Below are 72089 nucleotides of genomic sequence, written 5' to 3'. Positions count from 1 at the left end.
TGCTCAAGGTTATGGATAAATTGTTGTGAAAGTACCTAATGAATGCTTCAAATAGCTGAAAGTGAAATAATAATGTCAACAAGCTGAAATATTAGATGAATGGTCCATTCAAGTGGTACAAACACAAACTTGCAGATCCAACATCTACAGCTGAATTGTAAAGAAAATATTGTGACAATATTTTCTTTTATGTAATTGATAGTGTTAAATAGAATTTAGTTTTTAAGTATATTCAAATGAACACATAAGGAAAAAGTGATTTCTTGAGGGAGGTTTGGTATAAAGTGTTGTACCAGTTGGTTGTGCGGTTGGTCGGAGGCTCTGCGAGGTGAAGTGGCGGCTGCAGCTGTGGTGCGGTATTCAGGCAAACTTCCCCTCTTCATCTAGAGGAAGAAAACACACATTCAAATGTTCAGAAATCAAAAGTTTATCATCTGATGTGTACAAAGACTCATTCACATCAATATAACAAATATAATTCAGTCTGAAAGAAAATTGTATTGTTTACAAGAAGCCTTAGATATTATTTATCATATAAATTTACATATGGCACTTTGAGTCTTTAGGCTGTCATTACGGTACTTTTTAACATGAAATGATGTAATTGTGAAGAAAGGTTTCAACAAATCAAACTATATTGAATACACACAGTTTTGATGATTTTATAAGTATGTTGACCGCTGAGACATCACAATAACAGTCTTCAGATAAATAACAATTGACTTAATTAATTTGATCACTCAAACCGTGTGGGATTCAACCAGACTTAAGGTCCTCACAGAAACATGTCTCCTCTCCTCTGCTCACTTCAGTTCACTCTCACTATTCAGATTGAGTTTCTTCTTTCTCTTCCATTTCCTCTGGTTTCATTTCCTTTTCTAGATCTTCTTCTTTACACAATCATCCGGTTCACATGTTTATAAGTCACTCTGCCTCTTATCTGAGCTGAGAAAAGAAACTACACACTGGACCTCCAAAACAGATTTAACCTTAAATTAGTTAAGTTTAGCCATTAAAACGAAAGTCAGAAAGGTAATACAAACGCGATCAGCTGTTAATTAATTTGTTCAGTTATTTTGGAGGGTATGATTTTTTTAAACGTTTTTTAGAGGAATAGTTCAAAATTTTTAGCTCTTTGCCTCACTCAAAAAAAGTTAAACTTTTCCTTTAAATAAAAGATTTTAGAGACCAATTAATTCATCGGGAGGAGGCAGGATGCATGGAAGACGAAATACATCATAAAAATGATTACTACCCGAAAGTAGTAGACATATTTCTGTGTACATTTCTCAACCACAACATAACCAGATAACCTTTTTAACAAGTGTGACTGAAAAATAATGACTTATTAGTGGTGCATAGCAAATCCAAGCTACAGTGTGTCTTACCGACTGGGCCATGGACGGGCCCTTCCCCTCCGAGGTTCCGTCGTTGAGGTAGATCTCTCTGGTTTTAGAGATGGACGTGGTCTTGTAGAAGTCCACCAGCTTGTTCAGAGAGGTGAACTTATCAGACCACAGGAAGTACTGGCCTTTGTTGTCTTTCATCACTTTGAAGTGCTGGACGTCACTCTCATGTCTGAGGGTTAAAGGTAAACAGCAGAGTTAGTTACAGTTATGTTAGCTGTTATATTAACAAGGATCGCTCCTTCACTCCTGAGGTTAGGCTCTTTCCCCTTGTCTGGATTGTCCTCTGCTGGCCAATGTACTATACTACAACTGCACAGTTTAACAGAAAGCAATGAGTGGCATCCTGGTGATAATGGATGTCTTCAGGGCAGAGAAATAGAGTAAAGGAGCTATGAAAGAGTCACACGTCATACAGTATACCCGCACCAGGCAATGATTATGCCTTTAAAGTTGTAGTCAGTGATTCTGGAGAACGCCTGTTGTCAAAAAATGTTTTGGGCAAAATCATATCTCCTCACAATCCACTACCTGTCCTTACTATGTGTGCACAAAAAATAGAGTTATTACACAGCTTTAGCTCTGTAATCTGGTATGTAAACAAAGGGTCTGTAAACAAACGGGGACAACCGTAGCTAGCAACATGCCCGTTTACACAACCTAGGCTTTGTATTAACACTGGATTTTTTTTTCAGTGCACACACAGTATGGACAGGTAGTGGATCGTGAGGAGATATTCACTGATTTTGACAAAATTATTTTGACAATAAGCGTTCTCCAAAATAGAGGACTCCACCTTTAACAGATAAGAGTAATCAGACATAATCTGATTTTTTAAAAACAGTTTCAAGAGTGAACTGCTGTGTCAAAATAATAGTGTGGACTGCCAAAGGTAAAGAGAACTCAATAATATATTCAGTAACAAATAAAAAAGAAAAGAAAAGTACACAAAATGTTCTGAAATCTAAGGTATTTCCTCTTTCACCCCTGGATATGTCAAATTGAAAGATCCAATCCGTTGCTAGACCCCTTTTAAAAAAAACTACACACTTAATTCACCCCAATATCTGCGCTTTTTTCATACATACAGCCCAGTATAGCCTTATGTCTAGCAATTCCCCTGAGTTTTACCTTTGAAGCAACTTGAGTTAAATAACTGCGTGGCCCACTGGACAGTGTGCTGGTGGCCTAAATAACTGCACACACGCTGAGGTAAACTAACTGAAACTCACATTGGAGCGCTGCTGCTGCTGCTATGCTCTGTTTACTCTACCTCCGCTACCGCAGCTGTCTCCTGGATGTAAACATGTGAAGTCTCGCAGAAAGGCCGAGATGGTGAGTCAGAGTCTAGTTGGCGTTGAGGGGGAAATATTGGTTTAATGGTATCTGAGTAGGTGTGCCTGACCTTTAAACAGATTTCTATCACACTTTTCTGTTTTTCAAAACCACAAAACCAACCACTAGATGAGTTATACTTAATAAGACTCTATTTTATATCTAATTTGAATACGTGAGTAACGTTGTATAGACTGTAATCTAGGAGCGGATGGTGACTGTGACAAAAGGATCCCTGAAACAAAATTTAAAATCTCTTAAATTAGTTCTGTCAACTAGAGATCGTCTCATCATTAATGAAACATGCTAAAATGCTAAAGCTAAACCTAACAGGCAAAATGTAGAAAGATATAAGTAAAGAAAAAGAATAGTTCTTGTATCGCAGTGTAGAGCCAGGTAATCCAAATATTATAAGTGAGATAAGGAAAAAATGTGTGATACGAATGTTATCTTGCTCCAACATAACCCTGTTTGACTGCTGAGCTTAAACACAGTATGAAGAAGTACTTTTAGTTTGGGTGAGAGGGTGCCATCATAGAAACTTTCTAGAATCTCTCTCTCTCTCTCTCTAGAGTGAGACGTGAAATTGCTCGCCATAAGACACCAAAGAAGACTCAACCTTTAATTAGTGATCTTGTTAATTTCAGCAATCTTAAAATATGTTTTTAAACTGCTGCCACACTGCTACAACGCTTCACCAAAGGCTTTTTCTTCAGGGTATGATGCAATGATCTTCAGGACTTATTTTCAAAACATGTCTAAAAATTTCAAAGAAGTCTACGGAAATATGCAAAAAGGCAAATTCTTCCATCATTCATTTTCTTTTTCATTTTTCTTCGCTCACTTGACAGAGATGGAGAAGTCGTCGGGGGAGCTCTGGCATCCTCGGATCACAAAGTGTCCCACGTCTTTGAACCTCAGGATCTCCTCTGCAGCACTGCGACCCGCGTTCTCCTGAAACCACCTGAGACACACACAGCATGCACGCACAGTTTAATATGCTCCTGCTTATCTTATGTTAACCACACACACACACACACACACACACACACACACACACACACACACACACACACACACACACACACACACACACACACACACACACACACACACACACACACACACACACACACACACACACACACACACACACACACACACGCACGCACGCGCACACACACACACACATAAACGCAGACACTCACTCACACCTACAGCGATTTTGACATCTTTTTGGCTACAAACACAAAACTCACGACGTGGAACTTTTTCAAATGTATTATCAAAAAGTCAGAATTAGTAGAATGTGTTCCATTTGAATCAAACCCTCGTGCGGTTCAGTTGGGCAGTTTTGAACGCAGCAATCATACTCTGGTTTGGACCAAAACAACCGGTCCCAGAGTGCTTTCAGAACTGCCTGGGATCATTTCCAAGGGAACCCTAGTTCAGTTATTTTTGATCCGACCCAATTGCAGGAAGTGAAGCAAAAGCAGTTTTATAAAGGGCTTCTATTTGCAAATAGAAAATGAACCAAAAGTCTCCATTTCTTTTTGATTTGTATCAAGAGGACTGCAGCTGTGAAGCAACGACCTTCCAGGTAAATGTGCCTAACCTGGGCGACTGCATCTCGATGTAGTTTTGTGGTACGAATCCTTCCTGTCCGCTCAACTCGGCTTTATACCACTCATCCTGCGAGCTCAAAATCTGGTCAGAGAAAAAGTAAAGAAACAAGGTTTTACACAAAGTCAATTTAAGGTGGAGTCAGTGACTCTGGAGAACGCTTGTTGTCAAAATACATTTTTGTCAAAATCAGTGAATATCACCTTACAATCTGCTACCTGTCCGTACTGTGTGTCAGTGTGTGCGCTGAAAAAATATCCAGCGTTAATACATAGCCTAGGCTCTGTTAACAGTTACTGGCTATGGTGGGCCCCTTTGTTAACATAGCCTTTGTTTAAATAGCAGTTTACAGAGCCTAGGCTGTATTAACACTGGATTCTTTTTCAGCACACACACAGTACTGACATGTAGCGGATTGTGAGATATTCAATGATTTTCCAGACTCTACCTTTTAAACTTTTTTAAAAACTTTTTAGAAAACCTTCCAATCAACATGCACTGACCTTGAGTATATCGCCCTTCTTGAAGCTGAGCTCGTCGCCTGCGGTTGCAGCGAAATCGTACAGTGCTTTGGCCTCCATCGGCACAGAATGAAGCGTCTCGCAGGCGAAGAAAAGGAGCAAACGGGCGTCACAACTAGAGTTTCTATCCAGGGAAAGAGAAAGATATAGGACTTTAAAAAATATAAATTCTAACTTCTTATGTATGACGTTTAAAAATGCAGTTTGTCAAGGAAAAAATAAGAGTTTAAAAGGTTTTGATGTCGCTTCAAAGTGTTGGACCAGATCTGATCTCTGAGAGTAGAGACTATTCTCTCTCAACGTGCAGATGAGATACGGATATTTGCAAGCTGTGGTCACAAAAAGATTATCTGTAGGAAGTCACAAGATCATCTCTAAACTGTGTACTTTTGTGTACTTTGAAGACAGAAATTACAATATTTATAACTGTTGGATTTTAAAAAAAATGCTATATGCAGCTTGCAGTCTCTGTGTTTTACATGCCACTGGTGAACTATAAAAGGACTAATTTGGCATTTTGGGAATACATGCTTATTCACTTTCTGAATGAGAATTTGATAAGAAGATCAAATAATGCCGCTCTCAACTAAATTTTAGTAATGTAGCCAGATATCACAAATTTGACTCAAGGTACTCATATCAGCATAAGACACCTTCTGTCCCTCCAATGCGACAATACAAAATAAACAAAATAAGGAAATGTATATATGTTATTCTGCATAATGATGTAACTTAAATTCTTGAATTCACTGGAATAAAATAAAAAAAAGTTTGAACTCATTTGGGATAGATAACAATAGTAAGTTTAAACATTCTCCCAAACATCTTTTAAATGAACTGTTGTTTTAGTTTACAAGACACAGTCCAAGCATTAAATGCAAACAACAGCAGTGGACAATATTCACACTCAATATTTTAATACTTCAGTTCCTGGTAATAATATGCGTTCACATGTGACACACGCAGCTCTCAACATGAATGAACCACACAGAAATGACATGTGGAGATTGTAGGAACTGGAAAAAAAAATCCATTGTAATCTATTTTTAAATTAGGAAGAGTCCCAAAAGCCACTTCTTCATTTGCTATTGTTACCCACAGATACACAAACAAAGGGAAGGAATGGGAGGTCAACACATGAATACTGAAAATGTAACTAACTTCTCAAACATGGACACAACATGATTTGAATTGCATTGACAGACAGATGTGACTTTATCTTGGGTGTTACGTTTGGTTAATTTCCCACAAACGAGCTCATTGTGGTTACAGGAATCAGGAAGTGAGTGGTTGAAGGATGTGGTTGAGTTAATCATGAAGTGAAAAAAATGACTGTCTTTGCTCAGCTTAATGCAACGGTGGAGCGCTTTGCAGACGTACAACTTTCTTCTTTGAAAATCAAGCACATTAGGAGCAGATATGGTGCTGTAAAAATACCCATTACGCCCCCTTTCATCCATCATGGGGCAAACAACCGTCCTTTCATAAAAGGAATGATCCTCTTTTGATCTTTAAACACTTAAATTCCTGAACGTTATGCCTGACTTTCACCCTTTATGAGGGTAAAAGACAGGCCGTTAAAACATAACGCGGATACAGTAAGGGATTATAACCTTTAATCTCTGTAAATTAAACCAGTTCACACAAACCGGGAGTTTCTCTGCAGTTAAATCAGTTTGAGAGACTGTGGAATAGCTCAGCTAATAAGGAAAATCTAATTTTATTTAATTTTTTAATCAAAAGTAAGATTTTAATGAACAAGAAATTCCTTAAAACAAAGTAATCAGATTTGAAAGTAATGAATAAATAGTTATAAAGTTATAGTTATAGCAATGGATGAATAGTTATATAAAATTACGGGAAACTATTTCGTTCTCATTCCAGTCTGAACTGCTGACTGTGTGTTTAAAGGCAGAAATAAATAAAGGGGAAATCAAGAGTACAATTTTAGTCCTGCATGCCTTTTGGGGATTTTTAAAAGTTTATAGACCTACCATCTTTAATATCTAACTCACAACTCTCTGGCTTAAGTTTCCCTATGATGAAAACAACTCTTTGTGTAATCGGGACGGACGGGATGCCATCAATGATAGTAATTATTAGCCAAACTATTTTGCCACCAGTCCACTATATTAATGCTTTTCAGTTTGTATTTGGCCCGTGTTAACTGCTGGATTTGCAAAATAAAAGTGGGAGCCTTCCCACATTGTATATAAGAATGTACTGTATATTAATGAAATAATTCTTGGTCAAAGATATGGAAATAATACATTGTTTTCCTTCTGCTTCGTGCTTATATGGGGACACATCACAAATTTCCAAATGTGCAGTTTGCATTTTTTGTTCTTATGGTTGCAGCCTTCAGAATGATTGAAAAGCATTGAAAAATAGCTGTCTGTGTCAGGGAGGGTGGAATTTAACATGGTCAGCATTTGACCGAGTGGTTTTCCTGCGCTTTTAGCCTACTTTTAAGACTTATTGTGCTTGATTTATATATGAAATGCGATCTTTTAACTTTGACAAAGAACAAAGAGTTTATGCTATACGACAGTTTTCTCTGTGAACAAGGACTGCAACTAACAAATATTTAATTTTTTTATTTAGGTGCCAATCATTTGTGAGTTAACTTTTTTGGCATGAATTTTTTTGCAAATTTATTTTTAAGTTATTACATTTATTATCAAGTAAGTAAAAGAAAACTAACACATATTCACATTTGAGATGATGTAACCAGTGATTGTATGGCATTCAAACAATGAATTAAGTATATTTGCCAATAACTATTTTATCTCGAGCTACACTTATTTTACAATCGATTAGTCTTCATATGACCTTCTCTAACATGTATGACTACCTATATGAGAAAGCTGTTCAGCGCCTTTCTGACAGTATTTGAGTGTAATACTGAAGCAATTTATTTTTTGACTGAATCTGAGGTGATAAGGGGCGAGTTCATACCAGCGTGTCATTGGTGAGAACCAAACAGCGATGAATAGTTTCAGTTTTAAGAAGTGTTGCTTGCAGTGTTGCATTAAGTTTCACTGCCCTCAATACAGGAGGGGTTCTCTCTCATTCAGCACCTGCAAAGTAAACAGCCAGCAGACTCCCATGTAGAGGCAAATATCGAGTTTGAATCAGAGAAGAGAAAACAGTTTAATTAATATAACCCTTTTTCTACAACAATCATACTGGAGGGGGCGCCCTTAGCTCAGTTGGTAGGGCGTCCCCCCCATGGGCCTCGGCCAGCAGCGGACCCGGGTTCGATTCCAGCCCGCGGTCGTTCTCTGCATGTCACTCCCCTCTCTGCCCCATTCCAACTCTGTCTCTACACTGTCAATAAAGCATAAAAATGCCAAAAAATATCTTAAAAAAAGCAAAAAAAAACAATCATACTGGAGTTCTGCCATTTTTGTAACATGTTCATTTCAAGTGAAGGAAGTATCCAGATCCTTTTCTTAAGTGACAACAGTGCAATTGAAAAATGCATTGAACGTGTCACTAAAGTATGTATGAGCACAACGTTTTGAAAGTACCAAAAGTAAAGGTACTAATGACTAAGTGAGTCATATACCATTACATATTTATTACTTGATATATAATACTGATGCATTCATGTACAAGTAGTGTGTTACTGAGGTAGAGTATGGTTGATGTGGAGCTAGTAATAAAGTATATAGTTATTGCATTATATGTTATTAATATATGTTCTAAATTGAAAATCTGAATCTGTAAAGTCGCTAGTTACTATAGCTGTTAAAGTAAACGTAGTGTGCGCTCCAGTGGCGTAGTGGGTAGAGCGCGTACCATACCATAGGCTCAGTCCTGGTTGCAGCGGACCCAGGTTAGAATTCGACCTGCGGCCATTTACTACATGTCATCCCCAGTCTCTCTCTCCCCATTTCCACTCTGCACTCTCTGCTCTTTAAACTGTCAAATAAAGGTTAAAAAGAGGAAATGTAGTGTAATAAAAAAGTGCTATATGGGATATGAGACCAGCATTTGGTTAGACAAGTACATTTTGCAGGTAAATGTATTAGCGTTGTAGTCAAGACAACCTTAGACCAAGACCCTAGTGTATTAAGGCCGAGACAAGCCCAGGACCAGACTAGAGGTGGGACAAAAAAATGGATATCACGACAAATATCGTTCCACCCCGAGACCAGTACGAGTGCCACACCGCTCACCATTAAACTGTAAGAAAATGATTCAAAATATTGGTTGTGGAATATTGTTATCATATCACATTATTAAAATAGTTAGTCCTGATACAATAATGTTTCAGCCCAGCAGCATTTTACTATTGGAGCTGATTTCAACTACTTTATATACAGTTAGCTGGTTGAGTCGAGGGGGTCCCAACCTAGGGGACGGGCCCTTCAAAGGGTCAACAGATAAATCCGAGGGGTCCTTAGATAATCTCTTCTATGAATGAAAAACATTTCAGCCCTCAAAGTGTTCTGCGGCTCGTGCCTCATCCCTCAGTGATGTGTCTAACCAGCTGACACTTAATGTGTTCTCCAACCACAGGCTGCAGCAGGGTCTGCAAAGAGTGTGCAGAGAGAGAGACAGAGAGACAGACAGACAGACAGACAGACAGACAGACAGACAGACAGACAGACAGACAGACAGACAGACAGACAGACAGACAGAGACAGGGACAGGGACAGAGAGAGAGACAGAGAGACCGACAGAGAGAGAGAGAGAGAGAGAGAGAGAGAGAGAGAGAGAGAGGATGTCTCTTCATGAGATCAGAGACCAAACAAGGCCACTGAGCTCTAACCCTGCTCTGCACTGTAAAAATGAAACAGTTAGGAAAACTCAAATTTTCAAGGCAACTTTTTGTACTAGATTTTTGAGCCGAACTAAAACTCTTTGGTTTTAAGGTAAACTGCCTACATTTGAGCCAACTCATTATCCTTCGTTGAGATAAACTTTTCATTCATATGTAATGCAACTTCAGGTTTGAGTTTACTTTTTACAGTGTGGGGACAAGCCTGCACTTTCCTCTAATGATTTACAGAAACATAACAGACATATATTTCACAGCTCTGGACATTTTTTGAATATTTTATCAGATCTCAAAGTAATAAAAGCGTAAAAAAAATCACTTCCCCAAAGTGAGGGGAGGAAAAAACAGCTAACAGAACAAACCAGCAAAATGAATAAATAGATCCGTTATTGGACACGTAAATTAAACTAAACATTATGATTTAACTTTTGAGTGTTTACCTGTGTACAACAAGTGTGACTGGATGATTTGAGGGCAGCCTACTGTAAATGTCCATAGAACAGGTTATAACTGGTTCAAAAAGCAAAATTATTATGTTTAACATGTATTAGTGCAGTACAGATTTAGATAGCCTACTAGGCTTCACTTAATTAAAAAACATTCCATAATTTTTTTATTTCAAAAATAACAATAATTTAGTTTTTACATAACAAAACAATAGAGAAGTGAGAAATGGAGAGAATGAGAAAAGAGGAAGAGAAGTGAGCTGTCAGTAAACGGAATCATTTCTCAAAGGAAGTTCCGGTGTTTTTATAAAGTTTTCTGTTTATTATTCTTATCCATAAACATTCTTCATCTTACCTTTCCCTCCTCGCCGGGAGCGGACTTCAACTTTGCGGGGTAGTTTATTCTAAGGCTGGCCTCTGGTCCGTCGGAAGTGAGAACGCAGCAGCATATTTGTAGTCCCAACAATGATCGCATAAACCAAAACTAACAATAAAGCCAAAATAACTCCCGGTGAGGCAGGAGAATGGTTGATTCTGCTCTATTCGCTGGTTGAATTCGAGTAAAGGAGATAGATGTTTTGGCTCGGTGCGTCTCTCTCTCTGCTTTCTGTCTGATGCTGCGTGGGAGAGACACGCCTCCGCTTCCAAGTACCAGACACGAGGGTCACTTCCGTTTTTCAAAATAAAACTCCCCCTGCATTCCAATACCCATAGGCTACTTCCTAAATTTAGTATGCCAGAAAAAGATTTAGAATGTCCCAATACATGCACGTCAATTGTAATATGCTGAAAAATCATAAATGCCCCCTAACTTCAATAGCATTTTGGAGTATCCGTCTTTATTCTCGACATAGGCTACTGAAAAAAAAAATCTTGATTATGCTATCTGATTTTTTTTCTCTCTCACGTGGCCCTAAAACTCTTCTGTACTTTAGTATGTAGTGTAGTAAAAAAAAAAAAAAAGTATGTCATTTGGAATGCAGGGTCCATTTTTTTTTAACAATTTGCGTATTTTAAATATCAGCATTGGGGGAAAAGGAAAAATGAAAAGGAAGCTCGAATCATGAAAACTTGAAATGACTTCGACAATTGGCAAACTAGTCAATATCCAATGAATTTTTATGTCAAATTACCTATCAATTAATCAAATTATGTTTCATGCAGGAACTTATGGAAAGTTTAATTAAGATTAACAAAAAAAAACTTATTCATAAGCTCTTCATATGTTTTGTTTTAAATATTGTACTATTAACTATAAGCACAAATCTCCCTATGAAGTGTAGTGGAGTAAAAGTATAAGTAACAAGAAATAATATATTCAAGTAAAACACAATGAGGCTACTCCAAATTTGTACTTCAGTACAGTTAAGTTTAAGCTCACATAATGTCCAAATCAGCATGTAAAAACAAAGTGCTCTCTGAGACTGAAAACATTAGTCTATCTCAGGTTTTTGATATAACATACACTAGTTATACACTATAACTTTCCCCTTTTCAAACAGCACATACAGTATTTGTTGACCATGTACAGATTTGAGTATTTCATGAATAATTTCCGCTGCCACACTCATTACAAGGAAGTGAACACAGGTTTGTTGTGGTGCTTAAAATTTAAATGTATTGATACACATGGTCAAAAGTTTGGTGACCATCGATTCTCTAAAGAAGTCCAATAATCTTTTTATAGGGGGCGCCCTTAGCTCAGTTGGTAGGGCGTCCTCCCCATGGGCCTCGGCCAGCAGCAGATCCGGGTTCGATTCCCGCCCGCGGTCGTTCTCTGCATGTCACTCCCCTCTCTGCCCCATTTCAACTCTGTCTCTACACTATCAATAAAAATCTTAAAAATGCCCAAAAAAAATCTTAAAAAAATAAAAATAATCTTTTTATATATAATTTGAAATCTGATAGGGTCACCTTTCAGATGTAGTTGATACTTAATCTGTTTTCTGATATTCCCTTTAACCTTGCAGAGAATCAATAAAGTTTAATTATTCTCTCCCTCTGGTCATTTCAGGCAGCTTCCTCTTTCTTTCCTCGTATTTTCACCGCTATCCTTCCTCTTCTGGGAAGGCATTAGTCACCAATGCAAACTTGTTCAGATAAACCCAAAATATATCAATGTATAGGTGTGTGTGTATGATAAATAACGGATGTAAACTATTTAGATGATCCTGCAAACAGTTTGATAAATAGATACATTTTTGGAATTGAACAAAATCAGTTAACTGTAAGTTTCAGATAAATGTTGTATCACCAACTATTGAACTTGACAGCCATCATCTTGTTTTTATTAAAAGACAAAAATGATAGTCAAACTAATGAATTCATCTATAATTTCTCCAACACACTTAAGTCTTCCATTGTAATTCTGAGTTGTATACTGGGGTCTTGTTATATCTTCATTCAATACAAAATGTAAACCACCATGCAGAGATTCTACTCTTGCTTGACATTGGTACTCTATTGAGGAAATAACAAACCCATTTAATAGTAAAACGAACAAACGGAGGTCTGTGTGTTCGTGGAAGTGGAGTGTGCTGTTGCATCACTAGCAAAGTCAGGGAAGTAGGTGCACAAAGCACACGTGTTTAAATCGTTTAAATCTGTGTCTGCTCAATTTGAGTGATAATCACATAAAAAAGTTTTTTTATTTTTTTTCAAATCATGCATTTATTTGACAAAAGGACTGAAGACACTGGATGCTCAGATAGAAAAACACACTTTCACAACAATGTAATTTTAGAAAATACTTAAAGTTAGTATTGTGTTAAGTATAAATTAAGACCTAATGTGAACTCATAAATAACAATGTTGCACAGCTGAATCACCACCTAAGCAATGTGCAGTGCCATCAGGTTATCTGTGTGGAAATGAATATAATGTCATTTGATTGTGGTAAAGTCCACCACAAAAGGTAAATCAAATAGTATTTCTAAATGACAAAGGCCTCATAGATGGCACATATGCTCTATATTTATCTGTACCACCAACTCGACTTCCTGCGACATATTGATTCTGTGAAGTTCAAGTTTGTGAATTCCTGCGGAAGTCCCGTCTGCAATGACGCTTTTCATCTCACTGCATGAAAAAGAAAAAACGGTTTAATGTTGTACATATGTATGAAATGGTAACAGTCTTGTTATATATTAATATAATATGATTCATACTGCTTTTATATCCTGCACTGTTTAATTGCTCGGTGAATGTCGTGTTGACATTTTGCAACCCATTCATGAACCTTATCAGGAAATCTGATTATACTTTGAGAGCTTGATTGCCTCATGGGAACATGGAAACTTGTTATTGAATGCTTCATTCAGCATTGTTCAACCTGTCAACATGTGAACACAACATGGGCAGAGAGAAAAGGTTTGCTGCCAAACCGTATTTTGAGTTAATTCTATATCGTCAAATAATGTTGTTGGTCCGAGAAGTTACCCGATTGCAGGTACAACTTAAGCTTTTATAGGTTTGAATATCAGACATGAATGAATTTGATAAAATCATTGATGATGTGTGTCCCTTACACAACAAAATATCTCTTATGTCCTGTTGTCAACAATATATTGTGGATTTTGGTGGTGATATTGAATTTGATGATGCAATTTACTATAGTAATAAGACCACATGCAGTGTTTTGTACCTCCCTTTTCTCATTTTTATTTTAATCTACAAGTATAAGCATCCATTCATTCTTAAAAACATCTGTATTATTGTGAGTGAACATCCCCATATAGTGAAAACTAATGTTAACATGTTGGATGGATGTGCAGTGCAGGTTAATAACACTGAGTGGATACTGTGCACTAAGCATGGAGAAGAGACACAGGCCGTTTGCAGAAAAGTATAAAGCTGTGTGTCTGACCTGAATCTTTGTCTTCTCCAAAACCGCTCGCTGTGCAGAGCAGCTGCCGGTGGAGCCGCTCACATCCGCCTCTCACCGTGTTACTCAATACCACAAGAAGAAAGAAAAAAACTACAAAGGCTGTGTGTGTGTGTGTGTGTGTGTGTGTGTGTGTGTGTGTGTGTGTGTGTGTGTGTGTGTGTGTGAGTGAAGGTATATTTGGTTAGCAATACTGCAGGTGTTAGATGCATGTTACCATACAAACTTATTTTAATGGTGTGGGTGTGAATTAAGCTCTTTTACTCAGGTATTGTAATGAAGTGCTATGTTGAGATACTTGTTCTTTACTTGAGTATTTCCATTTTATGCTACTTTATTGAAAGCAATTTTTTTTGCCTCAGCCTGTTTTTAATCTTGGATTTTGCTATTGCCTTACTGTCGTGAGTCTGTACAAATAGACTGACAATGTATTGAGGTGCTGAGGTGCAGCTGCGTGACAGTTACACCTTTCCGCCACTAGATGAAGCACTTGATTCACACATAAGCTTCAGGAGACTTTCCCTGTATTTTTCCTGATTTATTCTAGGGGTTCATGTATTTCAGTGTTTTGATTGTTTTTTTTCTTTCTTTTTTAGGTCCATATTATTGGAGCCTGGAGCACGTGTTTCATGTTTGTCTATTGTCTGTGCTGTTAGTAAATTGGCCTATTGTTAATATTTCATAATATGTGGGTTATCACATTATGAGTGAAGCATAGGCCTAGTCTAAATAATGGCATAGGTTATGCTACGTGAAAAAGTGAGTTAATGAGTCGGAGTTATTTCATTTAACCATATCGGCAAAAAATATGGACATGAAAATGTCAATATAATGATCCAGTATTTAGGCTACCGTAATACAAAGTCGATGATTGCTGCACTTTAATAGTGAAGTTTAAAAACCATCCATTGAATAGGCCAATATATGTCAAATTAGGTTTTTTGTAGCCTATTATTTTTACAGTAAAGGACGATGGACCCCATATTCCCTTGTCTTGTTCTGCCCCCCCCTCAGAATGTTGTATTGCCTGACACCCCTGCCTTGAATAATGGTATTTGTTATTTTAAATAAACCGAAAATACATTTCCTATCTGTAGTCTTTGGTTCTTTTGTGTGTTCGTAGTTTTTTGTGCATGTTTATATCGTTTATAACTGTGAGTAAAGATATTTGTCCCGCCTCCCCTGTGACGCTGCGGTGACGTCACCCGTAGTAGCTCGCTCGGCTCGTGCCTCTCTCCACTCCAACAGCAACAGGTCCTCACTCCTGACGGAACTAACGGATCTAACGGTTGTTAATATTTTGGACCGCGTTTGTCTTTTCCACTCGTTCTTTGAGCTGCTTCCAGTCAAAAAACGGACAAAACTTGTGTGAACATGTTGTTACGTCTTGGTCTTCTTCACACAAATCACTCCAGGTTGGATTTTATCTTCAGGAAAACTGATTTGGAAGTTTGAACCTACCGGAATGTAACGTCAATTCATCTCATTATCAAGCTAGCATTTTTTTTATGACTTCTAATGGATACTCAGTCACTCTTGGAGCATTTACACACTTTTTTGTGATTTCATTTTTGTGATATTTTTTTGTTGGAAGTTGACTTTTCTCCTGGGAAAACCTTCTCATCTGGACAAGTTGTGAGAATAATGCAATTTTCAACTGCCCATCTCAACGGTTGTAGTAGCTTTTTCTGTTGCGTTCAGGTGAATTGAAAAAAACAAGTATGATTTCGGAGGAGAGAAGCAGCCACGTTCATAAACAAGCCCTAAGCTTCCCTGTGGGCTTACTGATCCGCTCTCCGAAGAAGCGCCTGGCCAAACTGGGAAGGAAACCCAGCAATGGATCTGTCCAGTAAGTATTTTATAGTACACACACATGGTTTATCACACTGTAATGTTGTTGCACTCAAGCATATTTTTTTTTATGACAGCACCATCATAACTTCTCCCATAAAGACATATTTTGTATTTTTACAACTTTGGTACTCCTAAGTGGATGCCGGCAGGTATAGGCCTTTTTATAAGATACTTTTTTGTTTGTTTTAGTTTTAAACCACCTGTTATGTATGTTCTTGGACTTACTTTTTTTTTCTTTTACACAAGTGGCTAAATACTTAGCAAAACAACAGGTGCACAGGTATTTCTAGGGGTATTTAAGGATATGCTTGTCTTTATTTATTGGTTTTGTGTCCCAAAGTCTATTAATGCCAGCTTTCATAAAGCTTGTTAACCAATTCCACTTTGAAAAAGTTTATTTATTGAGCATGTAGTGGAGATAAACCCAGTTCATTTACCAAGAAAATAACATCCTCCTTTCGACGTAGTGCTTGGTGCCTACATAAATAATTTATTAACATTTGAAGTTGTTTAAAGAAGTTGTTTGTGGTAACTTTATGATGATAATATAGTAGATCAAGCTCACCTCACTTTATTATTTACCCATAAATCACTGGGTGTAGTCAGACGCTATGATTCACTTGAGTCTTACTAATCTGTATGTAAGAAAGCTGCTCATACAGTAGGTAGATATGCAGGATGGCTGATTTTGACATTACTATTATATCTTGTCCTCTTGTTCCCTCTCAGGTCCAAAGACTCGGACAGCACTGTGCGCTCCACAGAGAGTGTGGGTGTCACCGTCCGGCAGCCGGCCAAAAGCAAAATCCGCCGCCACAACAACCGGTTCTCCACTGTGTTCAACCACAGCCCCAACCTGCGGGACAGTAGCCGGCGCGCTGAGCCCCCCGCTGCAGACGACCCGGCTGAGCTGTCCAGTCAGATGTCTGTCCCCGGCATCCTGAAGGTGTTTGGCAGCGACATCTGTCAAGGGACCAACTACAAGAGTGTGCTGGCCACCACACAGTCCTGTGCTAAGGAGCTGGTGAAGGAGGCTTTAGAGAGGTGAGGGGCTGAATGGGTGAACTGCCGTGTGTCATGTTTTAGATTTGAGATGGGGTCTAAAAAGATCTGAGTTAGATCTTACAGGCTCTTTTTAAGCTAATAGATTTAAATTACCCTGAATCACCATCTCAAATCCCCTAAAACATGTAATCAACTTTTTAAAATACGTCCCACATGTAAAACAACTCATGTTTCTGTTACAGGAATGTAATCAGAACTGAACTTTTGAGCGGCTCTAGTTTTAGAGAGCAAAAGTGTTAACAGCCATTTATCAAGAAGAATGCACACTACAGTGTGACCTCCAGGTTATTGTATTGCCACCCGGAAAACAGTTTCACAGTTTTTTTGTTGTTGTTGCAGTCATTAACACCCCAGAGTCAAGTAAATTACCTCAACCGGCTCAACGTATCACAAATTACCCTTTTTCTTTCAATTTGAACAATGAAGTCCCCCGAAAATAAACCCTTAACAGGGAAACAGTGGAAGAGAGCTCAGGTCGTCCTCTCTTATCTAAATACACGTCCACTGTTGTTGTCCAGGTACTGTCTGGAGAAAGAAGAGCCCAGTAACTACGTGCTGTGTGATGTGATCGGCCAGACCACGGGCTCAGAGAACCGCTGGAGGAGGGAGTGTTTCAGGGTGGTGGGAGACCACGAGAAGCCCCTCATGCTGCAGTCACTATGGAAACCCAAGGAAGGCTTCTCCAGGCGCTTTGAGATCCAGATGAGAGCCAGCGTCCAAGAGCAAAGTTTAAAGGACAGAGACACCGTCACAGCAGGTACAAGCATCGGCTAAACCAAGCCCCATCAACTTTACATTTTCCCTTTGTTTGTTTTCTGTTGTGCTCCTATGTAAAGTGCTCTGAGTGTGAGAAAAGCGCTGTATAAATTGAATATATTATTATTATTATTATTAAAGGAGGATTTCACAAGATGCACATTCTGTCCTTCTCTACTCCGACACTGTAGCGGAGCTGATAAGTATTTAGTCAGTGTGTGTGTGCTTGCATTACCGTTAATGACCCCTGTACCTGCTTGGTCTCGCGAGTAAAACCACTGCGGAGCCGTAACACAATGCAAATGCAACCAGTGGAACCCAGGTAACTGTGACACCTCCATACTGTAGGTTTGGTTCATTTGGTTGTGTCTGCTCTTCTTAAAACCATCTACAGTGACTTAGCAACATCTCCGTGACCCTCACATCCGTACGCCCGAGTAATCAATCACTCCGTACCTCTGTTGTAGTTGGCATGGGGAGACCCTTTTATCCTTGTCTCTTATTGCAGGCTAACGGCCCTCATTGTCCGGCTTATCACCAGCTTAGAACAGGGGGAGATGGTAACACACGTGGGAGAGGTCAGGAGGAAACAAAGGCTTTCCAATGAGGGATAGAGGAGGTCAGTGCTTTGGTGGCCCCTAGTCTTATCTTTGTTTTATTGCGAGGGCTCCATTAGGTCCCCGTGAGGCTCTGCGCAGCCCTTCCCACTGCGCTCTGCGTAGCTGCCAGAATGTGGCCACTCATCGCTGTGTTATTCTTTCTATCAGAGCTCACTTCCTGAACACTGGGGGCTCCGCGGCTCCCTGTTGACTTTGGAAACTAGTTTTTTGGACCCGTATTCTGCTTCACCGATACTGGCTCTCCGTTTAATCAGTTATTATTCTTGGTTCTGCTCATGTGTTCAAGATACCTCCTCATCGCAGCTTTGGAAAAACAAGATTAAACCTCGGGGTCCCATAATGGTCTTCAGAATCAGATGCAGAAAACTTTATTGTCTGTCATGACATAAAATCCTCTTAGATGTGGCTCAACTTGAAGTGTTTTTATTGGCTAGTGGCATCCTGATAGTTTTAACTGGAAAGACTTATGCAGGGTGTGAGGGGGATCTTTAATAATGTTTTTTGGCTTTCCTTTCAACTGCCTGTGTGTGAAGTACTGATAATGGAGTTTTGAATTTTGCCAGCTATTTAACTTGCTTGGTTAAGGATCAGGGAAAGCTTTGATTTATTCTATAACAGAGTTGAAATTGAAGCAGGATGAGATGTTGAAGTGAGTACATAGTGATTTCTAGGGGTTAAAAGGTCCTTACATCACATCACTCAGTCAGCACTTCAGGAGAATGCTTGTTGTCAAAATCAATCAAATCAAGCTTATCTCCACAATTCTCTACCTGTGTGTGCGCGCTGAAAAAAAAAATCCAGTGTTAATACACAGCCTAGGCTCTGTAAACGGGCATGTTGCTAGCTACGTTAGGCCCCCCTTTGTTCACATTTCAGTTTACAGAGCCTAGGCTGCATATAAACATCAGTCTTATTTTGACAAAAAGTCATTTTGACAGCAACCACTCTCCAAAATCTCTGACTCCACCTTTAATGCTGTTTCAAAGAGTTTCCCACCATCAGAAACATATCAGCATCAATGTTGTCAGCATCAGTCAAAGCCTTGTTCTTATGGTTCACACTCCCCTCTCTCTCTCTCCTCTCTCTTGGGTGGAACCTGCCCTTTACCTTCCACAGTATATGAGCTTTCAGGCAGTGAGCCCGGTCCTGTCACACTGCTGCTGAACAATGTGGAAAACACCCATTTCCCCACAGCTGATAAGAGCAGGCCGAGTGGCGGGTGTGAATCCGGGCTCGCTGGACATTCCATGGCGCTTAATGGCTCCAAATGAGCTGAATGGTGTTTGTGTTACGTCAGGCCCACTGCTATCAGATAGAGGCGGTCACATCTCACTTTTCCTCGCACATTTCCCCTCTTTACTCTGCGCATATTTAATTTGAATCGGTGCCAGTGCAGTGAACCGATATGCTGTTCTGACTTAGAGTTTAGTTTTTGTTATTGTTAATTTTTTGGTTATGCTTTTAAAACCATTTTTTTTCTGGTAATTGAAAACCAATTATCCGTGACGAATAAACAAAGCAAAAATAAAGTCATAACAGTTTTCCTAAGCCTCCGTGCCAGCGATAGCAGAAGGACGGAGGCATAATGTTTTCGTGTTGGCCGGCCATCTTCTGGTCCATTCTTATGAGCGCAATATCTAAAGAACGCTTTGAGGGATTTTCTTTAAAGTTTGCAAAATGTCAACTGAGAATCTACGATGAACTTATTCGATTTTTGTGACCTTGTACCATATTGTAGCTTCTTCGGAGCTTTACCTTTTATAAAGCATTGCCTACCACCATAAGGTTATCATTTCTTGTGTATTTTCGCCACATCTTTGACTATAATAAGTTTTTGTTGCGCTTCTCTTTCCAGGAATCCCTTATATATTTGTCTTTATTGTAATTTTATTTTTTATTTTAGATGTTTTTTGGGCAGTTTTATGCTTTATTGATAGTGCAGAGAGACAGAGGTGAAATGCAGAGAACGACCGCGGGCGGGAATCGAACCCGGGTCTACTGCTGGGCCCGGCCCGGGGAGGGGGGGGGGAGGGGAACGCCCTACCAACTGAGCTAAGGGCGCCCCCCTATTGTAAATTTGTCTTACATTACACTGCTCAGTTAAGGCCTTTCTTCACACCCTGTTCTCTTGTCGACCCCCAGGCATCAACGCTCAGGCCCGTAAGCTGCAGAAGAGCCGCTCCAGAGTGACCTCTCTGTTTGTGGACGGCAGCGGGGATGACGTGGACGGGCTGGGCATCTGGAGGAGCCTGAGTGAGATGGACCTTCCAGCCATGGGACAGGAGGCCGGCCGGGCCCAACAGAGCACCGCGCTGAGGGAAGACCCAGAGGCAGAGGCCGACAAGGAGGTGCTGAGGCTGGGCATGGAGAAGGAGGAGACGGAGAGCAGCGACGACAACACTACGCAGTACTCCATACATCCACCATTTGACTTCCCTTACTTCCTACTGCTGCAGGGATACAGCCACAGACAGGTGAGGAGGAGGGGGGAAGGTGCTGACCCAAATATACACATGAACCAAAATAGTTCTATAGACCCTTACCTTCAATTTTGTTAAAACAAAACTTTCGCATCAACCTGAAATGACAAATAACTCATAGAAAAGCCATCCAATATTATTTATTAAGATAAAATAAGGTAATAAGATAATCCTTTATTACATTTTCAGGGTAACAGCAGCTAAAGCGGATAGTGCAAATAACAAAAGCATCAGTTAAAGAGGCAAAATATAACAATAGCCTTTTTCAACAGTAATACAAGATGACACTAAAAAGTAAACAGTAAAAAAAGGTAAGTTACAGTAAAACACAAAGGTTGATAAGTAAACAGACTGGTCAACTGTGTGTGTGTGCGTGCGTGCGTGCGTGCGTGCGTGTGTCTGTCAACAGTTTGTGTGTGGTAGCTGTGTATTAGCTAGGTTGATAATGGGCTTCAAGTGGATTATGCCACATTTTAAATATTTACATTACAGCTTTGTGCTGTGGAGAAAATGCAAACTTCCCACCAAAACTCAACCAGGTGCCAGATACTGTATTGTCACTTGAAGTGTTTGGGCCACTAGATATTGACCAACACCAACAGTATTTTTTTCTAAGAATACAGCCGCATTATCTCATCTCCTTGTCAACAGCTTATCTAGGATAGGGTCGCGGGGGCAGAAGCTTTAGCTACCCTTCCTTTTGTGTATTGAGCCTGCAGTGGAAGATGTGTTATCTTATGGCTGTCCTGGGGCCTGTTTCAGGTAGCTGGTTTTGAGGCAACCCGGAGTTTGTTCGCTCTGAGTTGGTGGAAACTCTGGGTTTTCCGTTTCAGGTAGCAGGTTCAGTGCAACCGAGAGTCAGTTACTGCGGCAACATACGCCGTGGGTCTAACCTGCTGGATAGGTGGTTAGACCTACCCGAGTTTGTTTTCACTTTACGCTGCAGCTCCGACTGAAGAAAGAGTGTCACTGTCACACGCGTCCCTGTACAGTTTGAAGCAAAATCACTCTATAGAAATCTCCATCGGGATGTTTTTATCATTTCCTGATGATTTTACGTTTGACCAATCATTTATCTGATCAGTAGCCTTGTTCTCAGCCCTCGGTCCGTTCATATAGGCGGCCACCTTACACATCGTGACATGCTCTACATTCAGATTAATAAACCTATTTGTAGCCTATTGTATGTTTTTTAACGTCTGTGCCACTGAACAGATTTATGTCAGGTGGATTCATGTAACGCTGCGGCTGCACGCGATCGTTGTAGTTCACTTGTGCGATCCTAAAGTCACAGACAAGCCTCGTTAAATAGCCTAATATGAATATAAAAATGATATAATAATTTAAACTGTGATCACTTGAGGAAAATGGATCTGGTAATAAATCAATCAGGCTCTTCAATGGAAACTGTCACCTAATGTGTCTTGACTTAAAAGAAGCGACAGTCTGTTCTGTTTACTGCACAGTAGGCTTTAGGCACTGTAAGCAATGCTGTGCCGCGCCAGCTTTATTACTTTACAGCTGATATGCGTAACTTTTTAAAATAGACTATGGCTTCTCATACGGAAGAGAAATGATTATCTTGACAAAAAATGTTTGCTCTGTTTTTTTTCTGAATTGCCGAGGAGATTAGATCAGAGTTATGAGACAATATCCCGTTAATTCTTCTCCATAGGCTACCATAAGCTCATTCGTTAATATTTCTAACTCTAGTGGGAGGAGCGGAGATTTCTTTTTTTCTTTTTTGAGAAGTGGAGAAGTGGGAGGATCAATCATTTGTTTCTTCTGTTTCCATGGTGAATCATGTTATCAGCGATCCATTGACGATGGCTTTTATGCACACGCTCCACCCAGAGTGAACACGCTCAGAGTTGATAAACCCAACGCTGATCCACTGTTCTGAAACCGAAAACCCAGAGTTGCTTATCAACCCTGCGCTCTGAGTTAACCAACTCAGAGCGTATGATTAAACCCAGAGTATGTAAAACCAGCTACCTGAAACAGGCCCCTGGTGTCAATGTGAAGCCCGTTCCATCATTTGGGAAAGGGTCAAAAAACTGTTGTGATTTTGCCGAGTGACTAGGTGTAGTGAGGGAGAAGCAAGCTGATTGGCCAATGCATAGTGGAGTGGAAGTGCTAGGTTGTAAGGTTTAACCTGCTGATTTGCTTCTAGGCTTCTGACTGGTAAATAAAATCTCATACAGGGCGCTGTATTTAAGCTGCTTTAGCCTGCCACCCTCTGCAAGCTGCTTTACAACCCACCTTTACCCCAGCTCCTCCTTCTCATGCATGTTTGACAATGTCATTTCTGTTGTCATTGATGCTGATCTGTTATGTACCCGGCTGCCAAAGCCATAACGCCAAATATGACTACTGCAAATAGGAATTAGTTTCTTTTACTGGAGTGGTCCTGACTAAAACATTTAGATTGCATGAAACACACAGCACTATTACTTTTCTATATTTTCAATTTTGAGCATACGTAATACGGAGCCTGCCACACCAACAGTTCACTGCACATTCTTTTATGAGCATGTGTCAAATAAAAGTCTTTTGAATCTTGAATCTTGAAAGACTCAGAGCTTGACTGTAGATTTCTCAGAATGGCCTCAGAATGCAGCTGGTGGAGTGAACTACAGAGGTGTGTTGTCCTGTGTGGGCGCATAGGACCAGCTGTCTTTCATCATGTCCCAATGAAAGCACAAGGAACAGAGTGTTCACCACACACAGTCAGAAGGAAACCTGCCCAGGACGCTCGAAACAAGGAGATGTAACCCTGATTAAAGAAACTGTGTTGAGGAGGATAAACAACACAAGCTATTTTTAGGCGTTGTAAACAAACTCGGTAGGAGATGGGCACTTAAACTGGTGAGCTGCAATCTACATACCAGCACACTTGACCAGGCTTTTAAAGCTGGAGTCAGCAATTCTAGAGAACGCTTGTTGTGAAAATCACTTTTTGTCAAAATCAGCTACCTGTCCGTACTGTGTGTGCGCTGAAAAAAATCCAGTGTTATTAAACAGCCTAGGCTCTGTAAACGTGTATGTTGCTAGCTACGGTGTGCCCCGTTTGTTTACATTCCCTTTGTTTACATAGCACAGAGCCTATGCTGTGTATTCCCACTGGATTTTTTTCAGCGCAGACACAGTATTGGCCAGGTAGCGGATATAAGGAGATATTCACTGATTTTGGGCAAAAAGTGTGATTCTGACAACAAGCGTTCTCCAGAACCGCTGACTCCACCTTCTAAACTTTGCCACAGTTTTTCAGAAATATCCCCACCAACGCATGTCTCTGCTGGGGCGTGATGCAGTTTGAATCACTACTTTGCCCAGGCTCATTTTTCACAGTAAAAACCAAAGAGTCAGGCTGTGGCTTTAGACCGGCCCCATTCCTAGGAACACAAATCTGTCTCGCAACATTGTGTATTTCCACCGGTGGAGATTGCTGACTGTGCAGGATGCTGGTAGCAACACAGCAGACCTAATCTGACTCGGCAACAATAGCTCAACCTCGAGCCAAAGCAAAGAAACCAGCAGGGTATATCAGCCGTCTGCAACAGGAACTGAGAACTTTTACTGAGCAATTAAAAACCTTTTTAAAAGTCTGTTATGGAAATTGTGTTTGCACATTGACATTTTGACCGGTGGAAGGAAAACAAAATGAAGGCGGAAAATGACAAATATTTTCATTAGCGATTAACCTGACATTTATGTTCTTCATTAATCATTTTGTCCCTAAAATGTCAGAACTAAAATTTCCTGTTAAAATGTACAACAGCTCAAGCATATTTATTTGTTTTATTTCACCAACCCATAATGAATAGCATAACTTGAATGCTAAACATAGTATATTAATAATTAACACTTTCGACACTATCAACAAACTGACCATTAAGTGCATCACTATGTAGACAGTTATATTGGTTTGCATACTTACTAGCTGGACGTTTAAGTGTATTAACGTATACACTTTAATTAATATCTACTTGTAATCTACAAAAGTTCCCAACCCTTTTTTGTATGAACGGCGATAATAATAAAGTTGTAGCGACTGCCTTAACTATCCCTGTCACCTGCTCCTACCAGCCCAGTTGATAGTGTATCATCACCCACTAATAGTCTTACTGCGGTGACCCTGAGGTGACAGTGGGACATCAGCCACGTCTCACTCATAATCCCCTTCTTTTCCTGTCTGGCTTCACAGTGTCTCAGAGCAGGTAGTTCTTATACCAGCTGATCCTGTTGCAGTTCACATGCGCAACGTCACTGTTGGTACTTTGCCAACATGTTACATTGGCTGTTTGTTGGGAAGCAGAATTTACCTGCAGAAGAATATGGGATTTAACTAGAGCTGAGTCGGTTTGACGATTAAGTCAAACGTCAAAAATGTATCATCAGATATTTTGATAATAAAGAAATCATTTAAGTAATTTTTTAACCAACAATTGCAAGTGTATGATGGTTTTAGCTTCCCCAATGTGAGAAATGTTGGCTTCTAGTTTTATATTATAGTGAAATGAATATGTCTTGTTAAAGTGATTGTGATGGAAAACATTGCATCAGCAGTTCCACCTTCCCAGTTGTGTGCACTTTCTGTCTTGTGATTGTAATTTATTATCAGGTCTTTGAAGACTTTTGATCGGGCAAACCAAGAAAGTTGAAGACTTACTATTCATTCATTGTCTTTATTTCAAACATGTAAGCAAAAAAAACAAAGTTAAAATAGTAGTAGATGAATAAATAAAACAAAAAGCAAAAAAAGCAGAAAAAAAAACACACAATATAAAATAAATGTCAGCAATAATGACATTGTATAGACCAGGCTATTATTGGATTAAATAAGAAAATTAACGTTGGATTAATTAATAGCAAAAACCAGAATAAATTTGCTGTAATAAAATGTTTATTTTTTTGCAGGATTTTGTCATTTACCTAATGAGCGGCACCACCACCATCTTCGGCTGCTGCAGGGAGCATTGTAACGGGGAAGACGAGGAGAGACTGAAGGTGGACATCCTCCTCTTTGCCCCGGACGTCTTGCCCCAACACTGCTGTGTCCGACGCCTGGACTCTAGCAGCCTAGACTCCACGGGCGACCACAGAAAGACCTTGACAATGCTCAAGCCCCTCCACGGAGCCCCTGTCACCAGAAACGGTTTCCTCCTTAAAGAGGAGGTAGAACTAAACCCTGGGGACTTGGTCGGCTTCGGGAAACACTACCTGTTCATGTTTAAGGATCCTACCACGTTAGAATCTGTTCAAACTCCCCCTTGGATGACCACACTCTGCCCCAACAATGACACAAAAACATCATCCAATTGCATTTCATGTGGCACCGCTATCCCCATCAAAAGGTGCCATAGGCGGCCCCTACCGCCCCGTTGGAGGGACCTGGAAGGCACGGAGGCGTCGGTAAGCTATGAGCTGGAGCAGGAGGAGATGGTGCTGCAGGAGATTTTGGACATGTTGGACCCCAGTGGGAACGAACCCAAGCTGACGCCGGCTTTCCTGCTCAGCCTCTGCATCCAGCACTCGGCCTCCACCTTCCAGCTGACGCACTTCAGGCAGCTGCTGCTCTGGATAGCCAATCAGATCCAGGTCGTCATGTGGGTAAGGATGAAAACGCTGATCTGCCATTTGAGTTGACAATGTATTTAATCCGAACTAGTAAAGAAAAAGAAAAGGAATCAGAGATCAGCGCAGTCATTTAAAGGCATTTGCGAGAGACGACGTCAGCATTGTATTGTTGCAGAGGGGGCCAGATGAAAATCGTATTTTTCTCCATATGTAAATGCTTACCCAACAAATTAATATCCGTTCAATTGTATGCTAAATGTAGGATTTTTTCACTGCTGATTTGTGGACTGATACGCTGCACTGCACCGTCACAAGTTGGCGAAGTATTATGTGGCCTAACTACGCTTGAACTGAGTGCAAATATAGACGGCTGTCTGCAGTTGCTGATTTAAGCATTCTGTGTTATGTGTCTGTCTGTGTTCAGTAAACCAACCAGAAAGAGGCAAAACACCTTAACATTGTTCTTCAGACTAAACCATGAAATGCTGTCACAATGCTACAATTATGTCAATTTAAGACTCTCTCTAAGGATAGATGTCTGCAGGTTAAAATGGATATTTTCTTTTTGTGCTTTTCTTAGGAGAAGACAAAGGAACTTGCAGCAATCCAGCCAGACATGTGAGTAGACCGACCGCAAGTGTTTACAGAATGCCCCAGAAATACATGACAATGACCTGCTGTAGTGAGGGGAGCCGCAGCTGCCACCCGCAATGATATACGACTCCTCCTGACACCTTAAGGTTTATTGTCTGGATAAAAGAGGAGTTAAAGTCTGATTTTTACTACTATGTGCTCCTGCAGAAAACAATGACTTGTCTCAAACGCCGGTTGTGCAAAGAGAGAATTTCCCACAGTCTCCTTCTCTAAATCAAGAAGAAGCAGCTGAGTTTCCTCATGTAGCACTGTGTCTGTTTTACTATCTAGTAGATTACACTATCAGTCCACGGAGAAGAGCAAAGTTATTTAGGTTTTACCAACTCTGAATCAATAGAAGTGAATGAGGGAATAGTCAATGGACAAAAGTGTGATGCCAGTTTTTGAAGGCTGCAAGTGTGAAGATTTCCTACATCAAATAACACATCAATTATCTTTTTACATTTTTTTTAATTATTATTTTGTTAAGAAAAGTAAACAAATACAAAAATCGAATCGTATCCGAAAACATAGTACAACACTAAAAGTATTCAGAGTTCAATCATATGGAGCAGAGAAAAGGGTTACCATTAATTGACCATCCACTGTAAGTTAACTAATTTCTTAAACAAATAATTTCTGAACTTTTTACAAGAAGTAGATAAGTCCTTTTTCACAGCAGCCATTTTTGACATGACATAGTAGGAAAAGCAATGTTACAAGAGATTTATAAAGAGGAATGGAAAGTTCTCTCTCTGACCCTGTTTAGAAATAACTATTTGACTGATAGGCAGAAATATTAGAGGAAGTTCAATACAAAATAAAGGTTAAATAAACGGTATATTGTCTATTTTTGTGAGTGATAAACTTTCTTCATGTCCTGACTAATTCTGAAGTCAGACTCACTGAAGTCTGTTGTCACAACAAACATGTTGGAAGTAAAACATAGGGATCCTGCTTATACTGAATTTGAATAGTAAGCATTTAAAAAAGGTTTACATTTATTTTTTATTTTTTATTTATTTTTTATAGATGAAATTACAGCTAAGCAGCAATTATCAGTCACCAACATTACTAAGAAAATGATCAGATCATTTAAATGCGCATCACCCAAAGAGTCTCAGCAAAATGTACTGGTTAAACTATTCAATCATAAACTATAAAGACAAGGCTTCACACCAAAAAAAAAGATCTGTTTCCATTTTAGTCAAGCTCAATATTATTATTATTTTTTACTTGGTGATCAGCACTAATCTCTGTGTGTGTTTTTCCACCAGTGGTTCCAGTGAGGTGCAGCCCCAGCATCTGCAGCTGCTGAGCATGGACGAGCTGATCCCAGGCCTGCAGCCTCTGGTGCTGTGGATGGCCAACTCCATAGAACTGCTGCACTTCATCCAGCATGAGGTGCCTCAGCTGCTGCCATGGAGACGGGGCCAGGAGGAGAAAGGTGGGCAAAAACACTGCACTGGTGTGGTCCATTTTTAAACTTAAAGGTCCACTATGTATCAATTTACATTATATATTGAATATAGGTAAATGGGTTGCAATGAAACTTGAAAATTAGACTTTCTCCATTGTCTAAATTAAAACATGCAGTACACTTATTTCTATGAAGAGGATTGGGTTTTTTTTTTGTGATGATCCAAATGATGGAACATTTATGCGTCACATATTTAAACAGAAGAAGAAGAAGCTTAACCGGATAGACACAACAGCCAAAGAAGTTATGTCAGAATCACAATGTTAGTCAAACTAAAATAACGTTTACGTTGCAACAACACTTGACTCATCCATCATTTTAACTGGTCTAGTGTATCGAGTAAATTGCTCCCGATAGTTAGCTTCCACCCTTCGTGGAAGCTGTTGCTATCGGTGTATGAATGTGTGTGTGATTGGGTGAATGTGTACAAAACAATGTAAAGTGCTTTAAGTCTGTGACAAACCAGGGAAAAGCGCTATATAAGTGGAGTCCATTTACTGTGTTGTGCATTGCTCACTGTAGCTCACTTTACCGCCATCGGCCCTGCTACTGAGAATGAATTTCTTAAAATGTACATATTCGGCCTTTTGATTGCATCAGGTCGGCAGTGTTTTGTATGTATTTTCAACTTATCTGTACGTATGTGTGTGTTGCCAGGTGTGTTGGACTCTGAGATGTCCTCCACTCGAACCGCCTGTGAGGAAGCCATGACAGTCCTGGAGGAAGTCATCATGTTCACCTTCCAGCAGTCCGTCTACTATCTCACTAAGGTTAGCCACCACATTATGCTCTTTAACACACACACACACACACACACACACACACACACACACACACACACACACACACACACACACACACACACACACACACACACAGAGTTACATCAACATGTTTCACTTCCTTTTTGACCTGTAAATTCGGAGTGTCGGTCACATGTGAAGCAGGATATTGGCCTGTATAAACATTATATTCTGTTTTCATTGAGCATTTTCCAGACAAAAAAACACAATCACAGAATGGAAACGCTAACTTTATCTGGCACTCCTGCTCAGGAAAGACCTGTGAGATAGTGAGCAGGGTGTCTTTTCCACCGACGGTTCAATATAAACAAAAAGGACAATCTTGTCTCTCAAGGTTTGTTGAATTACAAAAGCAGAAAGCTTGATTTGGTGAGAACCAGAATGAAATCTGAACAGAGCTTAGACTGTTTAGTGAATTGGTTGAAATTAGGTCAAGGTAAAATGTATTCACAAAGCACATTTACAAACAACAGGTGATCTCCAAAGTTCTTTACAGAGACATCCTAATGTTTAAAACAATTATAAAGGGTATTAAATGAAGTGCAACAGACAGACTAAAGACAGTGCTTGGTTATATAAAGGGTGGGTCTTTAGACATGATTTTGACCGTGAAGGTAAACTGTTCCACAGGTTGGGTGCAACAGATATACGATGCCAATCCATGCACAGCTTTCAAAACTGTACATCATACAGTAAAGTAGATACACACTTTAAAGAAGATTTTCAGAGTTTGGAAATGCATATTATTAATGTGTGTCCTGATGGCTTTTTGTGACACAACTGCAGCATAGACATTTAACATAAGAGGCTTCAGAAACACCACCGTCCGCCAGGTCTGAGGAAGGGAGGGAAGGAAGCAGGAACAGTCTGTGCTGTTGTTTTGAATACACACACAGTCATATTTTTATTGCCTGTGCTGAGAAACCAACACTTTACTGTTTTATTATTACTGTAACACTTTATGTTCCTGGTCTGAAAAAAAACTTATCTAAGGAATTCCTTTCATGTTGTGGCAGTTTGAAAATGTACTGTCACGTTTATTTTTACAAGGCGTGTTAATCGTACAGTCCCAGCTTTGTTTAAAGCAATAACATACATTGCAACTTTTTTTTCCTAATAAGACAATGTGTTATTTATGTATGTTTTCGCTGCTTACTAGTATTTCAGGTGGAAAAGAGCGAGGATTTAGCTATATAAGAGCTGCAGTCTGTTTCCTGCAAAAGGAAGACACATTTTCACCAGAGAAAACACCCAACAGGGGAACGGAAGGACGGAGCGGAAAAAAAAAATCCTTTCTGTTAATTTCCTGAGAAAATATGACTGAATGTTTATAACGCACACTGACATCATTTTCTTCACTTCTTTTTTCTCTTCTGGCTTGGCTAGAATATGAATACAACTACCCAAACCCAAGGAGCAACACTTACTGCAGTTTTCCTCAGAATTTACCCAATCCATTGAACTTTTATCAGAAAGCAGTTTTACACTCAAGTTAATTTATCACGTTAGACTAAATTAACCTTTTTGGATAATGAAAAAGTCTAATACAACTCATAATGTTATAAATGGAGCGAGCAAAATATTTTTCTTGCCATGGTCAAACAGGGCTGATTAGAACAAAACAAAGAAAACATTTGATGAATATCTGTCTATGTTCTAATTACCTGCATTACTAGGTTCACAAAATATAATATATTAAATGCGTAAGATAGGTTTTAGTTTGTCTCAACGATAACCGTTCAGCACCGTCAGATTTGCTGAGCCTTACCTGCTGACCTGTTGCCTCAGGCATGCAGGGTTATTGTCATCTTTATGGCCTCTTTCAGTTTCTCTGAGGTCATTATCATAGTCACGGTGGGTGAGTGTGTGTGTGTGTGTGTGTGTGTGTGTGTGTGTGTTTCTGTGTGTGTGTGTGTTTCTGTGTGTGTGTGTTTTTGGGCCTAGTTAACAGGTGATGTCATGCATGAGAAACAAAGGCAGATCTGTGTCAGAAAGAGAAGTGATAAGAGCCGGATCTGTGTGAGGTCTGATAATGAAGTGGTGGTTCAATAAAACAGCTTCTGCAGCGTTTGCAGAACTGCCTTGTTCCCATGTTATGTTGTAACTATTTGAGTGAAACGTGTGGTTTCAATTGTGCGAGTTGTTATTGTTGTTTCAGTGAATTTTGTATACCTCAGTGTCTTTGGCATGTTGGACATATATTATCGGAGCTGAGAGTTGGCCACAGTTTATATTAAAAGTCGGTTGGATTCAAAACCAGTGAAACAAAATCATTATTAGGACTGGGGGTACTGGCAATGATTTAATGGTAATGATTTGTCATCGTTTAAGTTACATTTTAAAGTTACCTGGGGGTTTAATTTGGATTTTGATGTGTGTTCATTTGTTTTAATCAGCGGTTTAATCCTTTCTTTGGGACTGTAGTGTTATTCATTACAGCTGCCCTGTGCATTGTGAATCATAAGCTTTTCTGCAAATTTCCTGTACGCTCTGTGCATGCCTTCTTCCCATTGCGTCATTTTTTCCATATGTCCTGTACATAGCAACACTAAACAAGACAAAAAAAGGAACTTCACCTTTCTACTAAATTTGTTTTGCGCTTTACTGGATATAATCAGGAATCACATGAAAGCAAATGAAAGTTGCATCAACATTTGGTTCATTTGCTCCTGAGAAATACTCAGTGTCACCCTTATCACTGCTTGACTCCCATGGTCCCCTAGTAGTGATGATGGAAGAAGAGAGAGAGAGAGAGAGAGAGAGAGTGTGTGTGTGTGTGTGTGTGTGTGTGTGTGTGTTTCTTTGTTTTTGTGTTTCTGTGTGTCTGTGTTTTCCAATCCAGAGGTTCCATATTATCTAATACTTCAATAAGAAAAAGACCATCTGGATGTTATACTGTAGAGATGAAGTCAAACTAAGAAAAAACTCCCGCACACTGTCTTGTTCTTTCACTGATACATTTATTTAATAACCAACGTTTTGGTCACAAGGACCTTCATCAGGCATGTACTGTAGAGATGTAAAATGTCTCCCTATCTCTCTCTCTCCCCACAGAGTATGTATTCAGCCCTGCCTGGTCTGCTGGATGGGAACCCCTTCTCAGAGAGCGGGACGCTGCGAGTGCCCGACGGACTCAACGATATCCTGGAGGTTCTGAAGGAGGCTCTCAAGCTCCTCACGGCCTTCCAGGTCCATCCAGACATCTCCCTACAGCTCTGTGCCTACCTGTTCTTCTTCATCAACGCATCACTGTTCAACGCGCTTATGGAGAGAGGTAAGACTTCATTAAGGTTTTCCTTTTATCTTTTATTATCTTTATTGGAGTCACCTTGTATTTATATTACAGTTGACAATCATCATGCTAATATTCAATAATTCATAACATTTTAACTCTGTAATTATTGAAGTAGGAACCTTATTTACACTTTAAATGAGAGAGAAAAAAATAGACAAATGAGCACAGAAAAATGCACAAATAAGAACACATTTTGTTTCTTTATTTCTTTGGATCCTCAATACCTTCCACAAAGGTCACTAGTCTTCCTGGGATCCCTGAAAAGTAAACAATTAAAACAAACAATTTAAAAATTGCACAGGATCAATAGGACAAGAATATGCTAAATAACCCAAATATAAGAAATTATATTCTGATAAATATAACTGCCATGTCTACACTGTTTCTGGGTGTAAGCACTATGTCAGTTGAGCATTGAGTCAGTTGCACATTAAACCATGTGACACACTTCTCTAATTCCCCCCTGCTCTGCCCCTCAGGCTCTGTGGCTGGGTTCTACCAGTGGTCCCGAGGGGTTCAGATCCGGGCCAACCTGGACACTCTGATGGACTGGATCCAGAGCATCGGGCTGGGAGATCTCACCACACAGTTCTTCCACAAGCTCTCTGCTGCTGTCAATCTGCTGGCCACACCCAAAGAAACGCTCCTGCAGGTCAGAAGAACTTCCCTTTCTTCCTTTCCTGTTTGTCTAACCCCGACCCGGGTGGAGTTTGTAGAGTCAAGTCACGTTTTCGCGTCAGCCTGAATGTTTTCTTTGCGTTTAAGGTGTCAGTGCGAGATTCATTTTGTAGGTTTATGTTTTAGGTGCAAAACTGTACATTTTTGATAAAATCTGAACTTCACTTAAAGGTGGAGTCAGTGATTCTGGAGAACGCTTGTTGTCAAAATCACTTTTGGTCGAAATCAGTGAATATCTCCTCATGATTTAGTACCTGTCGGTACTGTTTGCAAGCTGGAAAAACTCTGGTGTTAATTATACACAGCCTAGGCTCTGTAAACGGGCATGTTGTTAGCTACGGTAGGCCCCCTTTGTTTCCATAGGCTTTTCAGTTTACAGTCAGGTAGTGGATATTGAAAAAAAAAGAAGAGATTTAGACAACAAGCATTCTCCAGAATCACTGACTGCATCTTTAACTCTTCCCTCTGCAGCAGTCTTACTCCTTTCACCAGCTTGTTATTGTTGTCAAACATTGCGATAACAATGACTGATAACGCCATAAAAGCCTGTGCAAGCATGCAACAGCTTTATGGTTATAGTAGCACTTAAAACAGATGCACTGAAACTCCCATGGTGCCAGCTTCATTGATACGATATCAGGAAATGTAAACACACTAAAATGATCAACAGATGAGGTCATGGTGCCGGTAAAAGTTTGGCTGTCACTTATCAAACCTGAAATCATATGGACTTGAGTATATCCTGTTAACCAGAGTATGTGTGTCATGAATTATCAACCTGAAGCCTATTTATTCTCACAAAAGAAAAATGGAATTTGTGGCTAAGAGCTCAAATGGCACAGAAATGCATTAGAGTAAAGGCAGTTAAAAGCCTTTCAATGCCTCTTTTTCAATATATGTTCAGGAATCACACACTGTATCAGTCAAACAATACTGTACTATACTAGAACAACACTTTATATGTGCTGTTATCAGTGTCTACTATTTGCAGTAGTAGCCATACCAGCATAACATTTTAATCCCCTCCTTGAGCACACCTCTCTCTTAGTTACCTATTTTAATCTTGTTTACATTTGAAACTGCAGAAGGAAACTGAGCTCTCACGTGGCCGGTTAGCAAAACACTGAGGTGTTCAGTGTCCTAATGAAAAGCCAGGAATGACTGAATGTTTTTGTGCTGAGGTAGCCATGTGCTACTGTTGCTTGAAATGCTACAGTATATACTGTACACTGTATGCTTATGTTTTCTCAACATAACCCCCTGTAAATCTATTTATCTCATAAAAAGTATTCTCCTAAAATATGGCTTTCAGATCAAAGCTTGTAGTGTAGTTAGTTGCGTATTTTACAAGACAAATACAGTGAGAGCATTACTTCTTCGGTTTCACTAATGAGGGAAATAACTTACTAACTCATAAACAAAAAGGGACATTTTGGAGAGAAAGGCAGTTATACACTTAAACATACATTAGATAAATAACAGAAGTGTTTAATGTATTTAATAAAACAACACCTGTTTTATATGAAAAGTGACTGTAGACACCTTTACGTTGACACCTGGTTTCACTCTATGACTCGCTGCATGGTACCAGCCCGAAACCTCTCCTGGGGCACATCACATCTCCAGCCCTCCCCCTAGAACAGCTGTGGAAAGGCTGCACTGTGTCTACCCTGTACGTGGGGTTGGATGGTTGCTAGGCTGCTGGTGCTTTAGTGAATCCCTGCCCTGGCATGATGAGGTCATGTTGTGGCAGCCGCAGCAGGGCACACACCCTACACAGATTTTATTTTTTTTTAGTTTTCCATTTGGACTTCTGGGCTGAAGTGTTTTACTGGCACAGCTGTGAATTACTCCAGAGGGATGTGTGGCCATGTTTGTTATGCCAGCAGTTTTGGGGGAAAAAAACGCAACATCTGAGGGAGTTATTTTAAGGAGATTCTCTCTGCCAAACATTAAACTGTCAGACGTTTTTGAATGCTTCTGCTGTTTATAAGCAGCATTTAAAACTTGAGTTTTCTGCTGAGCTCAGCGCGGGAGTCTGCGTTATAAAGAGAAAGGGCAGGGACGTAACAACATTAAAGTTATGGTTTCTATTGTGGGCCCCCGGGCATGTCTGGGCAGTGTCCCACTTCCACCAATTCAGCTGAATGAACGATGTCATGTTTGTAATGTTTGTCTAGTAATAATCACATGATTGTCTCCGGTACGTGACTCACTCACCTAGTGCTTCCTTATCCTTGAGACACTTTCTGTAATCGGCTAAAGATAAAACATTGTCTTTCCTCAAGTGTGCTGCAGTGAGAGAGTTGCTGTGAGGACATAATCGTAGTTCATGATAAGGACTTTTTAAAGCTTTCCTGAGAGCTGATAATAAGAAGTGTACATTTCTCACGCTGCTACATGGATGACGTGTTACAATGCACAATACACTCACAGTTTGTTCATTTGAGTGCCGAAAAGAAAAACAGCGATATGAAACAGCTCTTCAATATTTTCCCAAGAGGCTTTTGCTCCCACATCTGGCTCCTGGGATTACAGAGACAAAAAACTATTTACAAGATCATATAATTGGGTTTGAAATGCTTTGGATGCAAATGAGAGGGTAGCGATGACTGTGTTTGTTTCCTTATATGGAAAGAAGCGTGGTGGGAAAATGTTTGTTTCTCACACCCTGTCATTCTCACAATGACGACAACGTAAGTTTGTGGCTCGTCTTTTGAGATAAAACCAGCAAGGGATCTTTTTTTATATAGAACTGTGTTTAGGGCCATGTTGAAGAAAGATTTTTTACGAGAAAAATAGAGTAATGTTATAAAACTGAAGTGGTAGTCTAAGGCTGTGTGTTATTCTAGTTACAGTATATCTTACTTCTTTAAGAAATAAGGAATTGCTTAATCTTTTGGCACATCAACACCACTTTATCATAAACTGCTGTTGACTGTGTGTGGCACGGCCCAACACCTGAGACACAACAGACACTGCCATTAGACTACTCTCAATATCATTTTGTTGGTTACCGATAATATGTTTTTCTGAATTACGTTTATCTCTCTCGTAAAAAATTCCGACTACATTCTCGTAATTTATTGATTTATTTTTCCTGGACGCGGGTGGCCCTAATTTTCCGTCGTACTATTTCAATCCTTCATTTTAAAGTTTCTAGAATAGTTTGGCTTTATGTCTCTTGTTTTCTTGTGGTTGTTTGGTTGTGTGTGCAGGCGTCCTGGACGTCTCTTCGGGCAGAGTTTTCTGCCTTGAACCCGGCTCAGCTCCACCACATGCTGAGGGAGTACAGCTCTGGGAAAGCCTGTCCCAACGGCTGGACCCCATCACGGGACGAGGCAGAGGACGCTGTCAGGACCGGTCAGTGTTATTTACAGTTTACTTATTGTGTGTATTACATTTCTTTAAAAAAATAATATATTTTGTACTTATTGCACCAGGGGTCGGAGAGAATAGTTTTTTTCTGATGTCTTCTGACACATATTGCAGAATTGACTTGACTTGACATTCTCGACATCTGTCTCATTGACATAATCTAACATAATCTATGAATATTTTCATAGTCTATTTTTCGAACCAAGATCTGCTCATTCTAGCCTCTCAAATGTAAGGGTTTACAGATGTTCTTGTTATACATCATTGATCATTTAATATCTTTAATAATAATAATAATGATGAAAAGAAAGTTAATTTCAGATTAAAACATATTTTCTCTCTTTTTCCTGGTTAGAATCTTGAACATCTGCATTGATTCTACTATTATAATAAGGGCTTTTATGTTTTAGTTTAAAATGTATACAAATGAAAAACAGGTGAAAAGTATTAAGAATGCAAATTCCATTCAAACATTGAATTATAGAAATCCCCCCTTTTTCCGTCTGCCAAAAGTATTTTCCGCTCTGCCTTTTCTCAGGAGGACCCTGTTTACTGTAAACTGGAATCAGAATCGTCTATTGTGTATCGTTCATGCTCAGACTTGACAGAAGGAATGCTTTACTGCACTAGACGTCATAATAAATAACAGAGAACTTGACAAGAATAAAGACCTGCTACACAAAGCATGATGAAAGAAGTTCACAATGCAAAATCCAATGTGCTCCTTCTACTTATTGTACTTTAGAGATTTATCATTAAGTCTTTTCGCGTCTTTTGTTTAGTATTTCCTGGACCGTGGAATGTATGAAGAGTAGACCCAAGTGTTCAATATTTAAATGTAAAAAAAAAACTGAGTTCTTTGTTTTAAAACATATCAACAAAGCAATCAATGGTGGAACAATTGAATAATAATTTTATTTTTTTTATTTTCATGACACACTCTCATTTTGAAATAAATTATTACTGGAAATTAGTAAATCTTTAGGGAAAAAATATAATTGTGAAGTTTTTAAAACTATTTTTTTTTAATTAAAACTGAAATTAGGACACTATTGATTTTTCTTACAAAGGATTGGTTCGTTCATAAAGTTGACATTTATATTTCTGTGTGTTATTTATATATTTATTTAATATCAAACACTTAAAGACTCCATAGAAATGATAATGAAAAATTACATTTCTCATTAAATTTAAAAACAAAAATCAATACGATGAACTTCTTTCTTTCACACCAACAGCACATGCAGTTATAAGTGGTCACCTTGGTCTCAGTCGGTGTTTGCAGACAGATTAATCTCCTTTCCTGTAATCAGCTTCACTTTCCACCCAGCAGGACGATTTCCAGCCCACGCACGCTCACCTTTTCACACCTACGCAAAAACACCATCGACTGATCCAGCAAAATCAGCCATTACCCCTGGGTTTTATTCACAGCCTTTAACTAGGTGTTAACCCAAATACAGCAACTTCTATTAAAGCTACAAGAATTCAATTTGATGAGAAAGCTATATCTAAAGATGGAGTCAGCTTTTCTGGGTTTTCTGGTACTTGTTGTCAAAATCAGTTTTTGGCAAAGTCAGTGAATATCTCCTCCGATCCGTTACCTGTCAGTAGTGTGTGTGTGTGCAGAAAAAAAATCCATTGTTAATTCACAGCCTAGGCTCTGTAAACTGGTATTGAAACACTGGTCTGAAAACAAAGGGGCCGACCACTGTAGCTAACAACAATATACCTGTTTACAGACTACAGAGCCTACGCTATGTATTAACACTGGATTTTTTTTTCCGACGCAAACACAGTATGGACAGGTAGTGTATCGTCAGGAGATATTCACAGATTTTGACAACAAGCATTCTTCAGAATCACTGACTCCACCTTTAAAGGTCATGTCATTTGTGATGGATGATAACAGCAGCCATTTTTTCCTTTCTTCTTGCAGCCGACATCCTGGAGAGTTTCGATAACCACCCGCCGCTCATCCTGCCCAGCAGCACCTTCCACCTGGAGCTGGGCAAAGCCATCGTGGAGCCCGCTCTGTTCCAACAGCTCCGACATCTGCAGGAGTTCATACAGCGACTGCCCCGCACTGAAACCCAATCTGGGCCTGATGGGGAGGGACAGGTAACTAGCCCCTCTGACCCCCAGAGCCCAACCATAACGAGAAGCCGGTGGCACTTTGCACTTAGCACTTTAGGACTGCTCCTAACAATTTTTGAATAAAATTCATTATTATAACATTGGTGTTCCTTTACTTTTCTTCTCAGATTTGTTTATTGAACTTTCAGTCACATACAAATATTGGGATGTAGTATTTCGAGTCTAAAGTTTGCCATTAAATAATCTTTCATTATTATTTTATCAAATAATACAACAAAATAAAGAAACACACAAGATATACCATAAATTCAAACAAAGACAATATACATGTGGTTTAAGACATAGCAGTGAACACCAACCCTTCAGCTTGGCCAAAAAATGGTCCCTAAATTTTACAAAATTTAGCAAGCAAACCATTAATTGTACACCTACAGTAATTGTCTCAATCTTGACAAAATGAAGAATTGCATGATCCATGGAGAATGTGAGTGAGGTAGAGGAGACTTCCACCTCATCAAAATCAAGTGTCTAGCCAATAACGTCACAAATGCTTTAACGTCTGCTTTGTATTTCAGATTGTTGCTACTGCATCTGTTATTGATTGAGTTTATCGCCCTCATACTCAGGCTCTCAACGGGACGGCCGCAGACAGCCAGTCTACCACCTCACCCTCGGTTCGAGTCTTCCCCGACCTTGCCCATCAGGAGGGCTCTGACCCGGCTACCGAACCCCACCGTACCCCCCCTAAGGTGCCGCTGCAGACCCGAGGATCTCACGGGGACCTGAGCAGCTGTGAGGCCGTGCTGACCCAGAAGCTGAAGAGCCTGGAGCTTCAGAACACCCTACCCGGACAGTCAGACCTGGTGTACCACAGGACCCTGGCTCTGGACCCATCCTGCCTGCTCACGCCCCCCAACACCCCACAGCACGGCATGGAGCTGGCCCAGCTAGAGGCAGACCTCAAGGAGGGAGCCAGGCAGCTAAAGAACGGTAACTGAAGAGGAAGACCAAAGATATGAATGTTGTAGTTCTAATTCCAAGTTAAAAGTTTTGTTAGTAAACACTATATGAATATAAGAAATCATATGAATAAATTCAAAGACGTTCAATGATCACAGGGATTCCTTTCCATCTTCTTTATAGTGAATACAAGATGTTGCAAAGAAGATAAAAGATATGAAGACTCTAGTGATAATACTAAGTAAAGTTAAGATTGTGTACACCACAGAACAAAGTAAGATATATGAATAAAATGTTAAATATGTCAATTGATCTCCAGGATTCCTTTCCATCTCTTTGTTAGTGAATATAAGATTTTGCCATCAGGCTTTAGCTATGAAACTGTATTTAAGCGTGTCTGGACCGAAGAGTTCCAAGAACTTTTGAGAGGAACTGTCTACTGTGCAGTTCCTGGGGAACTTTACCGATTTATGCCCGGCGGTATGTCACATTTGTTGAGGAATACACCGTACCTTATGAGGCTTTGCTTTGTGATATTCACTGTGAAGTCACAACACATTATTTCTACTTCTGCTTTCTCTTTTCTCTTCCACACGCACACAGACAATCTCTTCCTCTATTCTCTCCATCTCTGTACCTATTACATAAAATTGAATGAAGCAATTTACAGTTTTGTTGACACGCTATGGTGTTCTTGTCAGGAAATATCCACGTTCAACATTTTGGATGATTCCATTAGCTTTACTATGTACATAGTTGAGGCTACTGATGGCGCTAGAGAAAGAGTCAGGTGATCACCAAAGTCAGTGGATAAGGGTTTATCCTCTGGGGACCTCAACGCTTTGTCGAAAATGTCTTATTAATAGATCCAATAGTTGTTGAGATATTTCAGGCTACACTGACCTTCATTACACAGCTAGCATGACATCATCACATCATCATATCAGGTCAATATTGAGAATTTAATTTTGAAATAAATATAGCTTCACAGATGCTGTTTAATCCCACAAATGGCTGTAAAACATAAACAAAAACCTGACAACAGGAAATGATGAATTAAGAGTGAAAAGAAAACCGTTGAAACAAAGCGCCGTGAACCACACATGACAAACCTTGCCGCGTCTTAAAAGGCCCATTCACTGCTCCACTAACACACAGCAGGTTTTCATTCAAACGACACACAGTCACTTAAAGAATACGAAACCTTTTTTCCCTTGTTACTAATGTCTGGAATGAGGTCACGTCTTAAATACCTCTCCGACGCACGCACGCACACACACACACACACACACACACACACACACACACACACACACACACACACACACACACACACACACACACACACACACACACACACACACACACACACACACACACACACACACACACACCTCCTCCTCCGACTCAACAATCTATTAAGGAAAGCCTTTAGTGACTTGACCTCACGGACCTGCTGCATACTTGTCCGCGCTGGTTCCAAGTCCATATTAAAAATGTGCCCCACCCCCCCCCCCCCTCCCACCTTTAGGCATTAAAGAGGTGGAGGGCCTTCATCCTTTTTGACTGACTCTTAAGAGGTCAGGAATTTCAAGTGGAAAAGGCTGTGCAGGGTGGGTTCGCCGTGCAAAGGAAAGAGTGTTTCCTCTCCCACCCCTATTGTTTTTGGCCGCCTCCGTCATGAGGTCATCTGTGAGAGCGAGAGGGAGTCAGAGTTTGAGTGGGAGAGGCAGCCACTTAAATTGTTTTTTATGTGAGGAAATGTAAAGGAAAATGAGGTTTTCTAATGGCAGACGTTTTGTGGCCGTCGTAAAGGTAGGAAATAAAACAGGTGAAAGGCCAAGTACCTGAGGATAAATTATGTGTAATTGGAGCAGGTTCTGGTGTTTAACAGTCTTAACAGCAGGTGAGAGAAATTCCTGAGAATCATTGGATGTAGGATTGTTTTTCTTAAACTTTACAGGTCAGACAGAAGCCCAGCAGAATAGAGCTCACAATTTCTGACACAGGTCATGACAAAAAGGGAACCTACTTTTCTCAATATAGGAAATTAAACTAGATATTGAGATGTGTTTTGCCTTTTGTTAACAGCGACAACATCTTGTGAATAGGAACAGCCATGCAGCAGGGTGGATAAATGCCCCCCAATTTGGACCAAAAAAAGTTTATATTTCACTCAGAAAGTGTTAGTAATAAGTTCTGACTACATGTTTTTCTCCTTAGCTTTAGTCCAAGAAACAAGTCATTAACAACAACACATGGGAGGGTCAGTCTTAAAATAAATCCAAAAGGTCTTGTCATTTGAAAAGGAAATTGTGTCAATTTACTGTTTTATTTCACCAGAATAAGTACAGACATAGTCAGTTGGAGCCATAAAATCACACCCCTGGAAATCATTTATGAAAGGGGCATTATTAAGGCATAAAAACAAGTAACATTTGTACAAAACAAAAAACAACATAACAAATATTAAATGTGATTTCTCGAGGAAATAATAGATTTGATTTTGTTGTATGGTGTATCTAGAAGAGAGAAGACTATCTAAACGAGCCTGGTTTGTCCTGATTCTTTCTGCGTGCCCCTCAGATCTGAAGGAGACCTTAAAAAACCCTTTTCATGTGATTGTGTTTAAACGTAAGAGGTTCAACCTGTGTTAATGCGCTCTCTAACGGACCCCCCACTGTGGCCTTAAGCTGCAGGACTCTGTTGATCTTAGTCAGATGTCTTTACTCTCATAGGTCACTCCTGTTACTGGGTTTTCTCTGCTACGGGCCTTTCTATAAAAGTAATTCACTTAAAGGGTTTTGTGGATTACATTGGATCAAAGCCATCTGGCACCATCTCTCTATATCGAACTGTAAAACAAGACGTCCCTGTGTTTGTTGGTAGGTCATTCTGATTCAATTATATTGCCAACAACAGTTAATCCCAGTGCTTCTCAAATTGTGGGGCGCGCCCCCCCTTGGGGGGGGGGGGGGGGGGCGCCGTGAGTTGTCAGGGGAGGGGGGGGGGGGGGCGCGGGCTGCCTTGATTTCCAAATGAAAATAAAATAAAAAATAAATAAAATGTTGTGCTAGCAAGCTCGATGTGTGCTTGTGTTTGGTCATATCCGCGCGAAAGGCCGCGATTTGCAGTAAATAAATGTCCACATGTGTCTCCAAGTGTCTCTGTAGGCTATTTAAAAAGAAATCAAGCAAGTAGACTAACAATAACATTAATGAATTATTGGTTATCACATCACAGAAGGCCTATTGGCCTATAATAATAAAAAACACCACCTTAACTATGTTTACAGTTTTAAAATGTTTTGAATGAAATGCAAACCTCAGTGAATCATTTGCTCTTGTTTCTCTGTCCTGAGATGCACACAGACTGAGCAGTCTTGTTTAAATGTTACGAATTGAGCTAATAAACTGAACTTTTATTTTTTTTTGCTGCAGAAGTTATCTCAGCTAATTTTTGTTATCTAATTTGATAATAAGGTGTTTGTATGCAGAATGCTCGTGCCAGAAACTCATACAGTGGTTTTGTACAGATAAATAAATAAATATTAGCAGCTCAATAGTATTTCAATTTAGGGGGGGGGGGGACGCGAAAAAATGACAGAAAATAATTGAGAACCACTGAGTTAATCCGATCTACTTCAAACCTAGTGGGTTGTGTTGTAAAATATGTTTGAATATGCTGTTATGTAAAAAACTGTGTTGGTGCGTCTATCAGTGCTGTTATGGTACCGGTGCCTGTAGCAGCCACAAAGGACAAGAGTGCACTGCTATCGTAACAGCATGAATAGACGTGCATCAATATACAAGTGACAGCAATACTCAACACAAACACATTTAGCGGCTCCAGCATCTCAAATGTGTAAAATTGCATTGTAACATTGTAAATGTAATATTTGTATGTGATGTGATGTGATGGGCAAAAAAGTGCAGAATAGCTTTGTTTATATCCAAAATGTATCCACTAGTCATTGACATCTACCAAGTGTTTTATAAACGAGAAGTAAGGGCATGTTTTAAATGCATTAATATTTTATCCATATTAGTCATTTTTAAGTTTTCTAGCTATTCAGGAAACCAAATTAATCAGCCATTTGAATATTTTCTAGCGTAAAAATCATGTTAGTATAGTTGAGGACATGTCCAGTCTGTTCCCACCCTAATAGGAACCCAGTATATACGTACATCGATACCTTGGCCTCCTGCATGTATCTTCATCACCCCTGTGGTTTTTGGCGAACCACTCATGTTATTTTGAAAGTTTGGTAATCCTTTAATCTGACCCCAAGAATTACAGAGAGGTGGTGATGTCAGGAGAGAAAAGAGCAGCGGCCCGATCCGTCATGGGAATTTACAGTTGGGTTGGTGCGTGGAATCTTAATCGGGAGCGGCATTGTTCGGGGCAGGTCCTGCGTGGGGGGCAGACAGGCTGCATGTTGGGGGTAAAGGCAGGGGGTTGGGGGGGGGGCTGTAGGGTGGGAACAGGCTCTTTATTTGGGGGGGGGGGTTGCTACTGTTGCTGCAATGTTGTTGTGACAGCACGACCCCCATGAGGAAGACAGGAAGTGTCTGTTACAAAGTGGGGGTCAAATTGCCACATTTGACGTAATGACATAATGGCATACATAGCCAGGATTTAACATACGTGTTGACAGTTGGATTTTAAAACCATTTAATGAACATCTAACTATTTGTATTCAGATGTCAAATATGAACTGAAAATTCTACAGAGAAGTCTGGAATAGTATGGAATATTGAAATGGAAAATGTGTTAAAGTAAAAGTATCCACCGAGTAATAGAATTATTCTGCTTCAATAACAGAACAAGTCTATCTTATATCTAGGGTTTGAGTACTTGTCACTACTGTTTCACTGTGATTTGACGTGAGCCTGTGTTTCTCTGTCTGTCTGTGCAGCCGGTGGAGAGAATGTAGAATCAGCAGAAGAAGAAGAAGACAGAGAGGAAGTGTTCACGGTGGAGCTTCACAGAGGTCCTCACGGCCTCGGCCTGGCACTGGTGGATGGAACGGTAAGACGATCGCTTCCTTCTATATCTATCATACATCCACATTATTAATTAAAAAAATATATATATTAACAGGTTTCAAGGACATAAACAAATCCTAAGCCAATACACCAAAAAATGGGGGGAAAATGCAATCACCAAACACACACACACACACACACACACACACACACACACACACAGAAACCCATGCCAGCACACAACATCCACTGCAGCTAGGGCTTGATATAAACAAAACAACTTTGAAAATATGGTGTCAACATTGAAATAAGAGAAATATACCTTAATTATTTACATATTATTTTTCTTTTTCTCCATAACATTAACTCCATACACAGTATTACAGCTCAGAGCAGTCTCTAGTCGTATAAAATGAGTTTGAAAGGCCAGCTCTTATCTGGATTGGTTTATAAATCAGCTTTAACGTTTTCACACGATTTCAATCCGGATACAGAGAAACTTCATGAAGCTGCTCAGATCTCATGTCGAGGCCTAATCAGATCAGACTGTAAACTGCAGGGATTTCTACTCAACAGCCTGAAACTACACAGTTAATCACCATAAATGTTCCTACTGATGAGGGGGCTCGGCAGCTCATTAATCAGTAACGACCGCTTAATGGTGGTTCCATACTATACAACCTTTATACACTGTTTGGCCACATACATGGGTGCTTTGTTATACACGTTATACTACTAAAAATAAATTTAAAAAAGAAAATTAATTGACAACTATTTTGGTCATTGATTACTTGTAAAAAAAAAAATCTCAAGAATTAATATTTGCTTATTTTTGCCGTTTTCTGTTATAGTAAAGTGAATATATTGGGGTTGTTATCTGATGTTGGACAAAAAAGTAAATTGGAGGCTCGAAGAAATTGTGATTTTTTTTTTCTATTTTCTCCAAATGTTCAGACATTTTGTAGAGAATATAATCTGTATATTATTTGTTAATAAAAATAATCTTCAATATTCCATTTCTTCAAAACCTTTCTGTCTGCTTTGTCTGAATGTTCTTTTAATTAAATGCTTTTTCTTTTTCTTTATATAGAAAACTCCTCTGAGAATGAGCGGCATCTATGTGAAGTCGGTGGTTCCAGACTCTCCGGCCGCTCTGTGTCAGAAGCTGCGGACGGGCGATCGCGTGCTGGCTGTTAACGGCATCAGTCTGGTCGGCATGGAGTATAACACGTGAGTATTACAGACTTCTGATTGTTCCTTCTTTCCACTAAGCAGCTAAATTCAGTTCAGCACAGTTCAGTTCGGCACTGTATCTTGGCTTGCGTTTCCACTGCCGACAGTACCCTTACTTGGTAGGCGGGGTTTATGCCAGACAAATCAACAGTGTGTAGCTCCACCCTTTTGGAACCCTTCGGAGGTCATAGTACTCCAAAGAAAGGGTGACAAAAATAGGTGAAGCTCAGCTCACTTATTTTGGTACCCTTCCCAACTTTTGACAGTGGAAACGCAAATAAATGCCGAACTGCAGCGAACCACACTGCCCAGTTGAAGTGAAACTTTAGTCACTGTCTCCTCTTCCTGTCGCTGTGTTAACAGCTTGTTGTGTCTCTCTGTTTTCATTCCAGTGGTCGTGAACTGATTCGATCGGCTGGAGATTGTCTCAAACTGTTAGTGGTCAAAATGGACTCTTCGACAAGCAACAAAGTCACGACTACGACTAAATGCTGAAGGGACGAATAAGCAGCAGCAGACTATCAAAGTGCAATTGGGAATAATGGAGGACGTTCGGTTCATCCTAAAGTATTTCTCACCGGATGGATCCTCCAAAGGAAAACACTCTTCCTACTTCCTGGTTTGTGAAATAGAGTTGTGTTCTATGGAAAGAGCTTTGCGACAATCAACAGACTATGGGGCATCCGCTGGAAAATTGACGGTCAAGACTATAGTTTTTTAAAAGCTTGTTCTGCTGCCTAAGCTCCCTCCTTGGCCTAAAAACAAACTCTGGCTGTACTTTATACTCATAAAACCACGACGGTTTTGGCGGTAAAGGAAAATATAGCTGTCTGCGGCAGTTGTGCAGGAGGTGTGACATCTTATTTAAATGTCTGAGGAGGACACAAGTGTTATTTCGGGAGAGAGAACGCCACAAAACTGATCCGGGATCAAGACTGACCGACATTTTCTGGATTTAACTGGAATTATTGAGAAATTACATTTTTAAATTATGGCTTTTATGGCTAGTTTAAGAACTGTGAAACACTGCAAAAAAAGAAAACGACAACAAGTTCCCCAGACATTTCTTAGGGAGTCATAACACCCTATTTATATGTCATTGGGCATCAACTTGACACTATTTCATAATTTTCAAATACGAATATGTTATTAATATTTCTAAGAAACATGGAAAACAGGAAGAATCATCTCAATTTACTGGGAGAGTTTTCTTGAAGCTTGAATGTAGAAAAATACCGTTTTCTTACAAGAAGAAAATTTGGTCATTTTCATTGTGGCCTCTCGAGCATCATACAAATCTTTACGGTTTAATATTCGCATTAAAGACTACATGAAAAGTACTGCTCTGTCATAACAGCAGGTAACAATACATGTCCAGGTTAATCAAAAGGACTTAACTCTTAGTAATAATGGATCTACAGAGAATCATCAACTTACACGAGTTTCAGCTCCTTTAACCGTGTGGCTAAAACTTTCTATCCTGGTTGAGTCTGTTGGCTTTCATAGTGTCATTTAAAAGCTAAAATCAACATAAAAGCACCATAGATCTCAATGTACACTACTTGCTTAACAGCAGACAGACACAGTTAAATGTCTAGCTGGTGAACATAGTGGAGCATTAAGCAGCTGAAGACAAATACTTATCCCTCAGGACTCAGGAGAAGGTAGAGACCAAAAAACAGTGCGAAAAAAAAAGAAAATATTTTGGACTTAAATTGCTCCATAACTGCTGGATGTGAAATAAGTCAATGTTTGCGAACACGTTCTACATAATCCTTTTGGATAAAAAAAAAGCCAAAAATATTATGTTTGCTGTAAAATAAGGCAGTGTCCTAATGTTCAACTTCTTCTGCTTAAGCTAATCGGTTGTGCAGATGTTTTGGGAGGTTTTCTAGTGAAGTGACATTCACATTTGTCTAAACACAAATATGTAAAGTAGTTATATTGAAGTAAAGGAATATTTTGGCATTTTGGGATATACTATTTCACAAAATGTCAAATCTCTGCTTTAAAGCCTTACAGTCTTTGGTTTGTGTCCAAATCATCTCAATAACTGATCTGAGAGCTCTCTCTCTCTCTCTCTCTTTCTCTCTCTTTCTCTCTCTCTCTCTCTCTCTCTCTCTCTCTCTCTCTCTCTCTCTCTCTCTCTCTCTCTCTCTCTCTCTCTCTCTCTCTCTCTCTCTCTCTCTCTCTCTACACGTTTCTACGTTGTCTTCCCAAATGTAAACAGTGTTAGTATATTGACACACACATAAAGTATTAAATTTTGTTATATTTATATTGTACTTTTTTGAATAAATATTATTTTGAATTTGAACGCCTCCTGGATGTTTAAAAAAACTGTGAAACACTGCAACAAAAAAAGTCATAACACCATATTTCTCTATCATTATAGGCATTACATTGACACCATATCATCTTTTTAAAATACAAACATGGCATTAATATTGCTAGGAAAGTCCTAACAAGGAAAACAAGCACTATGGAACAAGTATTATTTAGAATTTGAAAGACTGGATCTTTTTTGGTGGAGAAGCAGGTTTTTGGAGTGAGTTAACAGCTGGAATCCAGCAGGGTGGAGCTGCTGGCTGGGTGTGTCGGCACGCTTTAGCGACCGCCACAAGCCGCTGTTTATAGCTGCTCTGTGGTTTCCACTAGCCAAGCACTTTTCCTACAACACAGCACAGCTCAGTTCAGCCTCTCTGGCCCCCTGATGCTAAAGGTTTAAAAAACAACATTTTATATATTGCCGTGAACGTTATTATTTCCACGTGAACATGTGAACAGAAAGTTATTTAAGTGTAAACAGGCCTGGAGGTGCTGAGTCTGAAGCTTTCTGACCTAGATCCTCTTTTATGACCAAACGTTTGATTGTTCAACTTTACAAGTTTACAAGACTGTAAATGCTCAAGGTTACTAAGTGCATTTACTTGTGCACATGTACTTTACTGGAGTATTTTCATTTTAGGCTACTTCTCAGAGGGAACTATGCACTACTGATGCGACTGTCATCAGTTTTGCAGGACTTTAATCATAAACAAATGTGAAACTCCTATGAGGAACTAGTTTGATTGAACACTTACTGTAATTTAAAATATAAGAAATCATTGAAGTCATTTTCAATGATGCTGAGAAACAAGAAACAAATGCAGAAATAAAAAATAAAAAAATAAATTCCAGGCATTTTGAACAATGTTCAAAATGCATGGAATTTTTACCAAAGTACAGGACAGGACACACACATCACTGCCACACACACACAACGTTTGTCTCCAGGTCAAAGGAGGCGACTGCCCCTCTGTGAAGGGGACTAGAGGTGGTGTTAAGGTCTGCTTTGTTTGGGTAGCTGTCCCTCTCCAGTCTAAACCTGTCCTGAGCAGAAGGACCAACGTGTGATTTACTGCTGAGAGCTCAGGCCTCAGGAAGAACTTCCACCGTGGAGGTTTGGTCTGAAGGCTCAAGATCGTTACAGTATTTTTTAGCCATAGAGAAACTGTCTTTGGACGAAATTTGAAAATCTTTATAACTTTAAAACAAGCAGCTAATACACAGCCTAGGCTCTGTAAACTGGTATGTTGTTATAGGTACAGTGGGCCCCATTTGTTTACATACCCTTTTTTAACATACCAGTTTACAGAGCCAAAGATGTGTTTTAACACAGTAGGTAGTGAGAAGATATTCACTGATTTTGATAAAACATTTTGAGTACAAGTGTTCTCCAGAATCACTGACTTCACCTTTAAGTTTACTCTAGATACAAGGTAACTTTTATCATGTATCTCAGTGGTGGAAGAAGTTTTTAGATCCTTTATTTTAGTAAAACTATCAATGCAACAATTTAAAAATACTCCTGAATGTTCAAGGAAAAGTATGGAAGTATTATCAAAGTAATATTATAGTAGTTTGAACTTGTTCTACATTCTGTTAATCCTGATGCATCAATGTGTCACTAGTATTTTACAGTTAGCGCTGCTCCAGGTGGAATTGGTTTCAACTACTTTATATACAGTTAGTTAGTTTAGGGTTAGAGTTACCAGGGGGTCCCAACCTAGGGGTCGGGCCCCCCAAAGGGTCACCACATAAATCTTAAAGGTCATAAAATGATTAATGGGATAAGAGGACAAGAAAAGCCAAGTTCTGAGACAAAAATCTGTTTTTAGTTTTTAGGCGTTTCTGTAATCTTTACCGCTTTGTTTTGTGAATTATTGAAAATTTTACCTCTTTGGGATTTAACAAGATGTTTTAAATGAAAACATGTGAGAAGTTTAAGAGGGGAAATGTCTCTCGCAGACATCCGCAACATGAGAAGGGGCCCCAACCCTAACAGGTCACAAGTCAAATAGATTGAATCTTTCACTAAAAAGTTCTATTTTTTAAGATTATCACTTGTTTCAATTTAAAATATAATCTGAAAAGTAGCTATAGATGTCAGATACATCTTAATTTTAGTTTATTTACTCAAATACTGTACTTACAGTAACCTGGATTTACCATTTGTATGCTTATTTCTACTTCTACTTCATCTAATTGCTAGATAAATAATTACAAAAGTATTGTAATCTTAACTACACTGCATTTATCTAACCATTCAAATTATTATTTTGCATATTCAGATAATTAATAAAAAATATCATCATGTATTATTAGAGGTAAATCGACTCAGCAGTATATGAAGAAGTTTAAACTGTTGAGCCAACCTCACCAATTTTCTTTAAGTCATATTTCGTCACATTTCCATTTCTTTAAAGGCTCCAAAAACATGTATAATTGGATTTTTAATTGAATTTACCATTTACTGTCAGTCTCCTAACTTTTAGGAAAATTGGCGACTCCCAATGAATCACAGTGTGCACCTCAAAACGCATTATCCTTCAGTTCTTGGTGCTCGGAATTCTTGGAGTTTGACATTCTAACGGAACATTGTCTGGTTCCGTTTTCCTGTCTGCTCTTATCTGTAGGAGGAAATGAGGGAATGAGAAATGCTGTTCACATTTAATATCAAACGTCTGACTCACAGTAACCTTCACAAACATTTCACTACAACACACTGTGGCATTTGGTTAATACCAGAGGAGTGGGCTTGAGTCACACCGCTTGTGACATGACTCGGAAATGATCTTCCAGATTAATTTCGACATAATCCAAACAGATTTGAGGAGCTGAGTTGGACTTTAACACTATTGACTCACTCGTGACTTCACTTGGACATTGAGCCTTTTATTTTGAAAATCATCGATACCTTTCCCCCCCCAAGACCAAAGATCACAAATTCAGTCCTCAGTCAGAGTTTATATTCACAAAACTTGCTGAACGATGACCTGGACCTACCTCCAATTAAAAATGAAAGACGTATTTTATCCTATACCCTAAGATTATCTTTATTTGAAAAAAATTTGCTCAGAAATGTAAAAAAAAGCATATTTTTTTGGTGAGTTTTCGGGACCGTTTCTGCTTTTTCTTCCTCGTGTTGTTCTGAGGTGAAATGTCCCAGGACCAGGAAGGAAGCAGCACTCAGCTCTGTGTTTACAGTAGATACGAGGTTGAGTCAGTCTCTGTAATCACGGTGTGGACGGATGGGTGAAATGCCTGTTAGTGTTAATTCTACAGGAAAAAATCACTATTTTGCCCATTAAGAACTGGGTTTAGGCCATCAAAAACAGAGGTTGTAAAGGGATATACAACCTAAATTCAATATAGTCATGTTAGTATATACTTTATACAAATTAATACACAAACAAGACTTTTTCTATCCTAACACGACTAATGAAAAGTAAGAGCAAAGCATTGTTTCGAACCTTTATCAGACTTTTACCCACAACTGCTAACTTTAACCGTTTATCCATTAATGTCATTATGTATTGAACTTCATATGTAACATCACTCTCAACAGTTTCAACAGTATGGATTACAGCATCAACCGTAGTCCATTTTAGGCATCAATTTTAACAAAACTTTCAGGTATTTCAGTTGTTTATCTGCTTCCATTAGCCAACAGTTATGGATACACAGTTGAAATAGCTATTACTGTTTGTCAATAGTATTCTAACCTTTTATCTGCTACCATTAGCTGACTATTTAATCAATTTGTCAATTTCACCATATCTATTTCAACCATTTATATGCTTTAGCTAACTTTTTTCAACTTCTCTCACTCTCTCTTCTCTGCTATTTTTCAATTCAGGTGTTCAAATCATCACTGTTATCCCTGGGTGGGCATTCATTTAAGCCATGAATGGTCAGTTTATTAACTGTGTTTTCTGTTACCAAAGCGACTGTATTTTGACCTATGACTGGACAAGACCCTCAGAGAACTAATATAAAGGATCTGCACATACCAGGGGGTTTTACAGTGTGGTGCAGTGAGTAATCCTGCTCAGTGCCTCAGCAGATATTAGCAACAGAACGACAGAATACGGAAAGAAAAGTTGTGATTGTTGAGTGACCACTCATCCTTCCTGCGCATCTTAAACAATGAAGGCAGGAAGGAGAGAAACGGCGACCAGTTAAACATTATGAGGGTGACTGTTGCTCACTGCTTCCTCAGTCCCAGTCTCAGTCCCTTTGCAATAAGCACTGTGTACCTGTTTTTTAAGGGTTATACAGTAAATTATGTAATTGCTAAGATTTTGTACACTAATGTATGCATATATGTTTCGTTTGTATTTATGTGTTTGTTATGTTTATTACTATCTTACCTATCCCAGTATCAGTGCTGGGAGCAGTGTGTGTGTGTGTGTGTGTGTGTGTGTGTGTGTGTGTGTGTGTGTGTGTGTGTGTGTGTGTGTGTGTGTGTGTGTGTGTGTGTGTGTGTGTGTGTGTGTGTGTGTGTGCCCTCCCTCCAGACACAGACAGGAAATCCCGTCTGGAGACGAAGGTGTACGTACGGGGAGAGACATGGAGGGAAGCCAGTCAGGTTGCCTCTGAGTCTGAGCAGAGTTTTATTTAGAGGCAAACTGTGAAATGTGTTCTCCTCTCAAGGGAAAGTCGTGGTAGCCTTACACTATGGAAACACATTTTGGAAATAGCCTAATTCATAGTTGTACTTATAGGGAAACGTGAAAAAGTGGTCATAAAAATAACTTGATTTTACAACAATATTTTCTTTTGGTTTTGTAAAACAAATTACATTTTCAAATACACACCCACAATTACTTCCCTGCTTCCCGCCCCAGGGCAGTCCCTTGACTTGTGAGGGGCCCTATACAATTTATTTTTCATTCAATAGTACTTCATTTGGATATACACTTGTAGATGGAAACACAGTGATTGCATTCATCTGCAGTGCTGCAAACTGTCCAAGAATATCTTGTGACAATCCTCTCCTGCTTGTCCTATTACTTAATTTAGTGAAATGCATCATATCTTTCATACTTTATTCTGTTTTGGAAGTTACATTTTATATCTCATTATTGTCTCATATTCATTAAAAATTGATTTTCCCCGGGGTCCCTAAGCAACTAATAATATCGCTTAATGGTGTGTGTGTGTGTATGTGCCTCAAAGAATGGAAGCACAAGATGTTATTTAAAGGTGCAGTCTGTAATATCTGTTTCTGTCTCTTTTTCAGCTATTATACACTAAATTAAATGTACTTATGGATATTATAATTATTTTCTACCAAGTCTGCTATGAAATAATTCCCAACATTCTACACACTGCAGGTTTAAGGTATGCATACACTTTGTCCTGATACATACAGGTTGCTGTTGTCCCAAGTCTCTTTTCTTTTCAAAATTCCTCTACAGATCAAACTAAAACTTTCTGAATCAACTCAACTGTGAATAAAAAGAGATTTTTCAAATGTTTCTCACAGAAAACAACGACGTGCTTCCTTTTATCTCGGCTCTTATCAGATTCCTCTCATGCGTATTGACGCCTCCTACAACAGGCGGATCACTTCAAAGAGGATTTCAAGTTCCCTATAAACGGAGAGCCACAGGTGTTCTCCTGGTATGTGGAGGGTGTGTGTGTGTGTGTGTGTGTGTGTGTGTGTGTGTGTGTGCGTGCGTGCGTGCGTGCGTGCGTGTGTGTGTGTGTGTGTGTGTGTGGAGGGAGGGAGGGAGGGTCGACAATGTTTTACTCTGCCAAAGTTCACTCAAGCAATGTGAAATTTAAGACCCGTTTCCGACAGTCACTCATGCAGGACTTGATATATTTGGGCCTTTGAACAAACATTACAAAGCTCCAGTGAACAGCAATAACACACTGTAAATTTACACCCATTATGGTACATGTCAAGAAAATGCACTCCAACGTAATTGCTGAAAGTTGAAAGATGTGCACATTTTAAGCATTTTTTAGTTTAATTCAGGGCTGCAATTAGCAATTATTTTCATTATCAATGAATGTACTATAAAAAACAGTATTAATTAACTCATTTAATATGTAAAATGACGGAAAATACCTTAAAAAACATACATCACAAAAATCTTATTTTGTTCCACCAACAGTTCAAAAACCAAAGAGTTTTAGTTCACACCATCCAAGCAATAAATGCTACAAATGCTAAAAATTACAGTAAGAAGGTAATTCTAGACATTGAGGTAAGGTTTACGTATTTCATAATTCCACATATTTAGCAACTATTTACCATGTTAATACTAAATAGAAGCATGCTAATGTTTGCTCATAAAAACAAAACGTATTTGTTCATATTTCTCCTGATTATACAGACTAAAGAACATTGTCAATGCAGGACTTTGACTTGTGATGGAGTATTTTATGATTTATTGTGTGGTTTTACATTAGTAAATGTTCTGAATACTTCCTCCACCACTACATGAATGAAGTCAGTATTTTCCCAGCTCGGTGCTGCAGAACTTAATGTATGGTTACAGCGCCCTCTGTTGGATAAAAAAAATAAAAAATCTAGAAATGTTTTAAGATTTAAGAAAAATGTAGATCTTTAGTCTGGAATAAATGACTCATACCTGCCTCACTGTAAAGTCCACTTAATTCTTCAAATTGAGGTTCTTTTGCTTTACTTGAGACTCTTATTTCGGTTCACCTTCCTACAAACCAATTTAAAGTAGATATTGTACTTTTGTCCTTCACAACATTCATTTAAAAATCTGATATCATTCAGATTAATAGTAAAATAAAATATATCCCTGTATATATTTACAGTATTATAGTGTTCTATTGAGATTGAGATGAGACTTCATTTATTTCTAAGGAAAATTTCAGTCATTAAAATAAGCTCCATTAAACATGATTGCATGCATCAATAATATTATTCCAATAATGATATTTACATTGATCTGCATGACGAATACTTTTACTTTTAAGTGCTGTCAGTAGGCTATAGTCTGATGTGTACACTTGTGTAGTGTGTACTTTAATGAATGCTGTCTTTTAGTTCTAGCTTACTGTGGCATTGGTACTTCTACATAAGTAAAACAATCTCAATACACAGTATCACTTCATGCTTTGTATTACATGTTAAAGTATTAATGACTCAAATGTAAGACGTATTTAGGCTGAACGCTTCTGTTTCCTCACTGTTTCCTCACTGTGTTGACCCGTTGCCATGGGAACATCTGATTTATGGGATGGCTGACCGGTAAATAGGACAAAGGAGGAAGTGTTTTCAAGAGAGATTTACTGATTCTTTGGTTTCGTTTCCGCTCATCAGTGACAAAACACAACAAAACCAAATTGTTAAAAGATCACCAATGAAAATAAACTGTTGTGCTATTTGCTCTTCTGTCCACTAGGTGGCAGTAATGACAGGGAGATTCAGGATCAGTTCCTGGGGCCACATCCATCAGAAAAAGTCTGTGGTGGCGGAAATATTCAGATGCTACTGATACCACACTGTAAATATGAAGTGATTTTTAAGCCATATATCAATAATGCATGCACACACATTACTTTTTTTGCACATAAAATGCATGCACATACACTACTTTCACCTGGCACATACACAATGTTTGAGGAATACAATTTATCACGGTTTTAGGATTATGATTTAAAAGTTAAACCATTATACATAACCACGTATTGACAAGCTCTTCGCACATCATGGTGTAAGCTACAGGAACACACTTGAATCCCTTATCACCATGAACAATTACAAAAGCAGGATTAAGGACTATTTAACCGCAAACTGTACATGCCTGGTTACTGAACACTGACTTACTGCCGATGAGATTGATGCTTTGTGACTTTTTATTTTATTTTTATTTTTTATTGTGTTTTGTGTCTTGTTTTAAGTGTGAAATTTTGTTTTTTAATGTGAAACTTTTATGTTTTTATGCTGCCTTCTTGGCCAGGACTCTCTTGCAAAAAGAGATTTTGAATCTCAATGAGTATATTCCTGGAAAAATAAAGGTTAATAAAAATAAATAATAAATAATGCTAAAAATGTACATTGATTCGTGATTTCTCAGCTTAAAAAAAAATATATTTCTGGAGCGTTTTCTGTGTTTTTAACACTTGTTTTCACTCTTTTGAACTTATTCTCCTTCTGTGATGTGACCTCTCAGACAGTGACACAGTCTCCACCCTGACGCTGCAGCATATGAAAACTGGGACACGGAAGAATATAGGCGTACATATGTTTTACTACTAGAGATTAATAAACAAATTATATCTCAAATATTGTACTCAAGTACAAATGTGTGGTACATTTTCATTTGACACAACTGCATAATTTTACTAGGGTATTTTTTCACATTGTGGTGTTGGTACTTATACTTAAAAGTGCTCAGAGGAACTTTTAGTTTTCTGTTCATTCTTGCACCCCCTTTGGAGAAAAGTGGTAGTGTTTTTACTATACCAGCTATAGTATCCAGGGTGAGGGACCCATGACAAAGGCATTAAGAAAAAAACTATCTAAAAATTGCATTCTTTGCACTGACGGTCTGGTTTTGCTGTTACATGACGATCACCAGAGGAAAAATTAGACTGTTTCAGAAATATTTAAAAGTTCCTCACCTTTAAGTAAAGGATCATTCTTCAACTGCAAAAGATAATTTGACATACGTAAGTTTCAATACTACATATTAAATGACTATAAATAATTACTTGATATATATTGATATGATATATATATAACTTGAAATGCTACAAATGTAATATTTACTCTCTCCCTGGCTCTGTGTCATAGGTGGTATTGCAAAGCCCATGTATATTACCACATACTGTGTTCAGCAGACTATTCAAATTGCATTCACACCTCAGTGTGTTGTGTGTGAGATATGGAATCAGGTCACTGCATCAAATTCACACATCGTCCTTGCCCTACATGCCACATGCTGTACGTCCTTATTCGTGTTTCTTTTTTTTCTATGTCATGTTTTTCCACAGATTATTATATTGTGCAATGTGTTTCTCGTTTGCTTGCACTTGTTCTGCATGGCCCTTAAGATGCTGTAATGTAATCCATTAACCTACTTACATTTAATTTTTTACATAACTCCCCATGAATACATTAGAATTTAAGATTGTTTACTAGTTTTCTTCGTCTTCTTTGATATTAATTAGGCCAATTTTCATGCTGCAATGACACACTTTCCTCTTTTCTTTGATGGATTACATAAATATGCAAGTCGAAATTATATGGAAACTAGCAGCGCCCTGATACGCGGTATTGGCTACATGAGACAAGCTGAAAATGTACTTTAAAGATTAGAAACTGAAGGTGTTTAGGTCCGTGGAAGAAGAGATGGAGGACTTGAAGGTACCAACAGAGGTGTTAACCTAAAATGAGACACTGCAGGTGAATAGGGTAACATTTTTAACTAATGGATATCATCTTGGAACTCTGTCGGTTGTTAACCTACATTGACATATACAATACATTTTATATTAAAATGTTTCAAAATATATTTTTTAAACATGCTAATTTGTCAATATCTGACTAATTACGCATACATTTGCATCTCTTAAAAACAAAAAATCTAAAAAAAAAAAAAATGTTGAGATAATGACCGTTAAAGATGATTGTATAGGAAAAATTGTTACGGTTGGGTCTGGAGGACACAGGTGCAGAGACAGTGTGAGTAAAAGAAGATTTATTTTAGGAGAAAACCAGCAGGGTGTTAGGACCGGGATCCGGGGAGGGAAACTGGCTGGCATGGGGGTCCAGGGAGAGAGCAACGGGGCAAGTCCAGGGGGCTGAGTGGAAGCAGGCTAGAGCGGGCAGGCAGGAGGGGTCCGAGGAGTAGTGCTGGAGAGCTAGGGCTGGAGCTGGTGGCTGGAGTCAGGCCGGGAGAATGTGTGAAAAACAGAAGCTACAATCTGGCAGTGTCTGGAAGGTAGGCCCGGGTATAAGTAGCACAGTTGATGAAGATTGAAGGCAGCTGCGAATGTTGTTAATTGACTCCAGCACACCAGGCTCCACCCCTGCAATTAGCTCAGCACACAAACACAGGTGAAAAGGGAAAACACATATAAGGCCAAGGAGCCCAAACGGGATCATGACAAAAATAGCGAGACGCAAACAGAAAAGGTTAATAAAATAAACACCTAAATGTGAATATTGGCAATTTTATAACAAGATGACATTTCACATTATGGTAAACAAATAGGCTACTGCATGTTTTACATTTCGGCATTTTTACATAAGCTGAAATCAAACTACTGCCTTCACTTCACTTGAGCCACTGCAGCTCCAACAAAAAAAAGCAAAAGAATAAAAAAGTGTGCTGTCAACATATCTTTGGTCCTTTTCATTGCTGCTGATGTAAATTGATGTTAACTCGCTCCGTCTGATGTTTAGTTGCTACGGGAACATCCGGTGTGTTTCAGGGTTCCATTATGTTTCTGCATAAATAATAAGCGCCTGCAGCTGTAGAGCAGCGTGACCGAGACAAAGCCCGGCATTAGCTCTGACAGTGAGACTAATGACCAGGTCCAGTAGAAGCATCCATCTGTGGGGGTTCTAATACATGATGAAGAGCCATTATTTTAATCAAAAATATTGCATTGTGCTCGATAAAAAGTAAAAGAAAATGTATGAAAAATAAATAAATTCCTTAAAGGCCTACTTCACCGGTTGGAATATGAAGGTGTATTGAACTCGGAGATCCTATGAAGTATAAATGTGCAAAAAAAATTGAAATCGGATCATCCTAGCCTGAGAAAAGGCAGAAAGAGTGTTATATGGTCCCACTGTCTAACCCTACATTTCTCTTTCTGTGATGTCACATTTTGACATTTAAGATGGCTTGATTGATTCTCGCCGTCAACTCATGCACTGGGTAACATAAAATAAAACGGCCCATTTAAAAGTTTCTGCAGCTGTCACAAAGTTGCCAAAGATTGTATGATAGCGGCACGGGGCATTTTTTACATTTACATTTTTTACAAACATTTAGGAGAAACGACATAGTTTACACTGTCGTTTGTTTCCATTTTGCAATTTTTTTTTAAACTTTTTTTTGACCTGGTAAAAATAACATTCTTTCCAACTACATCAGTGGTTTTTATTTCATAATGTATGATGGGGAAAATGTTTGAAGCAATATGCTTTGCAAAATCCTTATCTGGGCTTTTGGACATTTTCAAGTAAAATACCGTGGGCAAAAAGATAAAAGCCAGCAGAGAAAGCTTTCCAGGGTGAAGGGCCCATTCTGATGGTGGGCAGCCTGCAGACACAGAGGTTGTGTGTTCAACTCAGAGGTATTACTGTATGTGCACACTTTTTTTTTCACTAATAGGTTACACTGTCGTTTTTTTCACTCAAACGTTGACCTTGTATCACAACTATAATAGAATATTTCAAAATAAATGAAAGCTGTGTCTTATGTCTAAAGAAGTTACTCATGTTTCACAAGCAGCCAGACCCTTTTATATGTGGCTAGAACATTGCTTTTGGAGCTGCTGTACTTTCTTATTTTTCAAAATAATTCGAAAACACTTTTCACAAAAAGTGCATTCTGACTCATCGGTTCTTTCAGACGAATCACGATGTTTTTGAATGAAAGCAGTGACCATCAACACCACCTAAACACAGCGCTGTGTGTGTGTGTGTGTGTGTGTGTGTGTGTGTGTGTGTGTGTGTGTGTAAACTTTGTAGACATCCTTGGTCAGAGTTTGGTTTAGAATATGAACATGTGATGAACTGAATGTACCCACTTCTAATAGTCTGTGTCATTGAAACATACACGTTTTTATTCGACACAAAAGGCACATTTAACTACAGTTATTTTGTATGAATGTGGGAAAGGTCATAAATGTGGAGAAGGAATAGAACTTTACTTAATTAAAGGTGTAGTCAGTGATTCTGGAGAAACCTTGTTGTCAAAATCACTTTTTGTCAAAATCAGTGAATATCTCCTCACAATCCACTGCCTGTCCATATTCTGTGTGTGCGCGCTGAAAAAAACTAGTGTAGACTCTGTAAACCGGTATATACACAAAGGGTATGCAAACAAAGGGCGCCCACCATAGCTAGCAACATGCCCATTTACAGAGCCTATGGCTGTGTATTAACACCATGTTTTTTTCAGAACGCAGTACAGACAGGCAGCAAATAGTGAAGAGATATTCACTGATTTTGACAAAAAGGGATTTCGACAACAAGCATTCTCCAGAATCGCTGAGCACAAATTATGGATTTTTCTTGTGTAATTCATCTTCCGATTCTTTCCTCAACTCAATTGATTTATTGACACAAATGTGACGCCTTCACAATGCCTGTTGTGTCCAAAAGCTCGTCATTATAACAAACATATTGAACTTCTTCACATCCTTCAAAGCTTGTAATGCATTTCAGTGTATCACTGTAAAGCACTATACAACACATGCATTCTTAAGACATATACTTTTATTTAATTATAAAATGAAAAACAGGCTTTATCAAATGTGTTCTGTATGAACTTTGGATATTAACTCTGCCTTTCTCCAACATCTAGATGTCAAGTTTAAAAAAAAGATGCAAATGTAGCCTGCTATTAAATAATGCCAAATTTGAACATTAATTCAAACATTTCTGAAAAGATTTGTAATAAATAGAATAATTGTTTCAATGTCATTAATCAACTGGCAAAGTTTGATGATGATATACATTATGCGTTCATAAATGTTTACCCTGCAGTGTCTCAATCATTTACAGAAACAAGGTCAACCTGGGATACTGATTCACCGTTTATCAGCAGCAGATGCTGGTAATCTGCTGTCTGCTGTGATTTATCCTTTAGCCAAGAGAGGACGAAAATCATTCTAATCGCCCTCATTTTATAACTGTCGCGTTAGGACAATATTTATGCTATTTTCAGTATTTAACGATGATTTGAAGATTTGAAACCAGTCACTTCGCTTATTAACAAGTTTTGTGAGTTGAACACAAAGGAGAGCCTTGGTGAGGAAAATAAATATTCTGTCGCCGTAGCGCTTGTTGTCATGGAAGTGCTCAGCAGGCGAGAGCAATGTCAGGACGCAATTTATTTTCCCTGCTTTGCACGTGTCCTCTTGGCTGCTTTGTGTCCACACGTGGGCCTGTCATTTCTCTGACCGCTGTGGCCTCAATGTGTGGGTGTGCGTAGGTTTATGTGTCTTTGAGTGTGTGGGTGGGTGTGTGTATATGTATTTGTGTATGTGTATGTGTGTAAATATGTGTGTGTGTGTGTGTGTGTGTGTGTGTGTGTGTAGGTTTATGTGTGTGTGTGTGAATGTGTAGGTTTATGTGTGTGTAGGTTTATGTGTGTGTGTAGGTTTATGTGTGTGTGTGTTTGTGGGCTGCTGTCCAAAAGGCGAACATGACCCTGATGTTCACCTGTCCATGTTTCTGTCATGTGCACATGTGCCGTAGCAGCAGGGGGATTTGTAAAGTGGACGGTTTGACCCATCAACATGTGTTTGTGTGTGTGTGTGTGTGTGTGTGTGTGTGTGTGTGTGTGTGTCTGTCTGTGTTTGTAGAGTGGATGGGTTGACCCAGGAGGCAGAGGGGTTTGAGGGAAGACCAGGGCTTTGTAATCCCATTTTATTCACTGACATTAACAACACACAGCGGGGAGACAACACAGTCGTTTAACAGCCTGCCGTGAATTGTTTGACAGATGTGATAGTAAGTGCAGGGGATGTTCCCTTTCATAAGAGTGATGTATACATTATGCTGTGCTCATACTACACTATATTAGATTGAGATTTTCAATGTTATAATGCTGTAGTATTGGGTGTTAGTAGTTTCTTCTATATGCACTTATATGAATAAACTCGACAGTTCAAGACCTCTTGTAAAGTTGGAAATATATTGACAGATTCGAACTGCCCGGATCAATAACTCATAAGCAAAACATAATTAATACACAAACTGATGCATCTTTGCTATCGTCGTAAAGCAGACAATGGGCTACAACCTCAATCAACTGAAAGCAGACGTCCCTATAAGCTCAACCAATAACATTGCTCTCTATGTGCAGTGGGCTGTGAGACGAGAGCACAGGGACCGTCTACAAAGGGACACACCCAAGAGAAAAATGTTCAATACCTTCACTCTGATACAGTGCAGTTATAAGTCAAGCTTAGAGGACATCTCATTTCGGTAAAAAAACTAAAAATGCAAAGAGAAACCAAAAATAGGTTATTTTGGTGTCCTTCCCAACTTTTGAAAGTGAAACTCAATAATTGTGTTCATGCTGTGCCATACCAAACCAAACTCTAGTGGAAACGAGGCTTCAGGATACTTATATTGATTTATAAGAACCAACCCAACAGCTACATTTAAACCAATATTTCCACATAGATTAAAACGTTATGATGTGGACTCTTCTTTGGTGACTCTGACTTGAACACTGGAGATGGAGATCTTTCAAATAATTTAAAGTTTAGCCCAAATTGATTGACTGACCAATAAGCGACCATCCATGTTCACAGGTGAAGGTGGTGAATATGAAGCAGTGTGCTCTTTCCAGCTCTCGAGATGAATTTATGAAAGCCTATAAAAAAGCAGATCAATTTACCTGGACAATATCAGGACTTATAATTAGTTTGAGCAGTGAACGATGTTGGCATACATTATTTTAATATGCCCGTTAACCCAAGTCAGGGCGAATAGCAGCTGCAGCAGTAGGCTGGCCGCCATGTTCGCCCACTTGCGATGCAAATGCAACATTTAACATAATTGCTTTACGCCAACAATCTTGCACCTGATCTTTCCCTCTGCTTTTGACCCTGGCGGCATGCACACAGATTGTCATCAGGCTGAAATTGAGTCTGGTGATCTGGAGAAAGAGAGAGAGAGAGAGAGAGAGAGAGAGAGAGAGAGAGAGAGAGAGAGAGAGAGAGAGAGAGACAGAGAGAGAGAGAGAGACAGAGAGAGAAATAGAGAGATAGAGAGAGAGAGCGAGAGAGAGAGACGCAGAGAGAGAAATAGAGAGAGAGAGAGAGATAGAGAGAGAGAGAGAGAGAGAGAGAGAGAGAGATAGAGAGAGAGCGAGAGAGAGAGATGCAGAGAGAGAAATAGAGAGAGAGACAGAGATAGAGAGAGATAGAGAGAGAGCGAGAGAGAGAGAGAAAGAGAGAGAGAGACAGAGATAGAGATAGAGAAAAAGCGAGAGAGAGAGAGACGCAGAGAGAAATAGAGAGAGAGAGAGAGAGAGAGAGATAGAGAGAGAGCGAGAGAGAGAGAGAGAAAGAGAGAGAGAGAGTTCCAACAGACAGGGCAGTAACTGGCAGTAACTGGCTCCCTCTTGTCTGACTCCTGGCCAGATTTAAAAGCCATAGAGTAGTGTGTGTGTGTATGTATGTGTGTGTGTGTGTGTGTGTGTGTGTGTGTGTGTGTGTGTGTGTGTGTGTGTGTGTGTGTGTGTGTGTGTGTGTGTGTGTGTGTGTGTGTTCGTGGATTCATAGCGGTGCCTGGCATTCTGGGAGATTACCACCATAACCTTGATTGAAGGAGTCCCAGCTGTTCGTGTATTTTTTTCATTTGGTCTGGTGGTAAATAGAGTGAGGGCAAACGTTGGTCCCTCTGCGATTAGTAATGCTGCACGTTTAACATGGAAACCGGCTGACAATTATGTGTGTGTGTGTGTTTGTACTTGTTAATGCAGCTTTGTTAGGACTAATTTAAGCTTTAAACCATCGGAGTGAGGAAATTTTTTGAAAGTGAGGCCATTTTTTCTGGTCTTCACGTCTTCAAAGGCCTGTTTGAGGGTTTAGAATAGGTTTTAGGGTTCAGGTTAGAATCAGGTATAGGTTAGGGTTAGTGTAAGGGTTTGGAGTTAGGCGTTTAGTTTTGATGGTTAGGGTTAGGGTAAGGGGCTAGGGAATGCATCATGCCAATCAGTGTCCTTACAAGTAAAGCTGTAGAAACATTGGCTATGTGTGTGTGTGTGCCCTGTGTGTGTGTGTGTGTGTGTGTGTGTGTATGCATGCGTGCGTCCGTGTGTGTGTTTACGTTGTCTAAAAGTTGCATGTGATGTACAGCCGTTACTCCCTCTCAGTTCGTCCTCTCAACACATGGGATCTCATTATTCTCGTTCGAGGAAGAATTCATCAAGCGATTCGGTCGAACCCGCCGCCACGGTTACGAGCCAAACTGCCATCTAATTATCTTTATGAAAACTATCTCCTCTGTGGCCCTGCACTGCTGCCACACAACGGCCAACACGACATAACCACTGCTGTGTTAATTGACTAGTTTTACCATTCCCTGCTGACCAACAACAAACACTGTTTATATAGCCACAACAATAGATAAAGGATACACTAGTACAATGCATGAACAATACATGAACAATCTATTGGAAAATTCATGCCAATTTTGTAGCATTTAGAGTTTTCTAATCTGTGTTTCGCAGGACAAATATCACCTGATGTATAACGTGTCAGCGGTGTTATTGTTTCACAACATATCCACAACAATGATATGTTTTATGAAAAAATATTCATCTTTTTAGATCACTGTTAAAGAATCAATGGAGATGCTTAAATACTTAAACATTTGTGGAAATATCCTTGAACTTGCAATAACTTATTTTTTGGCCACATGCGAGGCCGTCATGAGAGCCATGAGAGTCAACCAAAACAATAAAGTTATGGATGGTTAAATAGACAATGAGCTGAAACTGACAAAGCAGATTCAGGGGTTGATTCTCTGTAGCTGCGTCACTAAGAACAACTCCTTTCCAATACTAATAGGTCTTACGATCCCTTGCTCAAAAATAAGTTTTAAGTACAACTGAGAACCCAAATTCAGATGAGACCATTTGTTTTTCCTGCATTGCTAGGACTGGGAACTCAGCTTTTATAGCTGTAATTTAATGATGATGATAATTTATGAAAATGAAAGTGCATCAATTTCATGGTTATGTAATACATTTGGTCAATTATTTATTAAATCAACATTTTAAAACACTAATGTATACATTTATTTTTCAGGAATGTGGTTTTAATGACGGTTTGATAAAATATTGATAGATCCCAGATTCGTGCGTAGAACGTTTGCACGATTTAAACAGCAATTTGTGCACACACAGCGCTAGTCAATAGAGGGCCATTGTGTGTGACCTTTATCTCGCTCATATAATTACTAGCCCGGGGAGACACCTGATCCTTGGGGAAATATACCATTGCCTGTTCTCCATCTCCTCTTGTGGGATTTGCCTCCCAGTCTGATTTAAAGTGTTGTCATGTCAGATCCTCCATTTTTCTTTTTTTAAAGATTATTTTTTGGCATTTTCAAGCTTGATTAGATAGTACAGAGTTGGAATAGGAGAGAGAGAGAGAGAGAGAGAGAGAGAGAGAGAGAGAGAGAGAGAGAGAGAGGGGAGATGACCTGCAGTAAAGGTCCACGGGTCAGATTTGAACCCGCTACCACTGCAACGAAGGCCGGAGCCAATATGGTACACGCTCTATCCACTACACCACCGCAGCGCCACAGAACCTCAATATTTTAAAGGACAAACTGACTCATCCGGGACGGCCAGAGGCAAGAGAGAACCACTCAACAGGATTTAAAATGACGAAGATGTGGGCTGTAAGACGGAGATCTCATGCATAAAACAAAGAGGTTTGTGCTAGAAACCAAAATAGCTCTAAAACTCTACATTAAATCAGCAGTGATTGCATGGTAAAAAAGGAAAAGCTTTATTGGCATGATGACTATTGTACAAAAACAGTATTGCCAAATTGCAAATAATGACAAATCAGAACAATCAGTTTCATATGTTAACCCCAAAATAGACACAAAATAGACATTAGACGAATGTGCGCTTCACATTATGTTCACTATATGACACCCTTTGCCCTTTGACAATTAGCGTGACCAAGGTAAAAAAATAAAAAATAAAAATTGAGAAATATCAGGGAGAGTTGACAGAGGAAGGGATCCCTATCCCAGGACGGACATCATGCAATAGATGTCACATGTACAGAAAATAATAGAAAATCCCAAAAGAATACAATCATTGTAATACATATATATACACATGCACATACACACATCACAAATGATAAGGCATGACTCTAAATAAACTAAAATAAGTTGAGTCGAGTTGTTTCCCTCAACAATAATTCCTTTGCCTGCTGAATAGCAATCGGCCTGGATGACTCAGATCTTCTGACGTCACGCTTTCTCACCGTCGTATGTGAGAACGTTCACAGAATAATCAAATACCTGCAAATCTTCATTCTGCTGCTCACACCATGGTACACACATAGAGACACCTGCTGATAATAAAAGCCATTTCCATATTCCCTCAGCTGTGACCACAACCTTCAGTGCAAATACCATTTCAGTGTTTGGTCATGCACCTTGTTTTAATGGAGGAATACATTTATGATCAATTACTCAGTCGACTCTAAATCAATATTTACAATTTTAAACATTACAACTTCCTTTCACCCAGAATCTCAATTATGTGTTGCTGATTTCCTAAGTTTTTAAATCCAATCCAAATTCTTATTTTTTTTTAGAGCATTATCTATATATATGAGTGTATCTTTTCTTCAATGTCTTGGCTTTTACATTTGATGTTTCATAAAGCTCCAGTTTTAGTGTCCGGTTGCCATGTTTGCGTGTGGACAAAAAGCCAAATCGCACAGAAAAAGCTAAGGTGGCGAGAATACCCGTGTTCTTGTGGGCATGGCCTATGTCCAATGCTCTTTTACGATTGCCAGAAATGATTATATATTATACGTATTACAAAGAGTCGAATTTCTTTTATTGAACGGGGAGATCCGATTCAACACAGAATTTTCCAAACCGGAGACAACCCTTGTGCATTGTCTGATTTATTTGTTAACATTATGACATTATGAGTTTGGATGCATAACTTTCTGTTGCCTGTTCCTTTAAATCAGTGTTTACAACCTTATGGACTCCTCTGTCCCCAAAACATTGCAATTATCTTATTGTGATTTGAATTTTTCTTAACAGATATTTACATTTCAACACTTTTCGTTGTGGTATCACAACAGTAAGTCATCATTTATATTAGACTTAATTCATTAACCTTCCTTATCTCCAAAGCACTGCAGACAAAACACACAGCCTGAAGAAAAACTACAACCTAATCCCCTACCATCATTAGGTTTCCCAATCACAGACATAAATCAATACCCCAAACCGCACCGTCATGGACACACAAACACACGCACGCACGCACGCACACACACACACACACACACACACACACACACACACACACACACACACACACACACACACACACACACACACACACACACACACACACACACACACACACACACACACACACACACACACACACACGCACACACTTTAGCCCCTTTGAATCAATGGAACCATGCAGCTTTCAACACTTTTTATTCGCCACAGGAGACAATAAACAAATGTAGGTCGTCTTCGGCTTTTCATTTACTCCCGCTGCTACAGCTGCAAACACATTAAAACACTGATTTAAATGAAGTGTCTCTCACTTCACAGGCACAGATTCATCCAGTACATGTTGTGCTTCGCTTTCATCTTCTCCTCGTGCTGCGTTCAGGAGCGTGGGAATCATGGAAGAAAGAGACTATTCTGTTTGAAATCAGGCTTCAAAGCAATTCAGATTGACCTTGTTAAAGAAATACAAATCTTGTACGTGAATTTATGGATTTAGAATGTATGAATGATTGCTTTTTCATTTGCTTTGCCAAAAAATTTAAAAATGTCTCATATAAAACCTAGGCCTTCTCATCCACAGTGTTGAAGAAGTATTCAGCTCCTTTCCCAAAAGTGCTAAAACCAAACCGTTACTATCAGTTTTATGAGAGTTTTAAATGTTTTTGTGTGCAAAAAATCTCAATCTGTAAAGTAACTAAAGCTGTCAGATAACTGTAGTGGGGTAACAAGTAGAAACTGGTCTGAGTATAAAACTCCAGTAAAGTACAAGAACCTTGAATTTGTACTCATGCACAGTAACACATTACCCCAATTTTTTTTATTTTTTTTATTTCACTATCCTAATAGATCCGTTTGATCACTCGATGTTGGAAATTCCTACCACCCTTGAACACAGCATCGTCGCAAAGCCGGTCTGCGCTCCGATTGGCCAGTGAGCGGCCGGCGGGGCGGGGCTTCCTGCAGAGTGAGGAGACAATAGAGAGCCGATCAAGGGACGAGCATCATCGGGGAGAGAGTGAGAGGGACAGCGGCGGTGCAGACAGCAAAGGGTCCGGCTTCAATCTCAACCAATATTAACAAGACGAAGAAGAATAAATAGCCTAATAATAAACAACTAGAGGATTTGCAGCATTTTATCTTGTATTTGAAAGAGGCAGGTGTTGCTTTCTGGATGGATTGACAGCCTATTGCATTCTGCACACATTCTTAAAGGTAAGATCTGATCTGGTGTCAGCCGGTCAAAACGAAATAACTAGTAATTAATACCTAGTTTGTGTCTTCAAATGTGTTTTTTTATTTTATTTATGAAGATGTATTTTTGCATGAAGGGATATCTCATTGTCATGCTATATATGGCCAAGCATCACACCAGAATATACTGCATGGGTTTGCAAGATATTTGGCTATCAATTAACATTTTATAATTGATTGCATGTATTTAACCATAGCTGTCAATCATATTTTCTAACCCTCAATTAAAAGTTAAACATACACCACGTGACTGACACTCACCGGGCAGAACAATGGGGCCGCTGCCGTGCGTCCCAGCTGCATTTTTTCCATTGCTATAGATTTATTGATCAGACATTCTGCATTTTTTATTACTTTCTTTCCACTCAATCATGCTCACGTGCACGCACATTGTGATGGATGGCACGCGGCTTTGTGTCTGAATGCAGAAGCTGGTTTCATGCCTTTGTCTGCTAGACTGTAAACAGTGACACAGGGACATCAGCCCAATATGACACGCTAAGGATGCTTAAAACCTTTAGCAATAGGCTATTAACATTGACATTATTGTGTTTCTTTTGTGTGGGAATTCTATTCATTTTAAGAATGGAAATGGCATCAGAATGCAGAGATTATGCCCTCAAAGCTCTCACAGCTGGAACCATTAGTGGATTAATTGATTAGTTGATTGACGGAAAAATAATGACAAACTGTTTGTGCTACCTCAGGCATTTTTCTAGCAAAAGTAGGTGATCATTTGGCAGAAATTATGAGTTTTCAGCTTCTGAAATTTGGCGATTTTCTGAATTTTCATTGTTGTTATAGACTGAAAACTGAATATCGTTACACATTTAAAGATGTCACCGTGGATTTTGAGAAGATGAGATTTTTTGGATTTTTTTCTTATTATATCAGTAGATATAGATCAATTAATATTGGAAACAATAGTTCATTGCGGCTGTATAGCATCATTAGCATCATTTCAAATTAAGCTATAGTTACCTAAAGGGCAATTTACCTCCATTATCATCAGGTTTTACAAGATATGTGTAGACCTTGGCTTGGGCTCTGGGAAGTCGTGTTGGGTATTTTCTACCTATTTTTCGACATTGTGTAGAGTAGGCCTAGACTTTACGGTCAATCGATTAATTGTAATAACACTCAAAAGATTAACGGATAATGACGATAATGGTTTGTTGCAGCAACATAACATACAGGTTCTCTTATTATCATATCATAAATGTATACAGGCAAGAGTCAGCTGGAGATGACATTTTTGATCAATTAATGTTGCTTACATTAGAATTTGAGATGCTTATTTTCCTGCGTTATTTTCAGGTTACGGCTTTTGTCTGAGTAAAACACTGTTTGGGAAGTTGTAATATGTTAAGCGTTAACTCTTAATCGGTTAATGAAAAAAACAATCTTAAAATCAATCAATCGATAATGAAAATGATCGTTAGGTAGTTGTTGGACACTGAGACCTCTGTCTGTCTGTCTGTCTGTCTGTCTGTCTGTCTGTCTGTCTGTCTGTCTGGTTCCCTTCTACACTGGTGCATATGTACACACAGACACTATCCGTGCAGAGGAAAGAAAGTCAGGCTAGAAGAAAGCGGTACAGAGCTTACAGCAGACAAAAGGGGGGCTACGTTACCTACTGTAGCGTGGGGTTCACAGCGGTACAGAACGAGTTTGGCATTGACGTAGAGAGAGCCAGTGATGTGCTGCCGAGCGTGCAGCCACAAAGCCCCAGTGTTCACACACGCTGGAGGCCGGGTGGAGCCTGGACACTTTGATGTGCTCTATGGCTCCATGAGCGCGATGGCAGCCCACCTCCGAGCTGCTCCAGAGGGGGAGAGCCGCAGGCCGCTACAAGGGGAGAGAGACTTCCTCACACACACATATGCATGCACACGCACACACACGCACACACACACACACACACACACACACACACACACACACACACACACACACACACACGCACAGGCATGCACGCAAGCACACATGCACGGACACACACACACACACACACAGGCATGCACGCACTACTAGCACACACACACACACACACACACACACACACAGGTATGCACGCACTACTAGCACACACACACACACACACACACACACACACACACACACACACACACACAGTGGGAGTGGGAGTGTGAAGCTGTGTCAGCGTGGGCAGGATGGACTTCTGCAAACAGTTCTGGAGCACAGAGCTGCTCGTACGTACAGAAATAATCTCGGTTGGTTTTGTTATCTCAGCGGACAGATTCACAGAATGACACTTTACACATGTCGGTTCACTGGCTCTGACTTCAACCAGTGACAATGACAAAGCACCTGACCAACAAAACACCCCACAAAGACCTGTACAGGAGTTGAAACCTGTTCATTTTTAGTCTCCTGTTGTGTTACCGTAAATACAAAAAGGTCCAGAAGGTTTTATTTCCCTTTGCTGAACAGTTGAAACATGACAGTCAGATGAAAAACCCTGACAAAGGTAACAACTAATCAATAATGGATGATTATTTTTTCAATGGATCGTTATGGTTACAAAATCTCATAGGGTAGTGTAGTGGCTAAATTAGTCTTATAACTAAAAAATACCCTAATTTGCCTAATAGATAATAATTCTGTCCATATAAAGTCCAACTGAGAGGTCAAGCTGACATTAGATAAGACCATGGTGTTGGCAGAGGAGGTTGCAGCAGTTGGTGGACAGCGAATGGAAAACGTTTAGTAAACAAACATAGCCAAGATTAGGTAAACCTTTGGACTCGAATTCGCCCCAGCCAAAAGTCAGACTGACCAATCCTACTGGTTGTTTGATAGGCATTTGTCTGACCAATGAACATCAAGGAAATGCAAGATGCCAGAACCACCTCAACTGGCTCCTTTCCCAGAAACACAAATCGTTCTCATGAATTTCCAACACCTACTTGAAAAGTAAAAATCAACACCATGAGTGTACAGACATGCTAACAGCTCTGTAAGGTAGTGTGAATAGACACATGCCCTACGTTCCGAATCGCATACTTTTTCTTTTTTACTACACTACATACTAAAGTACAGAAGAGTTTTAGGGCCACAGGAGAGAAAAAAAATCAGATAAGGAAGATTTTTTTTTCATTATGTCGAGAAATGTCAAGAATGAAAGAAGAATACAAAATGCTATTGGAGTTAGTGAGACATTTATGTATTCTCAGCATACTACAATTGACGTGCATGTATTGGGACATCCTAAATCTTTTTCTGGCATACTAAATAGTAGGGAAATATGGGGATTGGAACGCAAGGATGGTGCTCTGAGCTAAATGCTAAAGTCAGCATGCCTTCATTCTAACACGCTGACTTGCTGATGATAGCGTTAATCATTCTATCCAATTAACACCAAAGTAAACACAGCGAC

At 39.3% G+C, this 72089-nt stretch overlaps 3 protein-coding genes across 3 annotated transcripts in view; 2 read left to right on the top strand and 1 right to left on the bottom strand.

Annotated features, from left to right (window-relative positions):
* grap2a (GRB2 related adaptor protein 2a) overlaps positions 1-10727 on the bottom strand; it is a 12864-nt gene extending 2137 nt beyond the window's left edge. The window contains exons 1-6 of the mRNA XM_080044507.1: positions 10476-10727; positions 4868-5009; positions 4357-4448; positions 3586-3705; positions 1389-1578; positions 294-383 (exon numbers count right to left, since the gene is read on the bottom strand). Coding sequence (XP_079900633.1) covers positions 294-383; positions 1389-1578; positions 3586-3705; positions 4357-4448; positions 4868-4945 — 570 coding nt within the window. The 5' untranslated portion in view covers positions 4946-5009; positions 10476-10727. The remainder of the gene's footprint in view (positions 1-293; positions 384-1388; positions 1579-3585; positions 3706-4356; positions 4449-4867; positions 5010-10475) is intronic.
* A 4550-nt stretch (positions 10728-15277) lies between these two features.
* Positions 15278-48142, top strand: radil2a (Ras association and DIL domains 2a). Its single transcript, XM_080043793.1, has 16 exons — positions 15278-15852; positions 16587-16901; positions 17441-17679; positions 20441-20772; positions 25699-26391; positions 26939-26976; positions 28269-28438; positions 29129-29241; positions 32329-32548; positions 33049-33221; positions 36466-36610; positions 38565-38746; positions 39349-39712; positions 44601-44713; positions 45761-45900; positions 46296-48142. Exons 1-16 carry the CDS (start codon positions 15725-15727, stop codon positions 46396-46398), a joined length of 3468 nt encoding a protein of 1155 aa, XP_079899919.1. The 5' UTR covers positions 15278-15724; the 3' UTR covers positions 46399-48142.
* Positions 48143-68511: 20369 nt separating this feature from the next.
* Positions 68512-72089, top strand: part of unm_sa1261 (un-named sa1261) — a 16788-nt gene continuing 13210 nt past the window's right edge. The window contains exon 1 of the mRNA XM_080043661.1: positions 68512-68650. The gene's annotated coding sequence lies outside the window, so the exon portion shown is untranslated. The remainder of the gene's footprint in view (positions 68651-72089) is intronic.

This window comes from Ammodytes marinus (genome assembly GCF_949987685.1).
Source record: "Ammodytes marinus genome assembly, chromosome: 16".
NCBI lineage: Eukaryota > Metazoa > Chordata > Actinopteri > Uranoscopiformes > Ammodytidae > Ammodytes > Ammodytes marinus.
Note: the sequence above shows the minus strand (reverse complement) of the source record. Positions and strands in the feature narration are given on the sequence as shown.

Coding starts and splice junctions, on each gene's coding strand:
- radil2a (XM_080043793.1), top strand. CDS start 15,725: ATGATTTCGGAGGAGAGAAGCAGCCACGTTCATAAACAAGCCCTAAGC. Junction 16,902..17,440: donor GTGAAGGAGGCTTTAGAGAG/GTGAGGGGCTGA, acceptor GTTGTTGTCCAG/GTACTGTCTGGAGAAAGAAG. Junction 26,392..26,938: donor AGATCCAGGTCGTCATGTGG/GTAAGGATGAAA, acceptor TGCTTTTCTTAG/GAGAAGACAAAGGAACTTGC.